Raw genomic sequence first — 72,089 nt, 5'->3', positions numbered from 1 at the left:
GAGAAAACCACACCAAAGAAACCTCAACTCAAACCAATGAAAACCCAGGTTTAATAAAATTTTATTCATTCGAAAAAATATCAACATTTTGCAATAACAAAAGTCAAAACATCAAGATGCTGGTGAATAATGCTTCAGCTAATAAAGAATGTTATAATTACAACAATAGATTCATTTATGTTGCAGCACTATTAGGGTGAGGGGGGCACTCCCCTAAGAGGGAAGTCCCCTCTCTTACGCACACCCAATCAGGTTATGCCACGTCAACTTCCCTCTTAAACTCCTCTCATACCCCAATTTGATGGCGGCACTCCCCTCTTAGGTGACTTGTTTTTTTATTAAAAAAAAATTTCATTGGTTGATTGAATGGGGGGCCCACCTTCTCTCTCCTCCCCTCTTCGGTGCCCCCTCCCCGATTCTTCACCCCGATTTGGCCTCCCGCCTTGATGGCGGCACCGCCCCGATCGGCAAAAATGGTCCCCGCACGGGGTCACCGAGGGTGCCCCCCTCACCCTTATGTTTTGCATGCACGTTTTACATGCTCGGGCACGTTTTCCTTTCATGTATTCATTTTATAGAACAATTTGGATTATTCGAATTTAAATATTGTAAAACCAAATGCAAATGCAAATTCAAACTGAATTCGAATTTCAATTAAAAAAAACGATTTGAATGTGCAGTTCGAATTCGGGTAGGTCCCACAAACCAAATTATACGAGTACACACAAACATACACACCGGCAGAACCACGTGAGGGTCCGAGTGATCTGGTAACTTTATGCCCGGCCAACGTTTCTCTATGTTCTTCTTAATAGGGATACTTTACTGGGTCTTGTTTAGCGGAAGACTCTACGAATTACATAATGTAGAAAAGTTAATGTGAAGGAGAGACCATTGAAATTACCTAAGATGACCGAGATCTTGTAACGCCCCAAAATCTGAATGTTAATATTTGTCGGATGTTCCTTTATGACACGTCATGAAATAAATAATTAGGCTATTTAACATAGTTAAGGGTATGGTCAAAAGTATTAAGTAATGAAAGGTAGTGTCATTTATGTTTTAAAGGAAAACCCGAGGGGCTAAAGTGGAAACAAATGAAAGTTGTTTACTAATTAAAAGATCAACACACACACAAACACACATACGTGTGTGTTCGTGAAGCTTCAGGAGCTCTCAAGAACTCCAAACCCTAAGCATGAAAGATCATCCAAATTGAAAGGCTAAATGATGCTTAAATCTATAACCGAGCATGGATTAATGATCACCAACATGAGGAGATCATAAGGTATGTTTTAAATTTAAGATTGGTGATCATGGGTGAAGTGGGTTATGCTCTAATCCGTGAGATAATATGAAATTGATTATGTATAAGGGTTAGAAACATCATATAGAACATGGGTTATGTAAGATTTGTGTTAATTTGAAGTTTAGATGCGAAACCCGTTTGTTATGGTGAGGATGATGACTTGAATCACCATTTATGTTTAATTCTTGTTGAAAGAATGATGTATTATGTGGGTATGATGAATTATTGTTAGATAATGGCATAAAAGTTATATGATTCTAGTTGAAATTGATGATCTATGTTATGAACTAGGAAGAGTATGCATAAAATACTTGTACTATAGGCTTAAGTGATGGCATGCACACCAAGTGTTTGATGAAATGCCCAAGTGATATTAGGATATGAGAATTTTATCAAAGGGCTTGACATTTATGAATGAATTGGGGAATGACGAGGTTGGTAGTAAACTAACTTGAATAATGTGCCTTAGAGGAAATTCATAAAGAGAATTCGGGTTGAATGTATGTGATGATCAAGATTATGCATTAGAATGTGACAACCCGAAATCTAGAACCTTTCGTTGTGTCGTGAGGTAACTTGTTTGTACATTATGTGACTAGTGACTGACTAAACTTAATGATAACGTGAATCTTTATGTGATATGTGCTTTGTTATGTGTGCATGATATGTGTTGTGTATGTGTCTTATATATAAATATATAAGAGCCGAGACTACGACCCGAGACCACGACTCGCAACCACCGGGTTGCGAGTGGGCCACTCGGTTTCGAGTGGGCCTGGTGAGCCGAAACCGGTTGGGCCGAGACCCCCCCTTAGCCTACTTGATGCTTGGTGTATAAATTCCAACCTTTTCCACACTTGTTTCATTTGGTTGCACAAACACACCCACACTTCTCCTACTCTCTCTCAACTAGAAAACCCTCAACTACATTCCATTCTCTTACAACTTTCGGTTCAAGCTTGGATCTCGGTCAAGGAATATCGGACAAGAAACTCGGTCAAGACTATCACTCGTACACCCCATCTTTTCGGTTCTCTTCTCTTTGTTTTGGCTCCTTCTTTCATAACCGGTTAGTATTATCTTTTTGTGTATAAGATTTATGAATGTTTATAAACTAGAAAATGGTTAGTTAAAATTGTTATGCATAACTTTTAGTATGATTTGTGAAGATTGACTATATGTGAAAACCCTTGTGAACAAAGCTTGATAACATGTTTAAATGACTAACAAATGGTAGTTCAAGAATGATTATGACTAACCATACTATGCTTCTTTATTCCTTGCAAATAATGATGTTAAACTTAAGATTCGGATATATAATGTATGTTTTGCATATTGATCTTGCTAAAACATGTGATTTTGGTTCATAAATATATGATTATGTTGATATGAAAACCCTAGAAAATGATGAATATAGGATAAACTTGTTGAATATGGTTTAAAGATTTCAAAAATGGCAAAGTTTGATCTATTTTCATTTCTGGTCAGTTTAGGAAAAATGTTAGTGGAACCTTATTGGCTGTTTCCTAATCTGGGTCTGATTGCATAGTACATATTGGACTGCCAGACCTGCATCATCACGTGTTCATGAAAAAGACAGCATTCCGACTCGCAACCGCACCGTTGCGACTCGCAACCAAGGCAAGACAACTCGAGACCACGTAGTTGCGACTCGCAACCATAGCATGACAACTCGAAACCTCATGATTGCGACTCGAGACTACGACGGTTGCGACTCGCAACCACAGCATGATGACTCGAGACCACACGGTTGCGACTCGCAACCATAGCATGACAAGCCGAGACCTCCTGGTTGCGACTCGAGACCATCCGGTTGCGAGTGGGCTGTCCATTTTGGTTATTGGGCCATTCTGTGTTTAACTTGGGCTATTGTTGACTGGATTATGTGTTGCTGTTGACTGTTTAATTATTTAGGCCGGCCCAATAACCCACTGTTTACTTATATGCTTGATACGTGCTAGTTATGTGTAAGTTTTTACATGAATGCTTGTACACCAAACCTGACCTATACCGGTAACCATGTTAGGACGTGGTGACCAACGTGATTGACAAGTAACCTAAACCTACCGAGCAACCCAAGGTGAGTTCACAACTTAAAAGCATGCGTCCCGGTGGTTTGGGACACGAGACTAACAACCCTATCCCCTGGTAAAAGGGGATACCATTTACATACTTTCCCTGGTTATTGGGAACAAAACTTACTTTTCCTTCCCTGGTATTGGGAAACCTTTTGGACAATCCTATCCCCTGGTAAAAGGGGATACCATTTACATACCTTCCCTAGTTATTGGGAACAAAACTTACTTTTCCTTCCCGGGTATTGGGAAACCTTTTGGTTAATTACTGTTTATACGGATTGCAACTAACGGCACTAAACGAAACTCTATCACTCAAGTCCCTACTACAAATACCGATTAGTCGCCGGGTTAGGCGAGCGGGTTATTAGTTGATAGCGCTATTTAGGTGTTTACCAGCCTCACACCGTGCCCTGGTTTGGGACGGTCGTGAACTAATGTACTCAGAAATCCGTCAATGATGATAGAACATTGACATCGGGGCATCCTGCGGATACGCAACGGTTACCTAGTGTTCGGTATTGGAAAAACAGTTTAGTCGCTAACATTTGGGGTAGCTCCCCAGGGCATGTATAAACGGATAAATTAACCGGTGAAACAAAGTTTTTGGTAATTAAAACTGGACAACTAGTGAACTCACTCAGCATTATTGTTGACTCCTTACTGCATGCTTTGCAGGTAACCAATGATTCAGGAGCTGCTACTTGGGGAAGTGTAGTGTTCGTCAAACCCGTGTGTTGGGATAACTGTTTTGATCAATGAACTGTCTTTAAAACTATTTTGGTTTATGCTTCCGCTGTTTTGTTAAACTAATTACCGAATCTAAACTCTAATGTTGTTAATTACTTCGGATTTTAAATCTTTCTACTATTAATTAAATGCTCAGTATAATTGGTGGCTGGATCCTGGTCAGTCACGCCCTCGAAGCGGGTGTTATCCGCAGGTGGATTTTGGGGGTGTGACAGATTGGTATCAGAGCCATTGGTTATAGTGAACTTGGTTTTAAAAAGGGGTAAATCTTTTTGGAGAAAACCAGACTATAACCCGTGACTCGTGACGACACTACACTCCAAGTGCAAGGCTCAACACTTTTGACCTCATAGCTCGGACCAGTGTTTACTTGTTTGCTTACTTTATGTTTCCTGTTTCGCTATACGTACTAGTATGCCTAACTAGTGAAAGCCCACATACGATATTGCATGTGATTGCACGTTAGCACACCAACATGAATTTATGTACACTTTCTCGTATCATGTGATTGATAGGGTGGTAATTCCCTAAACCTCCATGACTTACACCACTTGATACTCTTTGAAATCTACTCGAGTGTGGGGAACCATTTGACATGAGTTAAGGGGAGCTGAGATGAACATGCAAATCACAATATTATTGTGGGTGCACACATAATAATATAGTGGGGTGGATGTGAGTCCCAGTGAGGCTTAACAAGTGAAAAAGGGGTTCCATTTCGTTATTTGTATGATGAGAAACACAACAGTCCATAGGAGCCGTAGCAGTGATTGTCTCCTACTCGAACACGATCTTTTCACTTCTCACTGCACCCCTTTCGAACCTCGATGCTATCGAGTATTACCTGAACACCCATATGAACGCCTAGCGAACTGTGTAGAACATTAGGTGCTTGTACGAGCATCCCCGGGATGGGTGTTGAAACGACAATGATTGGTCTATATCCTTCTCACCTTTCTTCGCTTACTGGAACTTAACGTGTTGACATCTTAAATCCCGAAGTGCGATCACTTCTGCAACACTATCTCAACATACCGTGTCAAGAGGGTAGACGTAGTACCTTACTGGCTTCAGCATTTGAACGACCCTAGTCACCAACAACGAGCATCAGCGAATTGACTCCAATCGAACCCTTAACCCTAGTCAGCGGCTCATAGGAGCCAGCTCTCACGAATCAGTCGGGCCATAAGCGATGACAATTGACAATGGTGCGGAAATGCGTAACGGCCAGCTCAATAAGTACACCTTGGGACGCGGCACGGAAACGTGACAAGATGGACTAGTCAGTGAAGGATCGTAGCGCACCATTTCAAGCAACATTAGAAACAACAGTCGCGACAACATCAAGGTCAACAACATTGGAAATGATGCTCATGGAAGGGCATTTAGGGTTGACGCAGGCGACGCCAGACATAGTAGCAACATGGTAGCTTGTATGGGTAGTTGTTTGCTTCATCTCTATTCTGCTTGACCCTGATACTTCTTAAAACCGAACCAGATGCGGAATCGACTGATGGCAAGTCAAGTAGAATCTCAAAAGTTCGTTAGGATGTAAACACGACCTTGTGGGACGAGTGTCCAATGTCGACCTTCCTTCTACCACACTCGGTGGTTACAACGCAGTAGTTAGTGTGAATTGGTTACCCAGGAATCACGCGAATATACCCAGTGAGGAGAAAACTTTGTGTGGAGGATCGGCATTTATTCTAAAGCATCAGAGTAGTTCAATAGTTAGCGCCATTCCAGCTGTGAAGGCCAGAAGTGTCTACAGAGGGATTACTCCGCTGTGTTAGCAACCGCTACGGATGTTAAGGCTAAGGAAAAGTGGATCGAGGATCCACCAGTTGTTCGTTGTTTCTCTCGGCGTGCTATTCGAGGAACATTCAGTTTTTCTTCCGAAAATTTGTTAGGCGGAATCTCAGTTTGATCTCACGTCTGAGGCAGCCCTGATTACTTGTACTTTTTACCATTTTGCGCCAGGAAGGTCGCAAGGCCTATCAAAGCAACTACAGGAACCGTTGGACAGGAGTTTTGTAGGGTCTAGTTCTTCGCTTTGGGGGAGCCCCACTTATCCTAGGGAAGATGGGCCTTTTCTTGTGTATACTGACTATTAAGAACTCATCAAGGTGACAGCCCATAACCGTTTGTCTCGATCCTGTATTGACAACCTGTTGGCCAGTTACATGGGTCATGCTCCTATGTGAAGAATGAGTAGCGAACGAACTAACATCAGATGGAAGTCCAAAGGGAGGATGTTCCTAAAACGGCATAGTGAACGCAATAAGGCCATTTCCAGGAGACACCGGATGAATTATTCCATGACCTTTTGGGGTGAACAACCCACCGGCTGCTTATGGATCACACTGCAACTGTGTTTATCTAGTACGTTTTGAATCACTTCTAGGAGAAAGGGGCACCTTGAGCAACCCTTGTATTCCATTGTAGAGCTTCTAGGGGAGGAGCGTCTACGTGCGAAGTCTACCTAAGTATGACTTCGGGATTCGGGAAGTACACATTTTCTTTTTATCAAACAACGAAGTGGGAATACACATGGATCTCGCTAAGATCCATTTGGTTAGGAACTGATCAACATCAAAGATCCCTTCGAGGATACAGGAGTTTCTTGGTCCCACTAGATACTATCGCAGCTTAATCACAAGATTTTCGAAGGTCGCACAACTTAAGTCTCGTTGGCACATCAGGGTGTTGTGTTCGTGAAAGACCAAAACAGGAGGACGTCTTTTCAGCTTTCGAATCCCAACTTTGTAATGCACTGAGCATCATCTTCACCCTAGGGTACGGGTGATCTAGCGGTATACCATGATGCTTCGAATCAGGGTCCCAGTACACACGGATGCAACACGAGAAGGTTATTGCTTACGCCTCTCGACAACTTAGGACGCACGAAAGGAACTACACAACGCTTGATTTGGAACGGGGAGCAGTGATCTTCGCACTTAAGTTATGACGGCATTACCTATACGGAACCAAGTGCGCCATCTACACCGACCACAGAAGTTTAGAACACATATTCAAGCAGAAGGAACCGAATATGCGACAGCGACGATGGGTCGGACTGCTGAATGATTACGAGTGCTCTATCAGGTATCACCCGGGCAAGGCCAATGTAGTGGCAGACGTCCTCAGTCGGAAGGACACTACGCCTAAGCGCGTAAGAGCTTTACAACTCACGATCCATTCTAGTCTACCTTCGCAAATACGAGCTGCTCAGATAGAAGCACTGAAACCAGAGAACGTTAGAGCTGAAGCCCTACGTGGGTCAAGGCAACGCTTAGAACAGAAGGAAGACGGTGCTTATTATGTAACAGGACGCATTTAGGTCCCACTCTATGGCGACTTACGAGAACTTGCGATGGATGACGCGCACAAATCTCGCTACTCAGTACACCCTGGTTCGGAAAAGATGTACCACGATATTAAGACTACGTATTGGTGGCCTAGCATGAAGGCCCACATAGCAACTTACGTCAGCAAGTGTTTGACTTGTACGCGAGTCAAGACGGAATATCAGAAACCCTCAGGCCTACTCCAACAACCAGAGATATCACAATGGAAATGGGAGCAAATTTCCATGGATTTCGTTACTGGCCTACTTAGATCACAGCGCGGAAACGATACTATCTGGGTGATCGTGGAGCGACTCACGAAATCCGCACACTTCTTGGCAATCAAAGACAACAGATAAAATTCTCCACTCTGGCGAAGATACACCTCAAGGAAGTTGTTTTGAGGCACGGGGTGCCCGCCTCTATCATCTCTGATCGAGATGCACGTTTTACTTCGGAACTGTGGCAACAATGCACAAGTCTTTTGGCTCACGTTTAGATATGAGCACAGCGTATCACCCACAGACGGACGGGCAGTCCGAACGCACTATTCAAACATTAGAAGACATGCTTCACGCCTGTGTAAACGACTTGGCAACAGCTGGGAAAGGCATCTGCCACTCGTGGAATTCTCGTATAATAACAGCTACCACACCAGCATTAAAGCTGCTCCGTTTGAGGCATTGTACGGACGTAAATACCGGTCACCTCTTTGTTGGGCAGAGGTGGGGGATAGTCAAATCACTGGTCCAGAACATGTGGTAGACACTACTGAGCGGATTGCTCAAATACGACAACGCATGGCGGCCGCTCGTGACCGTCAGAAGGCCTACGCCGATAAGGGTAGGAAACCACTTGAGCTCCAGGTTGGGGAGCGGGTATCACTCAAAGTTTCACCCTGGAAGGGTGTGGTTCGTTTTGATAAACGAGGCAAACTCAACCCACGGAACGTTGGACCTTTCGAAATCCTTGAGAAAATAGGCAAGGTGGCCTACAGACTGAACTTGCCAGCAGAACTCGGTGCAGTTCACAACGTTTTCCATGTGTCGAATCTGAAGAAGTGTCTGTCAGATGAGACGCACGTAGTTCCTCTGAAGGAACTCACGATCGACGAACAGTTGAAATTCGTCGAAGAACCTGTCGAAATCACGGACCGGGATGTTAAGGTCCTCAAAAGCACTAGAATACCTCTTGTTCGAGTTCGTTAGAACTCACGTCGCGGCCCAGAATTCACCTGGGAGCGTGAAGATCGGATGAAACAAAAATATCCCCAACTGTTTGAGAACAGTACAAACGCTACTGAGGCTGAAGCTACGGAATTTCGGGACGAAATTCCAGATCAACGGGGGGTGGATGTGACACCCCAGGATAACCGGGAAAACCTTACAACTTGACTAGCTTCCTCAGTGAGCGCCATCAAATTTCGGGACGAAATTTCTTTCAACTTGGGGATGATGTGACAACCCGAAATCTAGAACCTTTCGTTGTGTCGTGAGGTAACTTGTTTGTACATTATGTGACTAGTGACTGACTAAACTTAATGATAACGTGAATCTTTATGTGATATGTGCTTTGTTATGTGTGCATGATATGTGTTGTGTATGTGTCTTATATATAAATATATAAGAGCCGAGACTACGACCCGAGACCACGACTCGCAACCACCGGGTTGCGAGTGGGCCACTCGGTTTCGAGTGGGCCTGGTGAGCCGAAACCGGTTGGGCCGAGACCCCCCCTTAGCCTACTTGATGCTTGGTGTATAAATTCCAACCTTTTCCACACTTGTTTCATTTGGTTGCACAAACACACCCACACTTCTCCTACTCTCTCTCAACTAGAAAACCCTCAACTACATTCCATTCTCTTACAACTTTCGGTTCAAGCTTGGATCTCGGTCAAGGAATATCGGACAAGAAACTCGGTCAAGACTATCACTCGTACACCCCATCTTTTCGGTTCTCTTCTCTTTGTTTTGGCTCCTTCTTTCATAACCGGTTAGTATTATCTTTTTGTGTATAAGATTTATGAATGTTTATAAACTAGAAAATGGTTAGTTAAAATTGTTATGCATAACTTTTAGTATGATTTGTGAAGATTGACTATATGTGAAAACCCTTGTGAACAAAGCTTGATAACATGTTTAAATGACTAACAAATGGTAGTTCAAGAATGATTATGACTAACCATACTATGCTTCTTTATTCCTTGCAAATAATGATGTTAAACTTAAGATTCGGATATATAATGTATGTTTTGCATATTGATCTTGCTAAAACATGTGATTTTGGTTCATAAATATATGATTATGTTGATATGAAAACCCTAGAAAATGATGAATATAGGATAAACTTGTTGAATATGGTTTAAAGATTTCAAAAATGGCAAAGTTTGATCTATTTTCATTTCTGGTCAGTTTAGGAAAAATGTTAGTGGAACCTTATTGGCTGTTTCCTAATCTGGGTCTGATTGCATAGTACATATTGGACTGCCAGACCTGCATCATCACGTGTTCATGAAAAAGACAGCATTCCGACTCGCAACCGCACCGTTGCGACTCGCAACCAAGGCAAGACAACTCGAGACCACGTAGTTGCGACTCGCAACCATAGCATGACAACTCGAAACCTCATGATTGCGACTCGAGACTACGACGGTTGCGACTCGCAACCACAGCATGATGACTCGAGACCACACGGTTGCGACTCGCAACCATAGCATGACAAGCCGAGACCTCCTGGTTGCGACTCGAGACCATCCGGTTGCGAGTGGGCTGTCCATTTTGGTTATTGGGCCATTCTGTGTTTAACTTGGGCTATTGTTGACTGGATTATGTGTTGCTGTTGACTGTTTAATTATTTAGGCCGGCCCAATAACCCACTGTTTACTTATATGCTTGATACGTGCTAGTTATGTGTAAGTTTTTACATGAATGCTTGTACACCAAACCTGACCTATACCGGTAACCATGTTAGGACGTGGTGACCAACGTGATTGACAAGTAACCTAAACCTACCGAGCAACCCAAGGTGAGTTCACAACTTAAAAGCATGCGTCCCGGTGGTTTGGGACACGAGACTAACAACCCTATCCCCTGGTAAAAGGGGATACCATTTACATACTTTCCCTGGTTATTGGGAACAAAACTTACTTTTCCTTCCCTGGTATTGGGAAACCTTTTGGACAATCCTATCCCCTGGTAAAAGGGGATACCATTTACATACCTTCCCTAGTTATTGGGAACAAAACTTACTTTTCCTTCCCGGGTATTGGGAAACCTTTTGGTTAATTACTGTTTATACGGATTGCAACTAACGGCACTAAACGAAACTCTATCACTCAAGTCCCTACTACAAATACCGATTAGTCGCCGGGTTAGGCGAGCGGGTTATTAGTTGATAGCGCTATTTAGGTGTTTACCAGCCTCACACCGTGCCCTGGTTTGGGACGGTCGTGAACTAATGTACTCAGAAATCCGTCAATGATGATAGAACATTGACATCGGGGCATCCTGCGGATACGCAACGGTTACCTAGTGTTCGGTATTGGAAAAACAGTTTAGTCGCTAACATTTGGGGTAGCTCCCCAGGGCATGTATAAACGGATAAATTAACCGGTGAAACAAAGTTTTTGGTAATTAAAACTGGACAACTAGTGAACTCACTCAGCATTATTGTTGACTCCTTACTGCATGCTTTGCAGGTAACCAATGATTCAGGAGCTGCTACTTGGGGAAGTGTAGTGTTCGTCAAACCCGTGTGTTGGGATAACTGTTTTGATCAATGAACTGTCTTTAAAACTATTTTGGTTTATGCTTCCGCTGTTTTGTTAAACTAATTACCGAATCTAAACTCTAATGTTGTTAATTACTTCGGATTTTAAATCTTTCTACTATTAATTAAATGCTCAGTATAATTGGTGGCTGGATCCTGGTCAGTCACGCCCTCGAAGCGGGTGTTATCCGCAGGTGGATTTTGGGGGTGTGACATAGAAGCTTGTACGTTGTGCTTGAACGGGCGATGCTCCCCATGTGTTTTTATTAATCACTTAACTTCAATCAAGAAGTGAATGTGTACTAAATATATAATATATGACCATGCTAGTAAAGGATGATGTTATGAATTACGTTAGGTTGTCTAACTGAACAATGTGGTTGACAATTTATGTCGTATGCGTGTTAGTGAAAGTCAATGTAGATAAGAGCTGGAAAATGTGTATTAATATGAATAAGCATGAGTACTAACATTATTATGGCATGACGACATGAAAGGATAGGAACCACACTAGCATGGACCAAGCATGAAAGGCTAACGGGTCGAAATGAGGCAAGGAAGCGGTTACGAACATGGATGCACGAGGTAAGTGATTTCCGTAATCACTTCTTATTTTGTTTAAGTAATGTAGTGTTAGTTAATTGAGCATGATGATGAATGAAATTTGATATGGTTTTGGTTGTATGAAATCGGTGAAGACATTACCATTTGGCAATATTGACTAATGAATTGTTTGTCAAGTATTATGCATTCACAGGATGATTAGCGAAAGGGATTATGTTGCTATTACTTAGTCAATTAGTGCACGAAGTATTAAAACGGGTCATAGCTTTGATCCGAGCCAGGTATGTGCGATTAGAGTTGTAGTTAAGTCATGGGAGTAGTCAAATGTTTAAGGAAGCCCTTTATAGTAAAGGATGGAACAAAGTTGACAAAAACGCCCTTGAAGGGTAAATTGGGCTAACGATATTAAAAGTAGTTTAGAAACAAGCTAATCGATTGGTGTAATGTTTTGGTCAAGTATGAAAGTGAGAAGTATAGGGTTTTGTATGTCGTAGACCTTTTTATGCACGAATACCCATGACGTGTAACACCCCAAAGATAAAAGACACAATAAGTAATAATATGGTACCTAAATGTGGGATCCTAAAGAATATGTAGCAATAAGGTACCTAAAAGTGGGATTCTAAAGGATACATAGTAATATGGTACCTAAATGTGGGATCCTAAGGAATATGTAGCAATAAGGTACCTAAAAGTGGGATTCTAAAGGATACATAGTAATATGGTACCTAAATGTGGGATCCTAAAGAATATGTAGCAATAAGGTACCTAAAAGTGGGATTCTAAAGGATACATAGTAATATGGTACCTAAATGTGGGATCCTAAAGAATATGTAGCAATAAGGTACCTAAAAGTGGGATTCTAAAGAATATGTAGTAATATGGTACCTAAATGTGGGATCCTAAAGAATATGTAGCAATAAGGTACCTAAAAGTGGGATTCTAAAGGATACATAGTAATATGGTACCTAAATGTGGGATAAAGAATATGTAGCAATAAGGTACCTAAATGTGGGATCCTAAGGAATATATAGTAATATGGTACCTAAATGTGGGATCCTAAAGAATATGTAGTAATATGGTACCTAAACGTGGGATTCTAAGTTAAGAATTTCCTTAAGTAGATACGTATGAAGGTATGTATGTATGTATGTGTGAATATAAGTGGTATGTATGAATGAAGGTATGTATGTATGTATGTGTGAATATAAGTGGTATGTATGAATGAATGTATGTATGTATGTATGTAGGTGTGTATGTAGGTAGTATGTGTATGTGTATATATATATCCAAGTGAGTACGTACGAATGTGTGCACGTATGTAGGGTTGTGAGAAGGCATGTAATAGGTATGTATGTAGACATGTATGCATGTATGTATGTAGGTATGCACGTATGTAGGAACGTACGTAAGAATGTAGGTACGTAGGTTTGTAAGTAGTTATGTGTGAACGGATGCATGTATGTAAGTACGTATGAAAGTATATACGCATGTATTCAATGAAATTGAGTATTGACGATAATAATAGTGTGCCTTGTGAACGGAGTGTAACGCAGGTACTATGAGAAAGTCTCACCACGGATTGTACGATCAGATGGGAAGCTGGGATGTAAAGAGTTAACGGAACAGAAAGTAAACGTGAATAAATCTTGTATGTTTATAATGCGTACTAATGTTATGAATTTTATGTGGTGAGCGCAGGTAGTACGAGTCATGAGGATCATCAAGGAATAGAGATCGAGGATCGAGTCACTAGTGAGATTGTACGGGAACGTTGATGTATATAATGTAGTAAACATAAGCTATGTTTTTACTTAGTAAATAAGTCGATTGATGGATTTATGTGAAAGAGTTATGTTAAAGTTAATTTTTAAATAAGTTAAGGTGTTTATAATGAAAGAAAGTTTATGGCTTGAACTTCCGCTGCGACTTTTAGTCAAATACGTATTAGGGTCTTACAGATCTAAATAAGGGTGGACGGGGTGTTCGCGGGCACCCTTGTCCGGGTACCACTACCCGAACGGGTACACCACCACGGGTAGCGGAATTGGGTATGAATTGTGGGGACTTGTAACTAAATAATGGTGTTAATGAGGTGTCAATGTATGATTTGTGTAATCCAACTTTATATAGAAATAACTTATTTGAGTTTTTCTAATGATTAACCTACTATATTATATACTATGTTAGAAAACTGATGTATTACACGAATTTTGTTTAATGAAATATTAAATAATTATTACTTAGTGACAAAAAATAACAAAAATACTCAGGAAAGTAAAGATAAAAAAAGAAATATTCATAAAGTAAATATTAATCAGTTAAATATAATAATTAATTGAGAAAAAATAAGCGAAAATAAATCAACCAGTTACTTATTTATTAGGTATAATTTGGGGCTCATGTAAAGAAAAGTTGAAAAATTTTCAAATGATGACAAGAATTTTAGACTCACAAACGCATAATGCAACCAATTATTATTTAATAGGTATTATTTAATAGGTATAGTTTATTGTCAAATATGAAAAAAATTTATATTACTTTTATTTTTAATATTACAATCTAATAGACTTATTGATTATATATATTAATTCATATTCATAACATCTCAATGAATACTGTCTATTTTGTCTTTTATTACTTTTTTTTCTTTTTTTTGTATTTTTTTGTTTGTTTACTTTTTTTGGGTTTTGTTATTTTTACCTTAACTTTTAACATGGACACTTTTAGCCCCTTAAGATTTCAAAAACTTTATAAAATGTCATTTTTAGTGCCTGGAGTTTTACATGCTTTCTTTTATGTACGTGTCGGTATCACAAATTGGTTTACGTTTTGATGTAGATTTTTTCAAGAGTTTTGTCGGGTCAAATATAATATGTTTTTGTTCTTAGTTTTATGTATGTTTTCAGTTGATCACTTGGTGTCATAAATTCATGTACTGCGTTGTTGCAATTAGTTAGATGGACCTTAATATACATATGCATAAAACTAATTACTGCTCTGGGTTTTTCGTTTGGGTACATTTGTTGGACTATGGGTTTTTCTATTTGCATAGCTTATTATACATTTAGCCTATTACAAAATTGATGAACCTTAAGGACCTAAAATGCAAACCGATTAACACCGAACCGAACTAAAATTTGGTTTATGGTTCGACTTTGTCAGCTTTGAATTCAGTTTGGTTTTCATGTTCGACAAAAAAAATTCAACATGAGAAAACCACACCAAAGAAACCTCAACTCAAACCAATGAAAACCTAGGTTTAATAAAATTTTATTCATTCGAAAAAATATCAACATTTTGCAACAACAAAAGTCAAAACATCAAGATGCTAGTGAATAATGCTTCAGCTAATAAAGAATGTTATAATTACAACAATAGATTCATTTATGTTGCAGCATTATTAGGGTGAGGGGGGCACTCCCCTAAGAGGGGAGTCCCCTCTCTTACGCACACCCAATCAGGTTACGCCACGTCAACTTCCCTCTTAAACTCATCTCATACCCCAATTTGATGGCGGCACTCCCCTCTTAGGTGACTTGTTTTTTTATTTAAAAAAAAATTCATTGGTTGATTGAATGGGGGCCCACCTTCTCTCTCCTCCCCTCTTCGGTGCCCCCTCCCTGATTCTTCACCCCGATTTGGCCTCCCGCCTTGATGGTGGCACCGCCCCGATCGGCAAAAATGGTCCCCGCACGGGGTCATCGAGGGTGCCCCCCTCACCCTTATGTTTTGCAGGCACGTTTTCTTTTCATGTATTCATTTTATAGTACAATTTGGATTATTCGAATTTAAATATTGTAAAACCAAATGCAAATGCAAATTCAAACTGAATTCGAATTTCAATTAAAAAAAACGATTTGAATGTGCAGTTCGAATTCGGGTTGGTCCCACAAACCAAATTATACGAGTACACACAAACATACACACCGGCAGAACCACGTGAGGGTCCGAGTGATCTGGTAACTTTATGCCCGGCCAACGTTTCTCTATGTTCTTCTTAATAGGGATACTTTACTGGGTCTTGTTTAGCAGAAGACTCTACGAATTACATAATGTAGAAAAGTTAATGTGAAGGAGAGCCATTGAAATTACCTAAGATGACCGAGATCTAAATAAGGGTGGACGGGGTGTTCGCGGGCACCCTTGTCCGGGTACCACTACCCGAACGGGTACACCACCACGGGTAGCGGAATTGGGTATGAATTGTGGGGACTTGTTACTAAATAATGGTGTTAATGAGGTGACAATGTATGATTTGTGTAATCCAACTTTATATAGAAATAACTTATTTGAGTTTTTCTAATGATTAACCTACTATATTATATACTATGTTAGAAAACTGGTGTATTACACGAACTTTGTTTAATGAAATATTAAATAATTATTACTTAGTGACAAAAAATAACAAAAATACTCAGGAAAGGAAAGATAAAAAAAGAAATATTCATAAAGTAAATATTAATCAGTTAAATATAATAATTAATTGAGAAACAATAAGTGAAAATAAATCAACGAGTTACTTATTTATTAGGTATAATTTGGGGCTCATGTAAAGAAAAGTTGAAAAATTTTCAAATGATAACAAGAATTTTAGACTCACAAACGCGTAATGCAAACAATTACTTATTTAATAGGTATTATTTAATAGGTATAGTTTATTGTCAAATATGAAAAATATTTATATTACTTTTATTTTTAATATTACAGTCTAATAGACTTATTGATTATATATATTAATTCATAACATCTCATTGAATAGTGTCTATTTTGTCTTTTATTACTTTTTTTTCTTTTTTTTTTTGTATTTTTTTGTTTGTTTACTTTTTTTTGGTTTTGTTATTTTTACCTTAACTTTTAACATGGACACTTTTAGCCCCTTAAGATTTCAAAAACTTTATAAAACGTCATTTTTACTGACTGGAGTTTTACATGCTTTCTTTTATGTACGTGTCGGTATCACAAATTGGTTTACGTTTCGATGTAGATTTTTTCAAGAGTTTTGTTGGGTCAAATATAATATGTTTTTGTTCTTAGTTTTATGTATGTTTTCAGTTGATCACTTGGTGTCATAAATTCATGTATTGCGTTGTTGCAATTAGTTAGATGGACCTTAATATACATATGCATAAAACTAATTACTGCTCTGGGTTTTTCGTTTGGGTACATTTGTTGGACTATGGGTTTTTCTATTTGCATAGCTTATTAAACATTTAGCCTATTACAAAATCGATGAACCTTAAGGACCTAAAATGCAAACCGATTAACACCGAACCGAACTAAAATTTGGTTTACGGTTCGACTTTGTCAGCTTTGAATTCAGTTTGGTTTTCATGTTCGACAAAAAAAATTCAACATGAGAAAACCACACCAAAGAAACCTCAACTCAAACCAATGAAAACCTAGGTTTAATAAAATTTTATTCATTCGAAAAAATATCAACATTTTGCAATAACAAAAGTCAAAACATCAAGATGCTGGTGAATAATGCTTCAGCTAATAAAGAATGTTATAATTACAACAATAGATTCATTTATGTTGCAGCATTATTAGGGTGAAGGGGGCACTCCCCTAAGAGGTGAGTCCTCTCTCTTACGCACACCCAATCAGGTTATGCCACGTCAACTTCCCTCTTAAACTCATCTAATACCCCAATTTGATGGCAGCACTCCCCTCTTAGGTGACTTGTTTTTTTATTTAAAAAAAAAAATTCATTGGTTGATTGAATGGGGGCCCACCTTCTCTCTCCTCCCCTCTTCGGTGCCCCCTCCCCGATTTGGTCTCCCGCCTTGATGGCGGCACCGCCCTGATCGGCAAAAATGGTCCCCGCATGGGGTCACCGAGGGTGCCCCCCTCACCCTTATGTTTTGCAGGCACGTTTTACATGCTCAGGCACGTTTTCTTTTCATGTATTCATTTTATAGTACAATTTGGATTATTCGAATTTAAATATTGTAAAACCAAATGCAAATTCAAACTGAATTCGAATTTCAATTAAAAAAAATGATTTGAATGTGCAGTTCGAATTCGGGTTGGTCCCACAAACCTAATTATACGAGTACACACAAACATACACACCGGCAGAACCACGTGAGGGTCCGAGTGATCTGGTAACTTTATGCCCGGCCAACGTTTCTCTATGTTCTTCTTAATAGGGATACTTTACTGGGTCTTGTTTAGAGGAAGACTCTACGAATTACATAATGTAGAAAAGTTAATGTGAAGGAGAGACCATTGAAATTACCTAAGATGACCGAGATCTAAATAAGGGTGGACGGGGTGTTCGCGGGCACCCTTGTCCGGGTACCACTACCCGAACGGGTACACCACCACGGGTAGCGGAATTGGGTATGAATTGTGGGGACTTGTTACTAAATAATAGTGTTAATGAGGTGACAATGTATGATTTGTGTAATCCAACTTTATATAGAAATAACTTATTTGAGTTTTTCTAATGATTAACCTACTATATTATATACTATGTTAGAAAACTGGTGTATTACACGAACTTTGTTTAATGAAATATTAAATAATTATTACTTAGTGACAAAAAATAACAAAAATACTCAGGAAAGGAAAGATAAAAAAAGAAATATTCATAAAGTAAATATTAATCAGTTAAATATAATAATTAATTGAGAAACAATAAGCGAAAATAAATCAACCAGTTACTTATTTATTAGGTATAATTTGGGGCTCATGTAAAGAAAAGTTGAAAAATTTTCAAATGATGACAAGAATTTTAGACTCACAAACGCGTAATGCAACCAATTACTTATTTAATAGGTATAGTTTATTGTCAAATATGAAAAAAATTTATATTACTTTTATTTTTAATATTACAATCTAATAGACTTATTGATTATATATATTAATTCATATTCATAACATCTCAATGAATAGTGTCTATTTTGTCTTTTATTACTTTTTTTTCTTTTTTTTTTTGTATTTTTTTGTTTGTTTACTTTTTTTGGGTTTTATTATTTTTACCTTAACTTTTAACATGGACACTTTTAGCCCCTTAAGATTTCAAAAACTTTATAAAATGTCATTTTTACTGCCTGGAGTTTTACATGCTTTCTTTTGTGTACGTGTCGGTATCACAAATTGGTTTACGTTTCGATGTAGATTTTTTCAAGAGTTTTGTCGGGTCAAATATAATATGTTTTTGTTCTTAGTTTTATGTATGTTTTCAGTTGATCACTTGGTGTCATAAATTCATGTATTTGTTTTATGTTTTTTCCCGATTTTAGTTGTTGTTCGGTTAGCACGGTTTTACGCCCCACCCGCAACGCGAGAGCTTAAGACTAGTTTCCATTAAATTTAAACTTATGGCGACTTCCTATTTGCCTTCTCATTTTATACTATTATTTAAAAAAAATTAAGTTTGATCCATTTGAGATAAAACATAACTCAAATCGATCTGTTTATAAGAAATTATGTTGAACTTGCCAAATCTACAAAACATATATAAACATATGCAATGAGCTAAGAAAAAAGCTATGGTATAAATCGAAACGGGCATAAAAGAAAACAATTACTTTAATATCTTTGGCTATAATGATATGATAAAAAATACCACTGGATTCAACAAATCATAACAAATATTAGAATGCTATTTTTTTCAATTAGATCATAAATAACTATAAATTCGTCTTTGGTTTATAGAATTCATAAAAATGTGATTCCTGCCCTCCCCAATATTTTATGTGTTGATGATGAGAAACTAGGCGAATAGGTGGAGATCACTAGTTCGATTCTTGAACTGAGTGGGTTTTACTTCACCGCACTTTCGTGCTTTTGGGGCGAGTGTTCATGGGCTTCGGCCTTAGGTGAGGGTTTTCCCTGGTTCGAAGGCGAGCGTATCCCGATGTAGTGAATTTCGCCAGTAGCCCATTTGAAGGATTCGTTAGCCGTTCAAAAAAAAAAAAAAGATAAATAAAACCAGACTGTGAACACACCTAGAAAACGCCCATAGATGTGACTAGGGGTGTAAACGAGCCGAGCGGCTCGCGAGCTACTCGAGATCGGCTCGAGAAAAAGCTCGAAACGAGTCGAGCCTTATCGATCCCGAGCCGAGATTGAGCCTAAAATAAAGCTCGTTTGTTTATCGAGCCCGAGCTCGAGCCTCGCATGTGAAGCTCGTTAGGCTCGTCGAGCCTTATCGAGCCTTAGTGTAAACGAGCTGAGTCGAGCCGAGCTTATTAAACTTGTTTACAAGCCGACCTCGAACCTAAAAATAAGCTTATTTAGTAAACAGGCCCGAACTTCACTTATCGAGCTCACGAGCCTAAAAAGTCTATTATTTATATTAGTTTTATTTAATATATTAATTAATAGATAATAAACGAGTCGAACCTGAGCCGAGCTCAAGCCTAAGAAAATACAAACGAGCTGAGCTCGAGCTTTGAAAACAAAGCTAAAATCGAGCCGAGCTCGAGCCCAAACTCTGATAATTTAATCGAGCTCAAGCCTGGTCGAGCTCGGGCTCGACTCGGCTCGTTTGCACCCTTAGATGTGACGACACTCTATAAGAGGACCCGGGGTGGTCCGTGTTCGACCCCCCATCACTCGTTATCAAAAACCAAACACCGCCGCCGCATGGGAGTTTCACGCGTTAATTGGAACACGCGTTGAAGAAATGAAATTGTTGCTGTTTGAGTGTTTTTTTTTTTTTTTAAATTAGTGAGTGATGGAAATTTGTACAAGTGATGACCATTTCCAGCAAAAAAGGATGTGAGTGATGGAAATAATGGTTGATGACATGGCAGAACCTGATTGGATGTTGTGAATGATGGAATGATTAGTGAGTTATTCCACCCCGGGTCCTCTAAATACTTTGTTTGGCAACAACCGGAAATATACACTTATATGTGAGGGGGCTCCTACTGTTGACGTAGAACATGATTTTCGATCATGTCAAAGTACTTTTGACGTCTGTCATCATATAACAATCTGCGTGCAGTGCAGTGAATCACCTTCCATTCTCTCCTCCCCACCGTTTCCTTAAACTAAACTATGTTCACCATTCCGGTTTCTTTCTCACCACCTACGGCTATGCTAAACACCCCAAATTGGCGGGCGCCGCCGTCATTCCGAGTGTTTGCAATGTCGGCGGAGGCTTTCCCGCCGTTTCTGCCTAAAGAAGTGCAGAAGATTAGAGACCCGTTTGCCCGAAAACTAGCTTCCAGGATTCAGAGGCTGCCCGTTGAGGTAAATGTAGAACCCCCTTTCTTATTTTCATCGAATGTTCCCATTAATGTTGTCAACCTAACTTACTTGATACGTGTGCTTTGGTTTTTGACTTTTTGGGAAAATGGTCAAATGCACTTTTGATTTCATGGACTAAATTAGTAATGTGCCTTTTGGAATTTGGATATGAACTTTTGTTGCTTGATGGGGCTTTTTTTTTTTTTTTGAATTCTTCGGTTTATGATGTTTTGTTATAAAAATATATATGGTTTGTAATTTTGATTTATGTATGTCTGGAAAATTGTTTTCCCTATGTTATAGATGGCACCAAGTCTTTTGGGCGTATTGGTTGTGGATGAGAGGAGAACTCTACGGTCTTTGGTTTTAAAATGCGTAGGGTGCACCGAGGCGATAGGGTCTATTGGTCTAAAACCGATGCACATAGCACAAAAGCGCACGACCTTTCGTACACGAGACCGCACCTCATGCCAATTTTCTTTTTCTGTACACCCCTCACTTTTTGGAGTTTGAAGCGCAAGCCTATGCGCCTTGGGTCACCTTGCGCCTAGGCGTGCCTCAAGACTGTCTACGGTTAAGCGAGCTTCTGTGGTAATAGTTCTGGATGGGTGACCTATTTGGGCAACTAAAACCACAATTAGTTGCCGGGACAATATTGGTTGGTATCATTGCCGGATGTTACAGCTGCAATAGCTTTGATCATTTGTTGTGCTATTTTGTATTTTGTTTTTGTCTATACCATAGTCACAGGAAACGCTAAAAGACCCGCGAACCGCGTACCAAATCGTGCGTACCGAATCGCGGTACAGAAACGTCCCAATCGCCTTTGGTACGCGTACCGGATCGCTAAATTTAACCGTTCCCGATTGTGTTCTACAATAGTGCTCCAATTGCTAAATTCACGTTTTTAATCAATTCGAAACGCGTTTCCGATTGTAGTGGCCGGCGTTCCGGTACGGCCAGATTCATATACCGGAATTAGCGTTCCCAAATGAATCTAACCCCCAACGTACCGATTTTTAGAAAGGCACGAACTGCGTACCGGTTTTCGTACCGCGTACCGGAGCATACCGCATTCCATGTGACTATGGTCTATACCACTCTTGACCCATACCGAAGTTTCAGTCTCCTATTTGGGGGTCTTTAGATTACGCTTAACATTCATGAGCATATTTTTTTACGACGAATGTTATTATTTTCCTACTCCTAAATTACACAAAATTAATCTTAATACACCCCATGCTAGGAGTTTAACCATGGTCTTCTTCCGAAGAGGCAAAAGCCTCTACCACCCAACTAAAGCTGGAATGACATTTGTGAACGTACTAATTGGCGTTATCAATCACTTTGGGATATGCCCTCTTCCACACTCTTCTTCACAAGCCCCTATTTCGAAGTGATCGTATACTTCTTTTTTACTTCTCACCCCTAAAGTTAAAAAAAAAGATTCTTGTTTCCTGAACACGCCACAAATAATTGCAGGTTGATACGAACACAAACCGTTTTAACTTTTAACCATATTTTTTTTATTATTTTTCTGGTATATTCTGTCAAAAGTACTGTCATCTGGTAGGGAGACTGTCTGTGACTCTGTGAAGTTGCTCATTTTTTTTGAATAAAACGTGGTTATTTTTGTCCCAAACTTTGGTAGGGATCAAAACTGCCAAACTGGGTGGGTCAGAGGGGGTTCACTCACTATATTTGTTTTTATGACGACGACAAAAAGGGTGGTGAGATAGGTAGACAGTGGCGGTGGATGGTGCTGGCCCATTCGACCCGTTCTGACTCAACAAGTTTCATAAGAATGACTCATTTTGACCCATCATATAATTTGGGTACATCTAAACGAACCCATCAAGCAAACAAATAAAGTACCCTAATCAACCTAATTCTAGAAGAACGGGTCATGATCCCACGTGTAATGATGATTAAGCGTCATAATCATCGGCAAAACTGGGAGAAACCGTTGGGATCGAAAGAAGAAGGTGGTGTTGGATGGAGGCTTTTAACACGGTTCTTCTCGCCAGGTGCATTTTGGGGTGTAGTTATCAAAGGGATTTACTTCTTGAGATTTAACTTCATGGAATAATTGAAGAAAAAACCGTTTAATTTGAAGACATAGTAAAAAGTAATTGTATGGTTGATTCATGTGTTCTACACTTTTATGTGTATATAGTGTTTCGTCCAATTCGATTTACTAAAGTGAGAAAATGCACATCGTCTCTTGTTCACAGCTTACCGTCTCAAACAATTGTATTATGAGTAGCTGCGTGAAGCCAACGATACAAAAAACCGCCAATCCACTTGTTCTACTACATGGGTTTGACAGGTACACACACATTGACCCTAAATATGTTCATTTTGACTTGTCAACAATGTAACAGTCTTACTAAAAGCATGCTGTCCAGCTGTCCAACTGTCCCATTAAATTTGCAACAAATCCCATTTCGAAATCTGATAACGATAGTAAAAAACCGTCCCTTTTTTAAACCAATATCGTTTGTCATTTTAAGCACTTTATTTAAACTGTTGTTGATTAACGCTTATTCTTCAGCTCTTGTCTAGAATGGAGATACACACTTCCGCTTCTTGAGCAGGCTGGCTTTGAGACGTGGGCGATTGATATTCTAGGATGGGGTTTCTCTAATTTGGGTTGTTTTTCGAATCTTTTTCCATCTTCGTACACTGGATATTCGGATTATAATATCAATTGTTGCTTAATCTTTTTTTTTCTTTTTTGTTTATTTCATCAGAAAAGCTTCCGCTATGTAACGTAGAATCTAAGCGCGATCACCTTTATCAGGTAAAATCGTGTAGTAACTATCAGCCGTTGTTTACTACTCATGATTCTTCCCCAATATTAATGTGTTTTTTTCGGTTGAGAAAATAATCATCGTTTTCATGTTGTGGGGTCCCATTTACATGGTATGCAAAGCAATAAGAACTGGATTATTGTCGAATGCCGAAATGAATGGAGATTAGGGTCTCTAACCGATGGTTCCATTCGAGTAAAAGGTTTTATTTTATATTAATTTTTTTGTTATTTAGTTCTGGAAGTCCTACATTGGGAGGCCTATGGTGCTAGTTGGGCCAAGTCTTGGAGCAGCAGTTGCAATTGACTTTGCTATCAACTATCCAGAAGCAGTAAGTACCGACTAATTCTTATGGTAACGGATAACGCATAAATTCTTGTTACTGCTCAAAATGGGTTGCGTTGACCCGAAACACTTTTTGTCCATTTTCCTTTATTTCGTTTATAAATAATTGATGTGTCAAGTACCGTTATAATGTTATAATTATATAAAGAGTAAATTACGTTTTTGGCCCCTGTGGTTATATCACTTTTACTATATTAGACCAAAATAAGAATTTTTAACATATCTGCCCCCCCCCCCTGGTCTCTATAACTAACCATTTTAGCTCCCATGGTCTCTATAACAAACCATTTTGGCCCCCATGATCTCTAGACTTAGGGGCCAAAATGGTTAGTTATAGAGACCATGGGGGCAGATATGTTAAAAATTCTTATTTTGGGCTAATATAGTAAAAGTGATATAAACACAGGGGCCAAAAACGTAATTTACTCTTATATAAATCTTATCATTTCAACAATAGTCTAATTTGTTAAATAAAAATATTTATGAGTTTTGCATTACAAATACACTTTGGAGTTTGGACGACATTCAGCCCGTTGGACCCTGTTAGAGATAGACCATGCGAATCAACCCATTCCTAAATCAACGGGCCCGAAATTGGTCTCTATAGAGTGACACTGTTCTTGACTCCATTTTTCATTGTCGGAGCTGTTGTGTTCAAGGTCTTATTTCGTTTTGTTTTGTTGTTTTTCCAGGTTGATAAGCTGATACTGATTGATGCAAGTGTTTATGCAGAAGGCACCGGAACCCTCTCTCGGTTACCAAAATTTGTAGCTTATGCTAGTGTGAGTATATATAATCGACCCTTTTGTTTCTCTTGATCGTCAAAATATTTCGGTACGATTTAGGGTCGAATTCTTATTAGTAATCCGAACTTCTCGTTACAAATATAAATGTGGGGGTGACAATTTTTGACACGCCAGGAAAATTATCGGGTTTTGGTTGTCATGTTTAACCCGTTTAACTAAAACCTTGTGTTAATGTTGATCTGTTTAACCAGTTCAAGTTCAAGTAAACAAGTTGAAAGTCAAATCATTCAAAAGTGACTTTTATAAGGTCAACCCGTCAACCCGTTTAAAACTTGATCGCAAGTTTACAACCTGCTTACAAGTTTTCATGCTTTATGTGATCACCTTATGATATTCACATTTTTTGTTTTACAACTTTTTTTTTATCAGGTATCTGTGTTAAAGAGCTTCCCGTTGCGCCTTTTTGCTACTTCTCTGCAATATAATTCCCTATCATTCAATACGTGCTTAGATTGGACACGTGTAAGTTCCTTATGTTCCTTTTGCATCTGAACATTGTCGATGTTTAGTACCTCAATCTCACGTGACAGACATGTTTTTTTATCCTGTTTGTAACTATTCTAGATAGGACGCTTACATTGTATATTAGATTGGTGGGAGGAAGCAACGGTTGACTTTATGAACAGCGGGGGATACAATGTCACTGCCCAGATACATCAGGTTCGTTTTATTGGTTCTACAGATGTTAGTTCCAAAAGAACCCAAATCAACCCGTTAACATAAACAGTGATACTAAGGAGCTGTTTGTTTAGTTCTTAATAGGGCTCTTAATGGTTTAGACCTCTTACTGGTTCAACACTTAATAGTTCAGACTGTTTGTTTCGCGAGTAGATGTCTGAATGGTTCAGACATTTGTCTCTGAATGGTTAAGCATTATACTGAGTCTGAATTGGTCAGACATTTGCCTCTGAATTGTTAAGCATTATACTGGCTCTAAATGATTCAGACCTCTTACTGGTTTAACACTTAACCATTTAGAAGTTGCCAAACAGCCCCTAACCCGTTTTATTATGATGGCGAACTAGATTCTGAAGAAAACACTCATAATATGGGGTGAAGACGATCAAATAATTGACAGCAAGCTAGGAGTGGTTAGTACCTTTATATCATACTAACTGTTAAAGATTGGCTAACATCTAAAATTAATCACGTGTAATATTATGATGCAGCGATTACATTGTGAACTTCCGAATGCTATAATTCGACAAATACCAGAATGTGGTCATTACCCGCACATTGAAAAACCAGATACTGTCACGAAATTGATCAAGGATTTCATCGAGACCAACGACACTCCCCTTCCGTTGTTTTCAAAGCCGGAAGAGAAGGTATCAACTTGAATAGGTAAAGCGTGCGTGAGCATCATCACGTGTAAGTTGAACCTTTAAATGAGTGTGTGTTAAAATGTCTTGTAGAGATCTTGGATTATGTAAATAATTAATGTATGGTCTAATTAGTCTTCCAATCTTATAAGTTGTAGCACCAAGGTTTATGTTATTCAGTAATGGATTCCATAGATTCATTTAAACACTTGAACTGTTGACCTGGTTGTCCGGACCGATGATCCAAGAAACTGTAATGGCCTATGGGTAGAGTTTGATTTGTTAGGGGTGCTAAACGGGTTGTGTTCATGGGTTGGCAGGCAACAACTCCAACCCGGTGCAAACACCAAATAGTTACTCGTTCATGAACACAACATAAGCCTGAAAATTGTGCACATGAACCCGAAAGTGAGACACGTATTCGCGGTTTGACACTAACCTGATCTATTTCACAGAAAAAAATTTCTACTGTTGGAGTACAAGTACCCCAAATTACGATAAAAAAAGTATAAATGTGCATAAAATTAAAAAGTTGTGTTTAAATCGCAAAACTTGTTGCTCATTTCTCTTTTTCATTTTTAAATTTTGGTAAGAAGTAAGTTTTAGTTCTGACATAACACGCTGCAAAAAGACAACGATTACAAAGTAGCATTCTGAAAAAGACAATGGCAAGTTAAAGAAACAAAGTTCACAAAACCCGTGCGATGTAAAAATTGGGGAACATAATAAAAGAAATCAAAGTGTTTTGGTTTATAAGATAAGAAAACAAAATTTTGTCTACGAAAAAAGAGGAGTTAAATGTCATTTTAGTTCCTGTAGTTTGGGCTATTTTTTCAGTTTAGTCCAAAGGTTTGAAACGGTGCCATTATAGTCCAAATAGTTTGAAACGTTGGCATTTTAGCCTACTGGGTTAACTTCATCCCATTTTTCTATTAACGAGAAGGGCAATTTGGTCATTTTGTATGGTCAAATTGCCCTTCTAGTTAGCAGAATTACATAAAAATGACTGAATTGCCATTCTAATTAACCTAGTGGACTAAAATGACAACGTTTAAAACTATTTGGACTAAAATGGTAACGTTTTACACCTTTGGAACAAACTGACAAAATGACCGAAAGTGCAAAGACTAAAATGACATTTAACTCAAAAAAAAGAGAGACAAGTGTATAATCAAATGTCAATTTTTATTGGTTAAATGAAATTCCTAAAAGTGAAAATGATATTGGGCCAGAAAGCAATATAATAAATGATCCAACACATTATAAGCCCAATATCCTCACAACAACAAACCCACTTGGTAAATCCGGATCCAAAGCCGAATCCCTAGCTACCCGATCATTTTGAATTTGATTCATCTTTCAATCGTTAAATTGGTCTTGAATCCTTGTGGTTGGTAATAATTTGAAGATGAATAACGGTATCAATAAGAAAAGCGGAGGTAAAGAAGAAGAACAAGATGGATTATCGGTTCATTCTCCTTGCAAAGCTCCCAATTCGTCTGCTTCTTCTCTTCGAAAGGTTATTTCTCTCTGTTCTACGTCTCATTTCGATGATCTTATGATTGTTCATCTTAAAATTCATTTTTCCTTCAGCTACTTACTTACTGATAGGGTTATTTTGTTATATGATTATTTTGTTATATGGTTATTTTATCATTTTAAAAATTATAATGCAAATGAGTGGCTTGGAAATAATATTAAAAAAATTGGTTTAAACTGCAACCTTGGTTTTACAAAGTGAGAACTCCATCACTTTATTTATATATATTAATTTAATAGGTTTTTAGCATCTCGACCTAAAATTTAGTTATAAAAAATTTAGGGGGGGGGGGGGGGGGATGGATTTTAGGGGTAGTTTGTATATCGTTATGTAATAATTTTTGGTCGGGGTCGGGTCGGATCATATAAAGAAAGATATAATCGAACCATATTTTAAATAATCAACAAAAGTATGTCAAACATGATTACAAATGCATAAGTGCCATAGTTGTTAATAGCGGACGAGCTACCTATACGCTATGTAGCGATAGCGATGAAATAGTGGGGGCTATTTCATGTTTAGCGATACACTAGACGAAAATTTTAGAACTATTTTATATGGATATTTCACCAAAAAAAATATAAAAAAAACTAAAAAAATTACAAAAATCTCGCTAGTTACCGCTATTTGTCGCTACAAGCTATATAGCGACACATGAGCACTACGCTACGCCATAGTTGTCAATAGCGGCTATAGCGACCGCTATAGCGCGCTATGTAGCGAGGCGACCAAGTGTCGCTATTTGGGTCATAGCGACCAATAGCGTGAATAGCGACAATTAGGTTTTTTTTATGTAAATAGCAATTAGATATAGCTATAAAATAGCTGGATTTATAGGTTGTTGTTAAATATACATGTAAAATAGCATATATACCAAGGTATTTTGATATAATATACATATAAAAATTTTCAAAATTCTTTTTCTAGTGTATTACAAATTCGCTATGTAGCATATAGGTCCCTTGTCGCTATTCGCTATTAACAACTATGCGGTACGCTATTCGCTATAGCGGGCACTATGCTCGCTATTAACAACTATGATAAGTGCATAACGAAAATTTAAAATCTAATATATGTAAACTCGTCTACTCATACAAACAATGTTTTAAATATACAGTTCATAACTTGTATAGATTTTTCAAACCCTAGTCTCTGTTCACTAACCAAATAAATTTTAACACTAAAACTAACCATCAATTGAGTGATTCACTTAATCACTTAACTAACGTCAGAATTCTGACTGGAAATTCAGTCCGGAAATGATCTGGCGGCGACGAAGGATGATCGACAGTGGGTCTTGGCTCTGTCTGTCGCTACTCGCTGTTCTTTTTCTATATTTTAATAAGGTTTAAACCTTATAAATCATGGGCTAAGACCCGAGGCTATAGGGCCTAAGCTTATGGTCATTGGATTAATAAAGGTTTAAACCAATTTGGGCTTAATAAGGTATTGTGATAATTAGTGTTTATATTAAAATTATGTTTGAAAAATTTAAAAATTTCTAATTTGAATTTTCTTAGGGGTAGGTTTCTAAATTTCATGAGGGTCAGTTTCTAAAATTAAAGGGGTGAGGTTGCAAAATATTATGGGGGGCGCTCGGGACTTTCGCACTCGTTTTGGAATATACATATATGTGTATGAGTTTTTGTTATGTTTAAGTTTTTAATGCAAACTAACCGTTTGGGAAAAAATATTAATTAAAAAACTGGTTCAGACTGCAAACCCAACCGGTTTGGATTGTAGTTTCTCGGAACTGTGGTTAGCCGGCCGGTTTTGGTTCAGAATTTTTGTCTAAACCGGCCGAAACAAATCGTGAACACCCCTACTTACAATGTTTTAGCTTTTCTTTATGTTTGGTGTTTTAGGAGCAATCCCAAGTTGATTTGGAGCTTAAACTATTAGAAGCTCTTGAAATCTATCCCCCTGTAAAATTACAAGGTAAATTTATCAGTTTGGCTACTCCCTTTGACCAAAGTCAATAGTCAACTTTCAGTATCTATTGCTATGAGATAGTCTGTTTTATACAAACTTAAAGTGAAGCTCTAAGAATAGTCATTTTGTTTATGTAATTAACGAAAAATGTTCAATGTTCGGAGACCCGTTGTTTGCTTTTTAAATAAATGGTAACACTGGCTCAATTTTTTATTACATTTTAAAGTACCATTGTTTACTGCATATAATGTCGGCTCGGTTTCTTGTTAAGCTTGTGGCCTTTATACTGTATTATTTATTTATTTTTTTTGCTTCAGGAATACACCGCCACTTTGTTCTTTACGGTCTAACAGAATACATGCGGAGAAGGTTCACCTCTCCCCCTCTATTTAACATATATGACAGTTGGCACTTTTGTCGAATTTACATATGAGTGGGTCTTTAGTTATGTTTTATTTCTAATGGGTTAAGCGAGTCGGAAGTCTATCAAAGTCTATTGTTCGTGCATACAACTTACTATATCTAAAAAATAGATCTTATAGTAGCCATAAATTGTTTATCATCTATGTACATGTTTCGAGTCAACCCAGTTTGACTCCGACCTGCACATTTTGCCACCTCTAATATTAGTTGTATATTATATGGAACTATTAGTAACATCTAGATGAGAACAAACTAGTTTATTTACGTATTGCCACCTCAGCTTCAATAGGCAGTTCTCTGCTTCGGATGTCCTGCAGATGTTGGATCGGTTCTACAACTTGGAAATGCTGGTATTTATTTCACATGAAAAACATCGAGTTTGCATCGACTCTTAAAGTCAAAGCGTATCTTTAATGCATGTTTCTTTCCTGAATACAGAAACCGGATGATGAGGAATCCAGAATCCTGAATCAAGTGGAGGAATTTAGCTTGCCACCAAGTTATTTTACAAAGGAAGAATCTTGAACACATCATAGCTTATGTAAATAGACATTTTGTCTTCTTGGCCCAAGGTGAAGATCAAAACTTTGGTGGAGTGGTGCTTTATATCTCGAATTTTAGAAATATAATATCTTTATTTTAAAAAGACGACGACATCAAGTAGCCTTTTAAGACAAATTGTGTAACAAAACCATATATTGTTTTTTCATATGAAAGCTAGGGCTCTATGTTTTGTAGGTTGCCAACAAATGTGGATTAGCATCTGGCACGACCTATACTTTTATTCATGTCAAATTCATCAACTCTAACTCGCACTTAAAATCGTGTTCCCGAACATCAAATGTTTAACATGTTTATTTAAACGTGTCAAAAGAGTTGGATACGACAGTTGGCAACCCAAAGCCTCATTACTTTCATGTTGTGATAGAAATTACTACCCCTGTGTTAAGTAGTTATTCAATATTCGATGGCACTTTAGTTTTACACCAATTTTATGCACTATATGATTGTAAGTAACTACATTTTAAAGTAGTTTTGGCTCAATAATTTCTTGCACATTGTGCTTACATTCATATTGTTTTTGTGGAATGTATTGGCTGCAATTTTTCTACTAATTTAGTTGGATGTTACTCTCATCTAACATCCATTTGAAAACCAACAATATATTGAGAGCTGTGAGAACCACATAATGCGCTTGTATAAAAGATAACTAAAGTAGTGGGAGAGAGAAATTGAGACTATTACGTAAGCGTCTCATATTCAAATTATCACATACTAGTGCATTATGCGGTTCTTGAAGTTATGTAACATATTTTTTGTTCTAAAATGAATATTGTTCTTCAATATCTTGTTTGGTTTGAAATATAGAAACTAGTAGTTAAATATTTTTCAACACAAGTCCAAGTTTTGTACGCATGCTTACATCGTTTAAAAATTTCAGGGTAAAGATCTGGTACAAAATGTCCTTAACCTAGAACACTGGGTTAATCTGGTACATATGTAACTATTGAATCTATACCTATGTAATATCAGGCTACACATACATCGAGTTTCAACCTACACATGAAAACGTAAAAAGAACCCGAACAAACACATGTTCGCGTGATCATATTCGACTCCTACTCGATCCTTAAACACGCCTTCGGTCATCTTCACACCGAGGGTCGGATCCATCATCCACGGGGCGGTTCAATACATGCTCACAGATCCAAATCTTAGAATTTTTTTTCACATTTTTTTTTTATTTAAGAAAAAATAAAAAAAATATGTTAATTTGTAACGTTTAACACCTCCATATTATCCACACCTCTACGTGCATTTGTCATCATCACATGATGGAGCAATGCCGTCTTTACTTGTGGTAGTTTCGGTTGTCTTGTGGCCTGATGTATCCGTTTTCGTGGTGGTGGTTTCGGTGGTCTGGTTGCCAGACGTGTCGGTGTCGGTTTTCGTGGTGGTGGTGGTGTGGGTGGTTTCATATTTATGAAGATAATCAGCCGTTTGGTCCATATACATCCCCAACCCTTGCTTATCATCTAGCTTTCCATAATTAGCCGCGGCGTCAAGAATGTCGGCCGCAGCACCCGCTATCTTACCCGGGTCGGTCTCCTTGCCGGCGACCGCGTCCGACATCACCTTGGCGCTTGCCATAAGCTCGGAATTGGATGGTACTGGCTGGTCATTGCTTGAGTCCATGGTTTGTTTTAAGGTTGTGGGTTGTGAAAGTTTTTGATACAAATAAGAGGATGAATAATATAAATAGGTTGTGTGTTTCCAAATTTGCCTTGGTGTTGGGTGCGTAAGTTGAGCTTTTATGGAAACGTGTTGATGGATGGATGGTGTGAGGGTATAATGGGTATTTACTTTTAGTAAAAAAAATGGATGGTGAAAATCCGTGATCTTGTTATAGTACCAAAAATAGAGTATACATAGTAGGAACACATGGAATAAAAGAAATTTACCGTTAAAAAAAATCTCAAAGACAATTCTACATAAGGGCACCCTCGGGGACTCCCTTCGGGGACCATGTTCACCGTGCGGGTATTGTGCCACCATCCAAGAGGGGAGGGAAATCGGAGAGGGGGTTGGGGGAGAAGTCACCGCATAAGAAGAGAGGAGATGGTGGGCCCATAGCTTGTAACAACCCAATTATTTTTTTTTTTGAATAAAAAAACAATTCCCCTAAGAGGGGTGTACCCCGTTTTTGGACAAGAGGGAAGTTATAGAGGGGAAATAACATGACAACATATGATTGGGTTAAAAAAAGTTTCCCCTCACCTCATTAGAGGGGTGCCCCCTTCACCCTAACTTAAATAAAAAGAAAAAAAAAATACTTAGTAGGTCTCGTCGCTTATTTGCAGTTAATTGCCAACGGATTGATAAAATTTGATTTCAGTCTCTTCAATACATTCATTTGATGAACTGTCATAAAATTTGAAGATAAGATTTCCTTCAAGACTTCACTATTTTTTCGGGTAATATCTAAGTTAGAGCTTGGGTGGGTGCACCTCTTAAAATATAAATTTTAATGTATTTTATAGACTAAAATACGGATTGCATCCCTTGAAATTTTTATTAAACCCCTTCACCCTCCAGAAAATAATTTCTGAATCCGTAGACCCTGTCAAAAATGATTATATATAGATTTTTTTAATAACTTTATAATTCACATATTAGTGTATGCATTTTAATTGTGCATATTATTAAAACACTATAAATTTGCAACCTTTTTGTGCATACATGACTTGTAACCAATGCTTTGTGAGTTTTTCAAAAAAAAATTGATTTTTATACTTTTCACCCAAAGGTATTTACTAATTTACTTTTAACCCAAAATTATTTGTTTTTTTACTTTTAACCCAAAACTTTTTATCTTTTACTATCTATCCTCACAACTTTTTTTACTTTCAACTTTAGTCCTTTATAGTTTTCATTTTTCGCAAATTTTTCGCAAATTTTTCGCTTTATACTTCGTTCTAAATTTTGTGGGTTAACACATCGCAACGTGCGTGCGTGCGTGGTGTAACGTTTTTACGTTTCATTCTAAACTTTGCGAGTTAACACGACGCAACGTGCGTGTGTGTTTCAACGTTTTTACATCGTCTATTATACATAACGTGCGGGTCCTAGATTGGCTTAGTTATTAATTTCCATGTTTAGCGTTTCGGTCTAATTTCTTCACATAAACACGCCGCAACTTCAGTGTTGGTGGTCGCTCCGGTAATGTGACATTGATGCTATTTGGCACAGTTTTACATCCCTGGAAGTTTTTCAAAGAAAAAATGGTTATGCATATGGTTGTTGTAACCTTGGCTTTGGGGGGTTTTAAAAAAAAATTGATTCTTTTACTTTTCACCCAAAAGTATTTTATAAATTACTTTTAACCCAAAACTATTTGTTTTTTTTACTTTTAACCTAAAACTTTTTATCTTTTGCAATCTATCCTCACAATTTTTTTTATTTTCAACTTTCGTCCTTTATAGTTTTCATTTTCCACAAATTTTTCGCTTTATGCTTCCTTCTAAATTTTGTGACTTAACACATCGCAACGTGCATCTTTGGTTTAATGCTTTTACGTTTCGTTCTAAATTTTGCGAGTTAACACGACGCAACGTGCGTGTGTAGGTGAACGTTTTTACATCGTCTATTTTTTTTCCCGTTTGACAGGTTTAACATAACGTGCGGGTCCTAAATCAACTTAGTTATAACTAAAGAATCCCGGCATTGCGGCGGGTCGTAATTCTAGTTTCAACTTATAAAGGAATCCCCACAAAAAGATAAGGTTCTTGTTTTTTATAGAATTATATCTTGTTTTTTTTCATAAGGAGATGGTTTTTGTATGGGTTGGTTTTGATTAAAAACCATAACCATAACTGATCGGTTATGGTGGTTATGGTTATTCGGGTTTGATGGTTATAGCGGATCGGTTATGGGTGGTTAACCGTGTATTTAGCTTAGTTAAAAATAGCTTAATTTTTTTTAACATAGAATAAATTGTTATTGCATATTTGTATATATTAGCATATTACATAGTATTAAAAAAAGGGACAGATATCATAGAATAGTAACCAAGTTTTAAAAATGTTCTAATTAGGTCACTAGTATCGTTTTTGTCCCAATTAGATAACTTAGCATTCAAATCGAGCCATGTCCCTTTTTTCCGTATGTCAAGAAAAAAATGGAGCATAAGATGCAAGGGTCGAATTGTTTTAATATATGAAATTATATTTATTAAAAATAAAAACACTTTAATTACATTAAAATTTTAAAAATTAAGTTAAAATCCACGTCATCACTCGACGTTAGCATCAAATAAAAGAGAAAAAAGAAACAAAAATCCACATTACCATGGTTACCTATGAAATGGATGAAAAAAAACCCTTAATTTTAATGAAAAATGAATGTTGAGTGACCTGATTAGAACACTTTTAAAACTTGAGTGACCTAATTGGAACACTTTTAAAACTTGGTTACTATTCTACAAAAAATACATATAATCTATAATATTAATACCAATTATTATCGAATATTCAAATAAAGTGATATGATACATTCCATAAATTCAAATAAACATTCAACCAAACCCACAAAATGATATGAAAAACCAATAAGTACTAAAAATCTTCAGCAAAAACATCAAATATTAAAAATATGGTGAAAAATCCTAAATACTATAAAGATCTATTACATGTCGGTTCGGTTCGGTTATGGTGGGTATAGAAAAAATGATAACCACAACCGACCCGCTACTTTCGGTTTTCAAAAAAACCATTAACCGACCCATCGGTTTTTTATTTGGTTCGGTTTTTCGGTTCGATTTTATCGGTTATGATTCAGTTAATTCAGTTTTTTGCACATCGATAGTTTTGTTATATATTAAATAAATGAATATATCTTTATGCACGTTTAAATTTTTTAAATATTTTGAAAGAGACGTTTTCTGTAAGCTTATAAGTTACACGATTATTTAAAGTATATATTGAATAAAGTGCATAGAATTACGTTCGAATCCACCAAAACCAAGTTCATAGAAATTATATATTCTAGTGTTTGCTCTTTAATATTTAAAAAAGGAGATTTGTATGTATAATTACTCAATATTTAAATGTTAAAGAATTGCTTTTGAATAACTTATGTATTAACTTTTTTATGTGTAAGATTGATAGGTATAATGATTTGAGTATATGATAAACTCGCACTTAAAAGTTAGAGAGTCATATACGACAATTATATGTATAAGTTGATCATTGCTTGATCAACTTAGACTATTTCACTTAGTCGGCATAAGACCATCCGTTGTGGACCACGCCCAAGGTGTGGCCACCCCCACGTCACCAACATTCCGCCCCTGCATGCGTGGTTGGAACCACGCCTTCCCCCCACGCACCACTGGCGTGGTGTTCACGCCCCATCCATGCCCTGCACCTGCAAAAGTGATCCCTCGTCTAAGCCGGCTCGGAAACCCCCCCTCCCCCCCCCCCCCCCCCAAACCCCATTTTACTTATGGTCTAAGAGTTGTCCAATTTAAAGACTTAGTATAATTATCATTCTCTAAACAATGATCACAAGTTCGCCAGCATACGCAAAAGTTGCCTCGACTAGTCTAAATGTTTTAACTACACCAACTTATAGGTTCTTCACCCGACGTCTTGCCACAACTAACACTCCAACCCTCGTTCGATATGAAGATACGAAACTGTCAAAACATTTCAATAAAGTTGAAGAGGAGCTTGAAGAACATGCCTGACCATTAATGTGGATACAAACTCAAAATCCCAACACATAAACTTGATTTCTTTAACTCAAAATCCCAACACATAAATTTGATTTCTTTTTCTTGGAGGCCTTCGATCAAACACCCGAAGGACACTTTATATGGTACATGAACACATTCCAAAACAACTTCACTTGATTAGCAACTTCACCATCACCAATGCCTAAAATTCCAATTTTTCACATGAACCCTATAAACCACAAGGTTCCCAACAAGCTTGCACAACACGTCTCGTCCAAAAGCTGTCAACTTGATCATCAATTTGCGTGAAGTTCACGCTGATTGGACCGCAACAGAACTACCAGGAGCGCATCTTTGCCTTCGAGGTCGTCTCGTTGTCTTACCCCACCCTGTCAAGCTTCTTTCATCCAATCCCACCACGTCAACGTTGTTAACCTGCTTTGATGACAGTGGCGCTGGCAACGTTGGTGGTAGTGAGGTGGCGGCCGGAGTTGTCTCCACCGCCTTCACCTTCCGCTTACTCCACGCTCCTAATCGTTTCCCGTTCCTCCTTGTTGATCCTAAATTCCAAGAATGACCCGTAGCTTTCATCAACCCGCCAAATATTTGAAGATCTTCGGTTATCTCATGCCTTGATAAAGAAGTCATACCCGGAAGGATATCCCTTTGGAAATCCCTGCGGGGCCTACCTCTCCTTGCTTGTCCTCTTCGGGGTCTACTACTCGTTAAAGCGGGCCCCACTTCATCAGGTTCCTGAAAATCAGGAACCAATGGCGTAGGCATGTAATCTTCTTCTTTAGTCTCCTCTAATTGTAAAGTCAACATCTCATACTCATCCGTTTCACGGGCTGCGGAATCAATCACCTTGACGAACCATAAAAGTGGATCGTTGTCATTGTCGGTGTTGTTGTCGTTGTCTGGTTTTGACATGGGCCCTACATGATTTTGCTGACTAGATATTGCAGCGATTACTTCAGCTGCAATCTTTTCAAGCTCCATGCTTTCGAAACGATCGGTTTCTTTGCGTTCATCGTCTTCCGCAATCTCTGAAACAGCGGGTGCTTCTAAATCTATCTCCATTGTTCTCTTCTTCGAGCTTTTAACAGACTCCGTTACTAACAAATCATCATCCTCCGTCACACAAGAATTCAAGTCGAAATGATTTTTGAAACTCTTGATTTCCGCTTCATCTGTTTTAGCGTCAATCTGCTTTTCCGTATCACCATCCCACGTCACGTTAATGTCAATTCCTCTGTGTTCGATTGATGGAGAGGTCGAAACAGCAGACGTATCGTCGGTTTTCACAACACAAAAGTTCCCGAAAATCGGAAATCCTAATAACTTTTTATTAGTACCCGAAGAATCATCGTTTTTCTTTTCCAAATCACCCGAACGATCACCATTTGTACAAATACCCGGTTTAGCTCTAAGCCATGGCAATGCTGTTTGGTCACGTTTTATTGAATTATCGTCTTCGTTAGACAAATTTTGAACGGTATTCAAGTCCATATCTTTGGTAGTACCTGTTAAATCAACAAAGTTTGACCCGTTAAAGATCTTTTGAGACCCATCGTCAAGGTTATTGCAGTTTCGATAACCAAAACCGACCGAATGCGATCGTGCATGAAGTTCTTTCGACCCAGACGATGACCCATTGTAAAACCCATTGCCATTTCTATGCCACGTGTCTTTAAATACCTCGTGGCTCTTAGGAGATGACAAAAACGATGCGTGTTTTTGAAATGAGGTTAACTTGTGAGTCAAGTTATTGGCTGACTTTATCCAAGATGAAGACAATGAATTCCCCTTATTTGGGGTGCTAGCAAACGGGTATGCGCTAGAAGCGTTAAATAGCAAAGGGGTTTGATTAAAATGAGACCAATCTTGAACTTTTGAAGAAAATTCCGGATAAACTCCTTGATGTCGAAACTCTTTATTGTGCATTGTGTCGGAAGGTGTAACCATCTTACTGGTTTCGAAATATCGGGATGTGTAGTTCGTATTGCCTCCACTGTTCCCTGTTCAAAATGAAGGTATGCTGTTTAGTTCAACACGAGCGTATACGAATGTGAACATTAGAGGTGCCAAATGGGTGGTCGGATAACAGGTCAAAGACGTAATTTTAATTTTTAAAAGTGGTTGAAAATTAAAACAGGTTAAATAATAATTTTCTAAAATGTTATTACAAAAATAATCTAACCTTTATAAATAAAGAGATTTGGAGGGCTTTTATGCATATTAATACTCTTCGTATGACTTTCAACCCGTTGACCCATTTGACTTGTTAGAGAAAAAACATAAACCAAATCGACCCATTTGACTTGTTAGAGATAAAACATAAACCAAATCGACCCATTTTTTTTGAACGGGTGAAAATTGTTACCTCTATCGAATATTATACTTTGATTTACGTTAAGTTTAAACATCAAGATTTTTAAGTTCAAAATTAAGTTTTTGGCATCCGGTAGTTCGACTTCTAAATTTTTAGCAATACTTATACTTATTTTATTTTTGTATCTTAAAATTTCGCGATTATTTAGTGTTTATAACAAAGTACCTAAAAATAAATACTATAAGAGACGTAAATCTAGAATCACCTGGTTCGCGCAGACAAGAAAACGTGTGCCGTCCATTGCTATTACCCTCAAATGGTAAATTACCGTATCCATCTGTTTTAGCATGCGGGCCAAGAAAGTCAACATCTTGACCATGAACGGGTTCATTAAGATCTGCCAACCCATTAGACCGCATAACGTGTTGACCAGATCCAGTATTCGCATTCCCGTCTTTCTTCCCGCCATCATCAAGAAACGATTTTACTCCATTTTTAGTTACAAATCCATTTCCTTTAGCAGGGTAGCTTGAGATTTCTGATGTCTGGTTATCTACAATATGTTCACCGTCTTCCGGGTCAACGTACTCATGACCCGGAAGTTGAAGATCAAATAACTTTTTCCTAACTTTCGAAGGTCTACATTCCACTATCTCACAATCCTTTGAACCGTTTCCTTTTGAACTTAACGGAGAATTAGTTATCTCTGCTCCAAAAATGAACGCTCGAGATGTAGTGTTATTGTTACCCAACGGGAAGCTAGGACTCTGCCACCTGTTAGCGTCTTCATAAGGTTTTTGAACCGGCATGTGGCTCGAGGACGATGATGTGTCGATAGAGATCGGATATTTATTGAACTCTCTCCGTTTAACTTCTTCCATTATGTCTCGTTGTCTTCTATAAAGACGGTGGAGTTCATGAACCTGGTATGGCAAACACAAAATCAAATAAGAGTGTGTTTGGGCCGGGTTTTATGCAAATTGTATAGGGCCCAAACTAGATCATATTGGGCCGGGCCGTATAGCCCAATTGTTAGGCCCAGTGGGTCGATCTTCTTTCGGGATCTAGTCTAGTCTCAGGGGCATGTCCTGGGAAGAGCTAGTATCCTAAAGTTTTGTATTGCGTCATTCTTTTTAGAGTAAAATGCCATTTTCGTCCCTGATGTTTGGCTAGTTTTGCAACTTTCGTCCAAAGGTTTATTTTTCCGCATCTAGATCCAAAAGGTTTAAAATCTTGCCATTTTCATCCATCCATTTTTCTCCGTTAAGTCAGGGGTATCTCCGTTTTTTTTTTTTTTTGCTAACTCAAAGGGCAATTTGGTCTTTTTCACTTTATGTAAAAAGACCGAATACCACTGGAAAAGACCGAATTGCCCTTTAAGTTAGCAAAAAAGACGGAGATACCCTTGACTTAACGGAGAAAAATGGATGGAGTTAACGAACCAGATGAAAATGGCAAAGATTTCAAACCTTTTGGATCCGGATGCGAAAAACAAACCTTTGGACGAAAGTCGCAAAACTGGCCAAACCTCAAGGACGAAAATGGCATTTTACTCTTATTTTTATTAATGAAGTTTGTCAGGGTACCATCCCCTTTACCCAAAAAAAATCAAACAAGGGGCGTTTGGCATTGTCTTTTCGAAGTGACAATGGAATAATCAGAATCGGTTTTACTATACCCAAACACTATCAACCAACATATGAACATTCAACCGAGTAAAAAGGTAAGAAGAAAGTGTAAAAAGTACCTGGTCCTTAAAGACGGCTTCGTGTTGAAGCATTTTGTGTTTCAACTCATCTTTATCGTGACCGGAATAAGCATCGGTGACCGTTCTTGGAGTAAAACCATCGTAATAATGCCCGTTTGTCAAGGTGTTAAAAAGATGCCAGCTGCTACTATTGGAATCTTCATTAACATTCCTCATGGTGTGATACCCTGGGAACAAGTTCTTAGAGTGCACTTCTGTTCCCATTCCTGTTAATCCGTAAATAAATCATTCGAAAACAAAATGCTAAGAAGCTTAATTAACGACATCCGATCATGTTCTGTAATTAAAGCATCCTCAAGATATGAAAATGCACACGATATGAAACGTATTAGAATCGAATACGCTATGCACTCAGCAATTTTCAACAGTCCACATTAAAAGTCAAGACAGATAATAATCCCTTGTCAAAAATAGCAAAAACGAGTTAATTACTGTTTTCGTCCCTGTGGTTTGTCAAAAATTACTATTTCAGTCCATTAGTTTAAAAATTACGATTTCAGTCCCTGTGTTTTCACTTTCGTAACCATTTTAGTCCATCTCGTAACCATTTCAGTCCCTGTACTTAATAGAATAATGGATAAAAATGGTTACGTAAGTGAAACCACAGGGACTGAAATGGTTACGAAAGTGAAACCACATGGACTGAAATCGCAATTTTTAAACTAATGGACTGAAATAGTGATTTTTGACAAACCACAGGGACAAAAACAGTAATTAACTCTAGCAAAAACTATGTGTTAGGTACCGATTGATCGTGTTATAAATCATAAATGTGATATGAAGCTTCATGTCAGATATTACTATCCGATAAATCCAAAAATTACGCAACACCATGGTCGCGTATCCACTTTTAACTCGCGTATCCCACTTTATTACATCAAAAGCTCACAAAAATCATGGTGTACTCCATAAAAAATGTATTTTTTGCTAATGAAATCATTGCATCACAAGTTTGATTCAAGTATCTTCTCTCTTCACATTATCTATAGCTGAGTTCAAACAATCAATAACTAGACAACACATGTTTTAGCATACTAATAAATCACCATAACCATATAATTAAATAAAGTTCTAAAATTATCCCCCTTTGGCAGTAATTAATTAAAAATCTAAAATCTAAACTAGATTAATAAACAAATTAACAAAGAGAGAGCAGATCCCACAAAGAAATAAAAATCCCAAATCAAGAAACTTATCAGAAATCAAGAACCCTAAAAAATAAAATATTACTTCCCAATATATAATTAAAGTCAATAAATATTTTGTAAATAATTAAATAATAAAATTTATAAATTAAGTAACTTTTCTAAATTACCAACAATCTTTCCATACCCAAATCAATTATTCTCCAATTCTGAATATTAAAAAAATATAAAAAAAGAACAAATTTACAAACATAATAAATGAAAGAAATTGAAAGTAAATTATACCTTAGAACCACATCCTTCTGAGCTCTGTTCTTGATGAAATTGAAACTGATTGAATCATTGAACTACTTTTCTGCACTACCCATGAACTCAAGAAATCTTGAAATTTCAGCAAATTTATTAAAAAAATATATATATTATTTTTTTTAATAATAATAATAAGAAGAAGAAATAAATAATAGAGTGGTGGTGATGAAGTGATTGTTAATTGATAGTAACAATGGTGGGAAGATAAAGCAGCAGCAGCAATGAAGGATGTTGGATCATCAGTTAATGGTTATGAGAGAAAAACAATGAAGATTTTTGATCTGCTGGGCCAGTCTCTCTCTCTCTCTTGTGAAAAGGAAGGAAGATGGGTTTCTTTAGAGAGAGAAGAATGTGTGTGTTTTAGAGAGAGAAAGTTGAGTTTTGTTTATGAAAGAGAGAGAGAGAGATCCCAGGTAAAGAAATTTTCATACAATTATACTTTATAATCTTTCATATGACTTTAATATCATGTCAGGACCAATGTTGAATGATTTATGTGTATTTATTCATATTTTTTTTATTTTTAAAATTGATAGTTTTTAATTCATTCATATGTTTTGTTGAAAAAATATCTTTTTATTAAATATACATATTAAAAGATTTTAGAGTTAAATGCCATGTCTTTCTCGTTATCAAAAAAAAGGATAAAATTAACTCAGTTGACTAAAATGGCAACGGTGACACATTTTTGGACCCACAGACGAAAAATTAAACCTTTATACTAAACTGATAAAATGGCTCAAACCACAAGGACTAAAATCGCATTTAACTCTTAAGAGATTTTATATATGTTATGTGTGAGGTGACAGCCTCTGGGCGTGAAAGATCTCACTGTGGGAGGAGTTTTTTTTTTTTGAAGGGTGACTTTCTATGTACCCTATTGGTCACCGGGTTCTTGTCAAATACAATTCTCCGTCAGTCCCGTGTTACGGACGCGATGTTCTATCGGGCCCCGGCCGCGTACGGAAACTGACATTCGCCCGGAAACCATACTGCCCCCACACGGGTAAAACCGCTGAGGTAACAGCTGGGTGAAAACCGGGTTGCCCTCCGGATCGAACCATGCCTCGGTAGGAACGATCCATCATAGGGACGTCCCCCAATATGCCGCAGCCGAGAGTCGAACCGGCGACCTCTCAAGGAGGAAGCCGGCCCAACCACCACATGGAAACCAACTGGGCTGGGCTGGAAGGGGGATTACCGTGGGAGGAGTTACAAGCGTGAGAGGTGAAGTCTTTGTTAACCTATACAAGAGCCAATCAACAATTTCCATGTGGGAGGGAGCGTGAAAACTCATCAAATCATAACAAATAACCTAAATGTAATTAAGACTTTGCTATATAACTGTGACTAATCTTATAGAGATTAATATATCTGACTAGATGTTATTTATTTACTTATAAATAAAAGTTATAAAATGAACAGTATAAAATTAAAATGGGTTTTCCCTTTCTCTTTGTATATGATTTCTTTTTGGTGAATAAATATTAATATGGGAAATTGAGTGAACTAAAAGAAATGGCTTTGTTTGTAGATGCTCTATCATGCTTGTTTTTGGTGCTTTATTTATTTTTTATAGAATATTGTGAATATACATTAATCTATTTTTTACACTTATTATTATAACATGTTTATATATACTAGAAGGGTGTTTACGTAATGCGGTAGGTGAATACTGACACCGATAATTAGATAACATATTATTATTATTTTTTTTAAAGAAAGAAATATTTATGGTTTTTATTTCATTCCAATCATCATGGCAAATTACATAAGGATAGCAGGTAGACGAGCAACAAACTATGCCGCCATCCCTTTCTGAATAGAAAACCCTAATCTACTAAAAACAAAGCCCCGCCTCTGAGGGGTCGAAAAGTTGCTATGGACCACACGCTGCACTCTAGACAAGAACCGAACTGCCTCCGGCGCCAAGGAGCCGAACGTGTCAAACGCCAGGGGGACAAAGGCATGTTGATTGTCCTCACAAGCTGTCGCGTGCTTTTCCACCTTCTTTGACTCTGCTTTCAGTACCGCTTGCCCCGCCACAAACCCATTTTCCCGAAACCCGGCTAGTGGGGATACACCTGTGAGATCGACACAAGCATGTTTCCCGCCCTCCCAACCAAAAACTAGCACGTCAGCTGGGCGTAGGGTGGATCTCCCCTCCGACGGGTCTGTAAGAAAATTAACCGGTGCCTCTTTCTTCGCTGAGATCCCTGCTCGTCTGAGAATATCCATTAACGCGTCTCGCACAAAGTCATGGCGATACTTAAACCCCGACAACTCTCTACAGTGTAACGCATGCTCCCCGTATTTATCCAGGCATGCTTTACGGCAGACTGGGCAAGTTTCATCATTCGGAAACATGGGGATCATCAAACGGTACTTAAGGATTGATCGGTACTCCACCGCTGACATACGTTGACCCAAACCTTCAATAGGAATAACAGTTAAGAAATCCTGAGCGTGAGGCCTCTGTAGGCATTCAATGACGGCTTTCTGGCGGGGTGACAAATGAAAATCTTCTCCCAATCTTTGTGCAATTCGACAACAAAGGGCATTCGCCAAAGTTTTCTGTGGCTTTTTGGGGGCGGTGTCCTTGTTAGAGAAACCGCCGAGATCAAAGTCAGGTAGAGATTCATGCAAGCGTTCCAAGGCGCTGGCATAATCCGGATCAGTGCTAGCAACCCCACTGTTACGTAAGATGTGGTCCTGCAACTCCCAAGATTGAGACCTGGAAGCCACAAAGGCATAGGCAGCCACATCCCAGGCCGAAAGAAGGCCCAACCCACCAAGCCTCATTGGCAAGGTCACGATTCGCCACTGTAGATCACCAAAAAAAGGACCCCCACATACGACAATGTCTTCTATTGCCTCCCGAAGACCTTTATCAAAACATGAAACAGCATCATCCACAAAGGGGGGCTGGCAAGTTCGCAAACCAAATAGCAACTTTGCAACCCCCATACAAGATCTAAGCAAGAGGAGTTCGCTTTGAGGATCCCGCAACAAGGGAAGGTGTCCCATAATGTCAACAGCACGCGTTGCCCTCTTAGCTGCTAGACCACTAATAAAACTGGCATCACGGCTGACTGCCCCTCCTAGCAGTTTGACACCTTTCTCCGGCCTCCCAATCTCACTGGGGAAAAGCCCTGGCCGGACCTTCACCCCGTTGCATGTCGGCCAAAATATTTCCGTTTTTCTAATATTAAGCCGTAGCCCCAAGGCTGGACCTTCCGAACCGATGATGTCGAGAGCTTTAGCAACCTGAACAGCGTCCCCGATAATTGTCCCGTCATCCAAGTACCAAGCATGGAAGGGGAGTTTACAGTTTTCCTGCACCTGAAGCACTAAGGGGTGTAAGGCTAGGGCAAAAAGCAAAGGTCCCAAGGGATCCCCTTGCTGCACCCCCGTGAATGCCCCGATGCGGTCATTCCCCACGTATAGCCTAGCAGGCTGAGCATACAGAAATTGAACCCATGGGAATATGGAGGGGCAATGGCGATGGACCTCGCGAAGCAAAACTGAACGGTTAACTAAGTTGAAAGCATTGGAAAAATCAACCGTAAGCATGGCCAGCGAACCATCTGAATGAAAAGAATTAAGAAACCTGTTAGCGCTGTGCAGCACCGCCTCCGGCCCATTGGGGACCCCCACCCCAAATTGATAGTCCCCCAAGTACTTAACAGCTTCTTTCCCAACTTTCTTCATGGCTACTTTGGAGACTAATCTTCTCCAAATTGCCCCCACGGCAATGGGGCGAATCCCATTATCAGGCTTCAACAAAGGGGTTAGGGGCGCCGAAGCAACAAAATCCGCGAGCACCTTAGGACATAACCCCCCTAGCCAAAGGTTTACCACTTCAGTGATAGCAGTAAGCAGTCCCGAGGCAGTCGCCGACCCCTCGCCGCTAAGAGCGTCCAACAGGTGTTGGGCCGCAGGCCATCTCGCCCACAAGATGTCCCTTTCGGGAAAGATTTCACACACCTGTGGACGCAGTCTTCATCCACGGATAACGCAGGTTGTGAAAGAGGAGTTGAAGGGAGGTTCGAGGGCGGTGCGAAGGGATGTTTGTCGATAAGGGCTTGCATGGTAGATTCCCCCCGAGGGGCAACCCCACTGGAACACAACACCCTAACTGCAGCAGTGAAGTGACCATCACTCACTTTCTTGAGACATTGCTTGATGTTGGGGCTAACCTCCTCAGCCATCTCCCGTTGTGCTTCCCCCCCCCCCCCACGCACGACTCCTTCTCCAGTATCGGCAAGGAGGGAATTGACCAAAACCTCAAAACCAGAGCCTTCCTTCCACATAGCTAAGGCCCGCAAAATACTATCACATTGCAAGGATTTTCGATTACCCGACCTTCGCTCTTGCCTGGAAGACGGCTTAACCACCTTAAGGGTACAACGGGGTAAGAGCAAGAGTTTGACCCAACTTTCGACAGTCCCAGGGGAAGCTACTACTTTATGGATGGCACCTGTCAAAGCTTGTGCAAATGCCAAACGACAGCTTGGGGGGATGCTCTTAACAGTTCGAACCGGAAGGGAGAAAACACGTTCAAGGAGATCGACATCTCCCATCACTCCCTGCGGGGTCCTAAGCTCAACAACCATCACAGGATCTTGGGGCCTTGGGATCCCCACGACAAAATCCTCATCAGACCCGGATTTTCTAGAGAACGTGAAAACACCATCAGGATGATGCACCCCCTACTAAGTGCGTGTGTCTTCATGTACCTTCCACACAACCAATATCCCAAAACTCGCAGGGTTTCCACAACATTCGAAAACAATTCTAAATTCTTAGAAAGCGCACCTTGAAGGGATTCTTTACGATCATCTTTAAAATGGAATTGCTTAAAATGCGCGATCAATCTGTTATACCCAGAAGACCCAGGCTTGCCGTCTTTACACTCGTATAAAAAAAAACTATAGAAGTATCATATATTATATATATATTATATATATTGTTTATGAGTGATCATGAATAGTGAATTAAAATTTAAAATAAGTATCATATTATATATATATATATATATATTATATATATTGTTTATGAGTGATCATGAATAGTGAATTAAAATTTAAAATAGAGTTAATTACATGGTTAGTCCCTGTGGTTTGCATAAAATAACATACTTAGGTACTAATAGTTTAAAATCATCTTCTAGAGTATTAACTTTTCATTTTGTAACGTTTGAAGGTATTAACTTCTAGGATATTAACATAGTTAGTCCCTGTGATTTGCACAAAATAACGTACTTAGGTACTAATAGAATGTGATTTTAAATCTACAAATAACGTTAATACCTCCAAACGTTACAAAATGAAAAGTTAATACCCTAGAGTGTGATTTTAAACTATTAGTACCTAAATATGTTACTTTGTGCAAACCACAAGGACTAACTATGTAATTAACTCTTTAAAATAATATATACCTTCTTAATATTTTAGTATTTTTATATTATAATAATTGTAATTATATATTATATTATATATATTATTATTATATTTATTGTTGACGAGTGAACATGAATAGTAACTTTATTTTTATAATAATATATAGTTTTTTATATTTTATTATTGAATATTTTTATATTTTTTATTATTTTATTTTATTGTTTTTAAAATTTCTCATTTATTTTTTACTTTTATTAGTTCTTTTTTTCTATCATATTTCTTTTATAAGTTATTTTGATATTTATTTAATAAAGTACGTTCGTTAATTTATTTCCAAAAACTTAGGTACGTAGTTGTGTTAAATTTTATTTCCTCGACATTCTGGTATAAATTTTGTTTAAATGAAGTTATGTTAAAAATAGAGTATTTATTTATTTAATATATATTGTTGACGAGTGAACATGAATAGTAACTTTATTTTTATAATAATATATAGCTTTTTTAAATTTTATTATTTAATATTTTATATTTTTAATTATTATTTTTATTGTTTTTAAAATTCCTCATTTATTTTTTAGTTTTATTTGTTCTTTTTTTTTCTATCATATTTCTTTTGTCAGTTATTTTGATATTTCTTTTATAAATTACGTTCGTTAATTTATTTCCAAAAACTTAAGTACTTAGTTGTGTTTAATTTTATTTCCTCGACATTCCAGTATAAATTTTGTTAAAATGAAGTTATGTTAAAAATAGAGTATTTATTTGTATATATAAATTTAGACTGAAAATAAATAACAACTAAATATTTATTTATTATTATAACTTTTTTCTTTTAAGTTTTATTCTATGATACAGTTTTTTATAATTTTTTTCTACTATAACTTTTATTTTATTGTATTAGTAAATTTTAAACATATATTAATTTAAACATGTGTATTTTTATCCACATAGACACAAAAAATGTTCAAAATGAGTTGTGAATGTTAACGTACAAGTAATCCAAGTACAAATGTAAGTGTTATCAAAATCACCTTACTTTTAGTTTCCCTTTTTTTTGTAAATCAACGTCATTTTTCCTTTTCGTTATTCTAATAACATAGTGTTATGTTTTCTAAATTACGAACATGCCATTACGACGTGTTTACTTTTAACTATGCTTCAATAAAAGTTTTGTTCAAATCAGATATGTCCAATATAATTGATTTTTTTGGTTATTTGTTGTGATGAACCAAACCAATATCTATGAACAACTTTGATAATAGTATAGAGAAAATTTTATATATGTAGAGAGTGCTGGTATGTGACAAACCAAACTGATATCATCTAGCAACATTGATGGCATGTCAGTTCGTAACAACATCCGTACCGATACTATCAGAACTGTTATTGATATTCGTTTTTATGGTTTTTTCAATCGATGTAAACACACGTGTCGATATCATTTTGGTCATAGCATAACTTTATTTTTTGGGTTTTATATTTTGATGATACATCGAATGCCAATACCGTACTATGAATCAAACCGACACCAACCTAATACCCGCCGCAACGCGCGGAAGAATATTACTAGTATATATTGTTTATGAGTAATCATGAATAGTGATTTAAAAGTTTAAATAATATATACATTTTTACTATTTTAATATTTTATATTATAATAGTTGTAATTACTATTACTAGTATATATTGTTTATGAGTAATCATGAATAGTGATTTAAAAGTTTAAATAATATATACATTTTTACTATTTTAATATTTTATATTATAATAGTTGTAATTATATTTTATGTTTACGAGTGATCATGAATAGTGATTTAAAATTTAAAATAATATATAACTTTTTAATATTTTAATATTATAATAGTTGTAATTATATTTTCTTTTAGCTTTAACGTTATTTTCCTTTTTTTTTCTTTTCTAAATCCATATTTATTTTTTAATGTCTTTTTAATTTTTTTTTTCAAAACAAATTTTCTTTATCAATTAATTTGATATTTCTTTAATAACATATGTTGGTTATTTTTTTCTAAAAATATAAGTAAGTAACTAAATCGATTCTGACGGTTTGGCTTTCTAAACAAAAATGCTACATTTTCAAATAACGTCTGTTTTACAGTATCATTTGCTCTATTCCGCCGCAAAGCGCAACGTGAACAAAACTAGTTCAAATTAAAGGGAAAAGAATATTATTTTTTATGGTGTAACTTGTTTAGACATATAATAATAATGAATTAAATTCAGCTTTTATATATATGTGAGCCAAAACGTGTTACAACATCAAACAAAACTTGTGAAGTTGGATACACTTTTGTGATGGGTTAGACAAACTGTTATACATATGCACGTCAAAACTAATTACAACTTGTAAGTTATCATAAGAAGTCACATGCAATAGTAGAATGAGTTAGACACACATTGTAATGGGTTAAACACATTATATAGGTGCAACTTTGTATCTAACATAAGAGGTTATATGCGTTGTTGCAATTAGTTAGATGGGCATAAAACTAATTACTGCTCTAAACCAAATGTAAGAAGTTAAACACACAATTGTACTTGGTTAGACACGTTGTTATATACATTTGCATCAGTATTTACAATAGTATTTACAATGACGTAGACCTCATAAGTCGGGAGCACTATTATAGACACATGTGCGTCAAAACCCATAACAATAGTGAACAAAACCTACATATATGTGTATTGCAAATTGTATTTGGTTTTGGAGCGCAACCCTATTAATACTTGCTTTTTAATGCGCCTTTATAAGTTGTAAATGGTTAGGCCTCTCGGTATACTATCACATATGGGTCGTTAAAGATGATGTGGGGGTTTAACAAGAGTTAAAAACCATTCCTTTCCGAGCGTTAAAGGCATTAATAGCCCCTTGCGTTAACATGTTAGCATGATTGAAAGGAGATTAAGTTCCAATGACTCTTTTAGTTTATTTTTTTCCTTTCTTAAACCAAAAACCACTACTATATATAACACTACTAAAAAATTGTCTCGTTTCCGACTAAGGTTTTTGTCGGAAAACGGCGTTTCCGACAGAAATACGTTTGTAGGAAAAAGCCTTGTAGGAAAAGATTTCCGACAAGTATCCGACTAAATTGGCGACAAATTTCCGACAAAAAAAGAGGTTACTATTTCCGACAAAGTACCGACCAAAATTTTCCTACAGCTTTCCGACCACCGTTTCCTACTATTTTCCGACCACAGTGTACCTACTGTTTTCCGACAACCATATTCCTAGGTTTTCCGACAACCATATTCCTACGGTTTTCCGATCACCGTTTCCTACTGTTTTCTGACAACCATATTCCTACGGTTTTCCGACAACCATATTCCTACGGTTTTCCGACAACCATGTTCCTACGGTTTTCTGACAACCATGTTCCTACGGTTTTCCGACAAAGTCCCAAATGTCATGTTTGGTCGGTAAGTGGTCGGAAATTTCCGATCATTTTCTGACACCCACATCCGTTTTTTCGGTTTTTAATCTTCTAACATGGTTTTTTCATTACGTATTTTGTACACCTTATTTGTACATGAAAAGTTCTTACTTTACCAACTTATACGTATAATTATAACCAGTCATACATGCGTGTACACTATCGGGACCCATTACTTAAACTAGGCTTTACTATTGTATAAGTGTGTGTATATATGTATATGTATGTGTATGCACCGATACAACTACATACTTATACACACATACACATACACATACATATAGACACAAGAAATACGTTTATATATACGGATAAACACCTACGCATAATTAAATATGAAAAGAATAAATGTTTTAGTCGGAATCTGGTCGGAAATTTCCGACAACTTTCCGACCAAATGTCATGTTTCGTCGGTAAGTGGTCGGAAATTTCCGACCATTTTCCGACACCCACATCCGTTTTTTCGGTTTTTCAACCTTCAAAATGGTTTTTCTCATTACGTATTTTGTACACCTTATTTATACATGAAAAGTTCTTACTTTACCAAATTATACGTATAATTATAACAAGACATACATGCGTGTACGCTATCGGGACCCATTACTTAAACTAGGCTTTACATAGGTGTGTGTATATATGTATATGTATGTGTATGCATCGATACAACTACATACTTATACACACATACACATACATATAGACACAAGAAATACGTTTATATACACGGATAAACACCTACGCATAATTAAATATGAAAAGAATAAATGTTTTAGTCGGAAACTGGTCAGAAATTTCCGACAACTTTCCGACCAAATGTCATGTTTCGTCGGTAAGTGGTCGGAAATTTCCGACCATTTTCCGACAACCGTATCCGTTTTTTCGGGGTTTCAACCTTCTAACATGGTTTTTTCATTACGTATTTTGTACACCTTAGTTATGTGTGTGTGTGTATATGTGTATACTCCGTGTCATATACATACACATACATATATATAGACACAAACAAATACATTCACATGTATACATATAGCTCAATATAATTGAATAAAAAAACAAAAGTTTTTGTCAGAAAATTATCGGAAATTTCCGACAACTTTCCAACCAATTTTTTTCTTTTTTTATAGTTTTTTTTGTCGGAATTTAGTCGGAACTTTCCTTCAAATTTCCGACGACTTTTTTCTTTGTCGGTAAGCGGGCGGAAATTGGTTGCTAATATTTGACTTTTATTCTAGTCGGAAGTTTGTCGGTAAATGGTCGAAATTTTCGACTGAATTTCTTTTGGTCGGTAATTTTGGTAGGAAATCATCAATTTTCTAGTAGTGATACATCATCTTAGTATTTTTCAAACCAAAACAATTTCCTCTATATTTTTAAACAATGCCTTCTTCATCATCAACATTCGGGTTCTACGTTGTGGAGGAGGTTTTTTTTTCCAAAGTGTTGTAGCCTCGGCACAAGCATTATTACAACAACCACAGGCACCGCCATGAATTCGAAAACTTGCATTCAACTGCAACCGACTACGCACTCATACACCAACCAAGACTCAAGTTTCAAAAAACGACTTTAATCACAAACACCCTAGGAATCGACACCAACCGGGACTAACAAAAAAACATAAAAGAATGCAATGGTGGAAGTTCTTCTGCTATTAGTATTATATATATTGTTAATAAAGGACGATGAATAGTAACTTAATTTTTATTATAATATATAGTTTTTTATTATTCTTTTATTTAATATATTATAATAGTTTATTATTATATTATATTTAATTTTAATGACATGTTTTTTATTTTTTTCCTTTTTTAAAATCATATATTTCCTTTACCATTTTTTAATAATTCTTTTTTACTTTCTTTTAGAACATATATTAATTTATAGATTAATTTGACACTTCTTTAATAATTTACGTTTATAACTTAAAAAAAAACTTAAGTACGTAGTTGTGCTTGATTTTTTCCACGACATTCCATTATAAGTTTTGTTAAAATCGAATTTGTACTCAAAATAAAGTATTTATTTGGTATCATAAATCGGTACGATGATAAACTAAACCATTCTAAGACGTCTCATTTTCTACATCGCTCTAAGCTCATTATAGCTCAAAGGTTCTACTCTTCGCATCCCTAGTTCTTATATAGCTCATGGTGTGTTGATGCATAAGATTCCACCTAACTAGAACCAAATGTTTAACCTAACCTGGCCCTTATACATGGACCAACTTATTCTCTACTGTGTGTTACTAGATTTATTCTTGGCGAGCTATAAGGCACCATTTTGAGGACTCGAGTATCAAGTTAGTTATAAAACCATACTATAAAGTATATTTAACTAATATTTTTATACAACGTTACCAAACCGATATACTAATAGAACTTATAGTGAACACGTCTAACTGCATCAACCAATTGCATTAATTGTTTATATTTGTACATTTATTACCTGAAGCATCCAATTTGGTGGCACCACTATCCTAAAGCATAGACCACTACTCTCTTTATCTCTCTCCTACCCTCACAAGTCACACACACTCTCTCGGTAAACACCACCCGCAACCCATACCCGCCTAGCCCTACCCGTGTGACCGGCAACGGTTGCCCGAGTCCCCTAATAGAGCGCTTCTTAATTTTGGTTAGACGCTCGAGAATTTACATGCATAAAAAACATAAATTTAGTAATAACTACATTATAACTTAACTAAATAAATACATTGCATATTCAGTGTAAAGTAGTCAAGTCGTTCACTACTAACTAAGAGGAGGAAAGGCAGGCCAGGTCGGACTTGGAAATCTTGGAAGAAGCTTTGGAAGTTAGGGAGTTATCGGAAGAAGAAGAATGGGTGTTATCGGAAAGTAAAAAGCTGATTGAGGATATTGGTGATAGAAAAAATCTTGATCTTAAACAGCGCTCGAGAGTTAGGTGGGCCATCGACGGAGATGAAAACTCTAAATTTTTCCACGCCCTGATTAACAATCGGAAAGCCTCGAACTTTATCCCGGGTTTGATGATCAATGGGGAACGGTGCTCGAAGCTGACTAGTATTAAAAAAGAAATTTTCTTGTTCTTTTGCAATAGATTTGTGGAGGATGTTGAGGTTCGGCCTAGCCTTTGTTGTGAGAATTTACACTTGTTGTCACATTCTAAAAGGGATAGTCTGGTGGTTACGTTTTCCAAGGATGAGATTAAGTGTGCGGTTTTCAGGTGTGGGGATGATCGTGCGCCCGGGCCCGACGGGATTAATTTCAAATTCCTTAAGAAATTTTGGCACCTTTTTGAAGATGATTTTTTCAATATCTTCAGCAGTTTCTATGAGGATGGAAAGATCAATTGTGGGAGCAGTTCTTCTTTTATCAGTTTAGTCCCCAAAATAAAAGAACCCGTCTCCTTGGGAAATTTTAGACCGATTAATCTTGTCAGGGTCATTAGCAAGGTCATCTCGAAGGTGTTGGCTAATAGGATGAGAGTTGTTCTGGAGGATGTTATCTCGGATTCTCAATCGGCGTTCTTAGAAGGTAAATTCATCTTAGATGGGCCGCTTATTGTTAACGAAGTGCTTTCTTGGCTAAAGAAGAAGAAGTCCAAAGCGTTTATCTTGAAGATCGATTTCGAAAAAGCTTACGACAATGTCAACTGGAATTTTGTGATCTCCATCTTAAACCAAATGGGTTTTCCCCCTCGTTGGTGCTGTTGGGTTCTCGGTATTCTCAAGTCAGCTAGGTCCTCTGTTTTTGGTGAATGGATCACCGACTTTTTGTGATCTCCATCTTAAACCACTACTATATATAACACTACTAAAAAATTTTCTCATTTCCGACCAAGGTTTTTGTCGGAAAACGGCGTTTCCGACAGAAATACGTTTGTAGGAAAAAGCCTTGTAGGAAAAGATTTCCGACAAGTATCCGACTAAATTGGCGACAAATTTCCGACAAAAAAAGAGGTTACTATTTTCGACAAAGTACCGACCAAAATTTTCCTACAGCTTTCCGACCACCGTTTCCTACTATTTTCCGACCACAGTGTACCTACTGTTTTCCCACAACCATATTCCTAGGTTTTCCGACAACCATATTCCTACGGTTTTCCGATCACCGTTTCCTACTGTTTTCTGACAACCATATTCCTACGGTTTTCCGACAACCATGTTCCTACGGTTTTCTGACAACCATGTTCCTACGGTTTTCCGACAAAGTCCCAAATGTCATGTTTGGTCGGTAAGTGGTCAGAAATTTCCGACCATTTTCTGACACCCACATCCGTTTTTTCGGTTTTTAATCTTCTAACATGGTTTTTTCATTACGTATTTTGTACACCTTATTTGTACATGAAAAGTTCTTACTTTACCAACTTATACGTATAATTATAACCAGTCATACATGCGTGTACACTATCGGGACCCATTACTTAAACTAGGCTTTACTATTGTATAAGTGTGTGTATATATGTATATGTATGTGTATGCACCGATACAACTACATACTTATACACACATACACATACACATACACATACATATAGACACAAGAAATACGTTTATATATACGGATAAACACCTACGCATAATTAAATATGAAAAGAATAAATGTTTTAGTCGGAATCTGGTCGGAAATTTCCGACAACTTTTCGACCAAATGTCATGTTTCGTCGGTAAGTGGTCGGAAATTTCCGACCATTTTCCGACACCCACATCCGTTTTTTCGGTTTTTCAACCTTCAAAATGGTTTTTTTCATTACGTATTTTGTACACCTTATTTATACATGAAAAGTTCTTACTTTACCAAATTATACGTATAATTATAACCAGACATACATGCGTGTACGCTATCGGGACCCATTACTTAAACTAGGCTTTACATAGGTGTGTGTATATATGTATATGTATGTGTATGCATCGATACAACAACATACTTATACACACATACACATACATATAGACACAAGAAATACGTTTATATACACGGATAAATACCTACGCATAATTAAATATGAAAAGAATAAATGTTTTAGTCGGAAACTGGTTAGAAATTTCCGACAACTTTCCGACCAAATGTCATGTTTCGTCGGTAAGTGGTCGGAAATTTCCGACCATTTTCCGACAACCATATCCGTTTTTTCGGTTTTTCGACCTTCTAACATGGTTTTTCATTACGTATTTTGTACACCTTAGTTATGTGTGTGTGTGTGTATGTGTATACTCCGTGTCATATACATACACATACATATATATAGACAGAAACAAATACATTCACATGTATACATATAGCTCAATATAATTGAATAAAAAAACAAAAGTTTTTGTCGGAAAATTATCGGAAATTTCCGACAACTTTCCAACCAATTTTTTTCTTTTTTTTTTTATAGTTTTTTTTTTTGTCGGAATTTAGTCGGAACTTTCCTTCAAATTTCTGACGACTTTTTTCTTTGTCGGTAAGCGGGCGGAAATTGGTTGCTAATATTTGACTTTTATTCTAGTCGGAAGTTTGTCGGTAAATGGTCGAAATTTTCGACTGAATTTCTTTTGGTCGGTAATTTTGGTAGGAAATCATCAATTTTCTAGTAGTGTAATACATCATCTTAGTATTTTTCAAACCAAAACAATTTCCTCTATATTTTTAAACAATGCCTTCTTCATCATCAACATTCGGGTTCTACGTTGTGGAGGAGGTTTTTTTTTTCCAAAGTGTTGTAGCCTCGGCACAAGCATTATTACAACAACCACAGGCACCGCCATGAATTCGAAAACTTGCACTTAACTGCAACCGACTACGCGCTCATACACCAACCAAGACTCAAGTTTCAAAAAACGACTTTAATCACAAACACCCTAGGAATCGACACCAACCGGGACTAACAAAAAAACATAAAAGAATGCAATGGTGGAAGTTCTTCTGCTATTAGTATTATATATATTGTTGATAAAGGACGATGAATAGTAACTTAATTTTTATTATAATATATAGTTTTTTATTATTCTTGTATTTAATATATTATAATAGTTTATTATTATATTATATTTAATTTTAATGACATGTTTTTTATTTTTTTCCTTTTTTAAAATCATATTTTTCCTTTACCATTTTTTAATAATTCTTTTTTACTTTCTTTTAGAACATATATTAATTTATAGATTAATTTGATACTTCTTTAATAATTTACGTTTATAACTTAAAAAAAAACTTAAGTACGTAGTTGTGCTTGATTTTTTCCACGACATTCCATTATAAGTTTTGTTAAAATCGAATTTGTACACAAAATAAAGTATTTATTTGGTATCATAAATCGGTACGATGATAAACTAAACCATTCTAAGACGTCTCATTTTCTACATCGCTCTAAGCTCATTATAGCTCAAAGGTTCTACTCTTCGCATCCCTAGTTCTTATATAGCCCATGGTGTGTTGATGCATAAGATTCCACCTAACTAGAACCAAATGTTTAACCTAACCTGGCCCTTATACATGGACCAACTTATTCTCTACTGTGTGTTACTAGATTTATTCTTGGCGAGCTATAAGGCACCATTTTGAGGACTCGAGTATCAAGTTAGTTATAAAACCATACTATAAAGTATATTTAACTAATATTTTTATACAACGTTACCAAACCGATATACTAATAGAACTTATAGTGAACACGTCTAACTGCATCAACCAATTGCATTAATTGTTTATATTTGTACATTTATTACCTGAAGCATCCAATTTGGTGGCACCACTATCCTAAAGCATAGACCACTACTCTCTTTATCTCTCTCCTACCCTCACAAGTCACACACACTCTCTCGGTAAACACCACCCGCAACCCATACCCGCCTAGCCCTACCCGTGTGACCGGCAACGGTTGCCCGAGTCCCCTAATAGAGCGCTTCTTAATTTTGGTTAGACGCTCGAGAATTTACATGCATAAAAAACATAAATTTAATAATAACTACATTATAACTTAACTAAATAAATACATTGCATATTCAGTGTAAAGTAGTCAAGTCGTTCACTACTAACTAAGAGGAGGAAAGGCAGGCCAGGTCGGACTTGGAAATCTTGGAAGAAGCTTTGGAAGTTAGGGAGTTATCGGAAGAAGAAGAATGGGTGTTATCGGAAAGTAAAAAGCTGATTGAGGATATTGGGGATAAAAAAATCTTGATCTTAAACAGCGCTCGAGAGTTAGGTGGGCCATCGACGGAGATGAAAACTCTAAATTTTTCCACGCCTTGATTAACAATCGGAAAGCCTCGAACTTTATCCCGGGTTTGATGATCAATGGGGAACGGTGCTCGAAGCCGACTAGTATTAAAAAAGAAATTTTCTTGTTCTTTTGCAATAGATTTGTGGAGGATTTTGAGGTTCGGCCTAGCCTTTGTTGTGAGAATTTACACTTGTTGTCACATTCTAAAAGGGATAGTCTGGTGGTTACGTTTTCCAAGGATGAGATTAAGTGTGCAGTTTTCAGGTGTGGGGATGATCGTGCGCCCGGGCCCGACGGGATTAATTTCAAATTCCTTAAAAAATTTTGGCACCTTTTTGAAGATGATTTTTTCAATATCTTCAGCAGTTTCTATGAGGATGGAAAGATCAATTGTGGGAGCAGTTCTTCTTTTATCAGTTTAGTCCCCAAAATAAAAGAACCCGTCTCCTTGGGAAATTTTAGACCGATTAATCTTGTCAGGGTCATTAGCAAGGTCATCTCGAAGGTGTTGGCTAATAGGATGAGAGTGGTTCTGGAGGATGTTATCTCGGATTCTCAATCGGCGTTCTTAGAAGGTAAATTCATCTTAGATGGGCCGCTTATTGTTAACGAAGTGCTTTCTTGGCTAAAGAAGAAGAAGTCCAAAGCGTTTATCTTGAAGATCGATTTCGAAAAAGCTTACGACAATGTCAACTGGAATTTTGTGATCTCCATCTTAAACCAAATGGGTTTTCCCCCTCGTTGGTGTTGTTGGGTTCTCGGTATTCTCAAGTCAGCTAGGTCCTCTGTTTTGGTGAATGGATCACCGACTTTTGAGTTCAGATGTAGTAAAGGTATGAGACAAGGAGATCCTCTTTCCCCTTTTCTCTTTTTGGTTGTTACGGAGGCGCTTTCGTGTATGCTCGTCAAAGCTAGAACAGATGGGGCCATCAACGGTATCCAGTTACCTGGAGATGGGCAGGTGTTGTCTCACCTGTTTTATGCGGATGATGCTATTATTTTCGATGAATGGTCGCAGGAAGAGGTAAAAAAAAGTGGTTAGAATTCTTCGGTGCTTTCACATTTGCTCTGGTTTTAAAATCAACATTGCAAAATCGAATCTTTTTGGTATTGGGGTCTTCACGGAGGAGATAGAGAACATGGCCAGCATCGTGGTTTGTAAACCAGATTCGCCTCCTTTTCTTTATATTAGGTTGACGGTCGGAGCTAATATGAATCGTATAAATAACTGGAAACCGATTTTCGATATTGATGGAGAGTGTGAAACATGAGTGTTTAACTGCGTATCTTACATGTTTTGTTTGGTTTTATATGAGTATATGCTTAGATTTGGTTTATTACGTATGTTTGTGGTTTTACAGGTAAAATGCGTATTACGGCGGAGTTAAAGAGTTTCGTGAGGAAACTGAGCAAGCACAAAAGAAACAGTCAACTTGTACCGTAACTTACGGTTACAAAGTGTGGCTTACGGTTGCATTCACGTGAATAAGGAACAATATTCATTCACAATTTTGATGTGAGACTATTGGAAAATAATAAACAACACATACGAGCTATACGGCATAGAAGTCAACAGGAGCATCATCATAATCCTATCAATTGAGTATAACATCACACGTGGACTTCTTGGGGAGCACATTAAAATTTGGCAGCCATAGAACAAATCTTGGTGTTAAGATCGGAGGCTGTCATGATTGTGTTTGTTTGTAAAAATTGAACTGATCAAAAGATATGAATGAAGATTTAAATGCAGCAGAAATGAAAACAAACTTTGTAAACAAAATCAAAGAGAGAAATAGATTTGAGAAACACATGATTTGCACCAGTCGAAAGATTACAAAGTAAATCAAAAGGTTACAAAGCATGCTTACAAGCTAAACTCCCCCTCAGCCTGATACTCCATGGTTGATTGCACAAGATGAAAGGATTAGACATGAGGAGAAGAACCCACTCAGTTAATCAAATGTAACAGTACAGGGTACTGCTCCATTTATAGGCAAACCAAACCACTGAAGCATCTCAGCTGACGTCACCATGAAAGCGACATCTGACAAACTAACAAACTCTATCCACTGATCTATAGTTACTGATGTCTAACTACTGATTACATGGACACTGCTATAACTAACTACTGACTCACTTTCCACTGTTGTATGCTAAGCACTGATGTTGAGCATCAATGCTTTCTTCAAAGGGTGATCAGACCTTGAATGGGCAGTGCATTAATCTTCAGCAGTACTTAGGAAACAACAGTAGATAGAGCTTCAGACTTTGATCTTTATCAGTACTTTAGTAGCAGTTGTTCTATTGAGCAGTACTTTGAAGTTCATCAGATGCTAGATAACCACTGTCAAGGGGAAAGCTTAATGCAAACAGCTGCTTATGAATAATCCTCTGTTGTGAACCGGTTTTGGCTTTCATTATCTGTTCCTTTGGTAGGGTTCAATCCCAACAATCTCCCCCTGGAACAGATAATGCTAAAACCCTTCATTATTCTGGATTTTTATTTCTCATCAGAAGTTCCTTAATTTGATCTTTAAATTGAAGCTCAAAATCCTGAGAACTTGTATCACCCTCATCCCTACACAGTGTAAGCTCAAGGAGATCTTGTAGATCTTCAACACCCAGGCCTAGTGCTTGATCCCTTGATATGTGCTTCACTTCTCCATTGGATCTGATCAGGGTCAATACATGGGTCTTTTGATCAAACATCCATTTTAGTACTTTTGAACCCAATGGGTTTCTTGAGAGAGGTTTATTCACTGATGAGTCAGGGGATTGTGGCCTTGTGATAGGTTGTTGATCAGTACTCAGTACTTTTGCTGGTTCAGAGTTTTCAACATGATCAGCACTCGGAGCTTTTGATAGTTCAAAGTTTTCAGCATGATCAGTACTCTGACCTTTTTCTACTTCTGAGTTTTCAGCTGACATTTGATTGAAGGCCTTTTTTATGATTTCATTTGCTGCAGCTATGTCTTCTGCAGCTTCTTGTTCAATCAGCTCTTGCCTTTTTCTTTGTTCAAGCTTAATGTCTGTCATATCTGCTGAAGTGTTTGGTGATGTGGGTTTGGTCAATACCTTTTCTTTTTCTTCTTCTTCCTTTTCTATTTTCACTGAGCTATCTTCATTTAGATCCATTTTCTTGATGGTATCTGCTGATGTGAACAGTGGTTTAGGATCAATGATCTGTTTTGGCTCTTTGTGTTCAGGCTTCTTTGGTACATTAGGATATGTTATTTTCCTTCTTTTCAGCCTTTCATAAGCCTCATCTGTATACTGCTTAGTCCATTTTGCTATGGCTTTAGCAGTTCCCATATTTGCATCCACTAACTCCTGTTTCTTTCTCTTGTATTCTGAAGTGAGTTTATCAATGGCCAACTTGTATTTACTCTAGTTTGGAGCTGTCTTTTTCTTGCTTGGATCATTTTGAGTTCTCTTGATTCTGTTCACCTCATGCTTTAGTGCAATGAGTGGCCATTCACTGAATTGTTCTTCTTTGGCTGGATAAAATTTTTCTTTCATGATGAATTCAAGAAACTCCTTTCTCATTACCTTTTGTAAGGCAGCATCAGGTGGCATATTTAACATGTCTTTGCTCAGGTCTTTTGCATAATCTTCCATTTGTTTGACCTTTGTGAGTAAGAACTCCATTCTTTCAGAAATGGCTTTATCACCTTGATCTTTGCATTCAATTCTGGCTCTTATATCTGCTTGCCTGACCTTGAGTTTTAGATACTCACTCATGTTTAATGGATTCCTGAAGCCAATGAGAGAAGGAAATCTTCTTTCCCAAGGATCATCTATTGTATAGAATTGTTTCATTTCATCCTTTACAGCCTCCAATTCCAGTGGATATTTCTCAGCAACATATTCAAGTCTAGTGGATGATATTTGAGTGGGTGGTTGTGGATTGATGACATTGTAAGTTGTAGAGGATAAAGGAATAGGTGCTGGTATATCATCAGCATTCTTCTGAAATTTCCTTTTCCTTGTGTATAGATTTTTGGGTGAAGGGGATTTTGGTTGTGATGTAGAAATATTGAGAGCAGTGGTGGATGGTTGACTAACAGCTGTTGGAACAACTGGTGTTTCAACCTCTGTTGTCATTACAACTACTGATGTGTCAGTAGGTATCTTCTGCTTTTGAGCAGGTGTTGAAATGGTAGTGATTTGGGTGGTGGAAACTGTCTGACTGACAGGTGTTGAAACATCTGATGTTCCAACCACTGTTGTCATTACAATAGATGTTATAACATCTGTTGTCTTCTGCTTTATGGCAGGAGGTAATGGTGATGAGTTTGGTTTTGGTGGTGGTGATGTGATTATAGATGATGATGGTGGTAGGGCAGTGGTTGTGGTGGTGTGTGGTGAAGTGGTGTGTGTTGATATGGCAGCTTTAGTCTGGCTATCTTTTTCTGGTTCAATATAAACACCATCCTCAATTCCCTTCTTCTTCCACTTGATTTTCTCCCCCTTTTTGGCATTATCTGGAAAGGGGTTATTCATAAAGAGGACAGTGGGAGGAACCTTTCCAGTGGTGCTTTGTATGTGAGCCTTGATAGCTTTGATATCTGCTTGAGTATCTTTAAATCTTGACTCCACCATGTTTGTCATCATTTGTATATGTATTGCATGCTGCTGATCAGCCATTTGTTTTTGTTTTTCAAGCAGGGGTTGAAATACATTCCATAGCTCATTTGTAGCAGGTGCAGGTTGTGCAGGTGCTTGAGCTGGAACAACAATGAATTGTGCTTTTTGAGCTTTTAACAGCTGTTGCACCATATCCTTTATTTCAGCAACTGATGTTTCAAGATTTTCAATTCTGCCTGTCAATTCCTGATATTTTAAATCATCACCCAAGTTAATGGGATCATCTGATTCCCCACCAGCAGTGGTTGTACCAATGTGTGATTTAGGAAATGAATCCTAAAAGTCATTCATTGATGCCCCTTGTTCTTGGTACTGGGGTCTTCTTCCTTCAGCACTTGATAGCCTTTTGAAGGTACCAGTGGGCATAACAAACTCACTGGTGGTTCTCAGAGGTGCTATGGAAGGAATTGCCTTCAAGGGAGTCTTATGAATGTAACCACTGTCCAAATGTAAACTAGTGGGTTCAACATTTGTAGTGGCTGCTCCACTTGAACTACTGTCAGGAATTACTTGTGATTCCTGCAATGTAACCTCCTCAGTTGTTGCTGGGATAACAGATGTATAAACATCAGACCCAGTCACTTGTGGGAGTATACTCTCAGTGATAGGTGATTGAGAGGAACTGGTTTGTGTCTGAGCTATATCAACTGCATGCAACAAAGGTATTATGGATTGTGGTAATGTGAGGGGTGAAGATAATGGTGTTGAAAGAGACATGTCCTTGGGATTAGGACTGAGGAAGATGGATCCAATTGAATCCAGAGCTTCATATTATGGGGTCCCTGTGTTTACAACCTGATCCTTTTGTGAGGATGCAGGAGGAGTTTGAGGCAATGGTGGAGATCTTTCTTCCATCTGCTGTGAGGAAGTAGCAGCAGTGGTTACTGGTGACATTTGTGTTGTCACTGGAAGTGGCTCTAGGATCTCATCTTCCAGAGTTGCCTTTGATTTGGGTTTGGAGGGCTTTTTGTAAGATTTCTTTTTGGTCTTTTTGGTAATGGCAGGTGTGGGTTTCAAAGCAGTGGTTGTGTTGCTATGATCACCTGGAGCAGTGGGCTCAACAGCAGATGCCTGAGGAGCAGTGGTAGCTGCTAAATTCTGCTCAGGCACCTCTGTTTTTGTTTTTGTAGGTGCTAACATTCTAGAGAATGTTTCAGGTGTTAAACCATTTATTTGAAAATAGACACCTTGTTTGAGCAAATTTTCACTTTCCTTTCCAAATTTTTGTTTGAAATAGTAGCTTAGAAACCTTGGAAAGAGCAAAAATGATTTGCTGTCAACATTTTTTACCAAATCATCAAAGATCTCCTGGGAATAGTTAAAATTTTCATTGTTTAAAATAGCATAACCCAGGCATTGAATCTTTAATGGTATTTCGTTAAAAGCAGTTGTTTTATTTGAAACACACATCAAAAGAGTGTGAAATAAAAACCTAGGTGCAGAAGGAAAGAAACCTTTTTGTAAGGTATCTCTTTTTGGTTGTTCTGCATACCCTCTTTTCAAGAAATCAGTTTTCAACTCGGTTTTAGAAAAAGAAGTTTTACCTTTTTGATCATCGAGTTTAAAGACTTCTAAGATTGATTGTGGAGTAATTTGAATCGCTTTACCCTGTATAGAGGAGTTGATGGCTATGACGATGTCTCCTTGTTTTTCAAGGGTAGCATTTTTCCAGAACTCTCTCTGGGTTTGTTGGTAAATAGGGGCATCTGCTGTTAGCAAAGTTTTGTACTTTGATGCAGATATGGAGTCAATGATGGAATCAAAGATGTTAGTGGTAGTGGGTTTTGTGAGTAGACCCAAGTAATTGTGAGGGGATTTATATGGGATTTCAATGGGTTCATCGGCCATTTGAGTAGCCTCTTTAGAAGATGAGGATGATTTTGATTTTGATTTTGACTTTGATTTCGTCATTTTGATGAAGAAGAATCGAAGAGTGATTTGAGAAGAAAAGTTGAAAACTGCTTTGAGAAGAGAATTTTGGAATTCAATTCGACAGTGTGTGACCCTGTTTGGGGTTTTGATCACGGTTTTATTCAAGGAAAAAGTGAATACTGACGTAGCAGCGGTTACAAAAGATCTGATGGCTAAAAACTGACCACGTGCCAACCCCTGATGAAAGGATGAATAATGAGAACAGTTGTTTTGAGAGCCACTGATGAAGCAACCATCAGTAGTTACAACGGTAACAAATGAAACAGTGGGTGATTTTTACTATCAGTGGATAGTACATCAGTGGATACAACACTGATTTTAAACAACAGTGCTTATCAGGAAAATGATAGAGCAGGGGCTGACTTTCAGCAGTGGACAGTATTTAGGGAACAGATGTTTGAGCACAACAGTGGTAGGGAAATGGTGAGGTTTTGAAAGACTATTACATCAGCAACTGTTAGTGCAACATTGATTGAACTTTTTGAGAAAAGTTTTGAGCATCTGCTTGTTCAGATGAGGGGATTGATTTTGTCTTGTGTAAACACAATATCATGTCCAACATCTGTTGATGGAGATTTATGAAACATCTGCAGGAATGCTATACTTAACAAAATACATTTTAGATGCAAATTATCAAGTTTAATTTGTCAGCAGTTTTTCCAGAAATTTATGTTCGAGGTTTTGCCACATGTTTATTACAAGTTTTGAAGCTTTTATAAATTCCTGACAGTGGTTTAGTATCCCAGATGATGAAAACCTTTTTACTAAGGCTACTCATTTTGTGTCTAATTATTTGAATTAGAACATGAGTATCTCAGTAGTTTAAAATCTGTTAGCAATCAATTTTTGATCTGTGAATAAACAAACTTGAGGTTGACATGACCTTGGCACTAGTACCTTTTCCTTTTGATCTGTTTTTAAAGATAATATCACCAACAAAATAGAGGTTCTATATCCTGACAGGAGATTGATACTTTTACTATAAAAAACAAGTAAAAGTACAAAATATATTATTCTAAAAAAAACGAAGAATAATATATCCTGTTTTATTGAGAAAAACCTTTTCAAAAAAATAATTAAAGGTTATTCTGAAAACAGCATCAAAAAGGATTCTGGTATATTTTCCAATTAAAACTCATAGTCATAACATTGTCAAGTTTTAGGAAATGGTCAATGATTTGAAATGACTATTTTGTGTGACTATTTCCTTGTTAATTGATTGCAAAAAGAGGCGACATGTGAGGATTCTGAAATATTTGTCTAGTCCTCTTATCAGTTTCATCATTGGTGATACTATTGTTCCCTGAACTTCCCTGAATCAATGAATGCACATAATTGCTTGATGACCATTGTTTACCCAACTTTGGACTCTTAAGTGTTTTATATTTATACTCCTTTCTTTTGACTTCAAAAGTTTTGAGATAAATACACCTTTGAGTTTTGTTATTTTTCTTCTTCCCTTTTTACCCTTCCCATTCATAAGTACTAAAATACTTACTGGGAGGATTTTATTGAAGAAATACTTAGACTAGACTCATCTTTCAGCAATGTTTGGAGAGACTTGGACATTTTTGCACATGCTTATGTCAAATCTCACATTACATATGATTTAGTCTGTCTTAACACCTGATTTTCTTAATGTGTTCTTAACAAAGTTGATTTGATCATTTTAATCAGGATTCTCAACCTGTTTTTTCATCACATAAGATTCGATAACTAAAGTTATAATTTCCCTCCTTTCATGTTAACAAAAACACTAGTGTTTTTACGAAACCAGGTTTTTGTTTACCAGAGGTTCACACTTTAGTATCAAACATGATGGAAACAACGCAAACTTCATATCAACACTTGAAATCAATTTTGTAAAGAGAATGATTATACCATAGTTATCAGTCATATTTTCAGATCTGAATACTATAGGTGTTTTACGTATGATATCACTTGTTTGTGTGAAGTTTGTGTGTCTTATGACATCTTGGTTGTTTTACAGAGCTTTTGAATAATCATTTTGAACATGATTTCTCGTTACTCTGTTTTTCAACTAAATACAATCAATCCTTAGTATCAATGAATTTTTGAGCTGAACTGTTATGTCAAATTGACTGTTAGATCGAATTTGACTGTCCAAGCTCTGATACCAATTGTTAAGATCGGAGGCTGTCATGATTGTGTTTGTTTGTAAAAATTGAACTGACCAAAAGATATGGATGAAGATTTAAATGCAGCGGAAATGAAAACAAACTTTGTAAACACAATCAAAGAGAGAAATAGATTTGAGAAACACATGATTTGCATCAGTCGAAAGATTACAAAGTAAATCAAAAGATTACAAAGCATGCTTACAAGCTAAACTCCCCTTCAACCTGATACTCCATGGTTGATTGCACAAGATGAAAGGATTAGACATGAGGAGAAGAACCCACCCAGTTAATCAAATGTAACAGTACAGGGTACTGCTCCATTTATAGGCAAACCAAACCACTGAAGCATCTCAGTTGACGTCACCATGAAAGCGACATCTGACAAACTAACAAACTCTATCCACTGATCTATAGCTACTGATGTCTAACTACTAATTACATGGACACTGCTATAACTAACTACTGACTCACTTTCCACTGTTGTATGCTAAGCACTGATGTTGAGCATCAGTGCTTTCTTCAAAGGGTGATCAGACCTTGAATGGGCAGTGCATTAATCTTCAGCAGTACTTAGGAAACAACAGTAGATAGAGCTTCAGACTTTGATCTTTATCAGTACTTTAGTAGCAGTTGTTCTATTGAGCAGTGCTTTGAAGTTCATCAGATGCTAGATAACCACTGTCAAGGGGAAAGCTTAATGCAAACAGCTGCTTATGAATAATCCTCTGTTGTGAACCGGTTTTGGCTTTCATTATCTGTTCCTTTGGTAGGGTTCAATCCCAACACTTGGGACTCTCAATTCATCCCACAAACATCATCAATCATCATGGCAAAAGAGGGAGTTGGGTAGCACGTGAGTTTTATCAAACAACACACACAACATATACATCCACGCAGACAAGAAACACAAGTGGGCCGATTTTTGTGATGGGCCAACACCTTTGACTTACGGAGACATTGGGCCGCCAATTTTGAGAGATCATCTCAAATTATTGACGGCAACAGGGGGGATCGAACAACTTAACATCATCATACATCTCCCTCAAACGACGGAACGAATTATGTCTTCATTACTATCTCAAGCTTGTGATCGCACCTCTTCAACAATGAGCGGATATTCTCGTCGGTTTCACCCCGGTGTAGATGTTGTAAGATTTCTAGGGTTTATACATTTGTATTTTAATTTGGTTTTGTGACAAATTGTTTAGTATTTGAAACTTATGATAATTGTCGTGCATTTGAATTGAATTTGTGAATTGTCGAACGATGATAAGGTTATGACTTTGCGAAATGAATTTGTGCACTTATGTCTTATCGTAGGTTAGGATTTACATGTCCGAGGCAACGAAGTGCATTACGGTCCGTTGTCTATGATGTTGATAGCAATTGGCACCTAAGCTTCGTGATAGTAATCCGTTAATCACTATATGCAATTGAATCAAGTTAAAACATGTAGGAACCCTAGGTTTTGCAATTATCGAACCGGGTGTGATCCGTATTCTCATTTCTTGTTTTAACTTTCTAGTTAGTATTTTAGTTGCAATTTTAGATAATCACAAGGGTTTTAGATAATACCCATTGTCGGTTCACTCCGATTTATTTTCAAACTAATTAAACAAATAAAATTAGCAAACTTCATAATCACCTTGTACATTATTTGTAAATAATCTAATTAATCAAACGGGTCGTGCAATACTGACCACCTGCTCTTCGTGGATTCGATACCCGACTTACCCTAGCTACCTAGGTTTAATTGGGTTTTTGACTGATCGGGACGACACGGTCACGTCAGATATCTTTGAAAGGCGTCTTGCGGCTTAGAAATCTAATCTCCTTTCTATTGGAGGTAGAGTTACTATTATTAAATCTGTTTTAGAAAGTCTGCCTAGCTATTATTTTTCCATCTATAAGGCTCCCAAAACGGTTGTTCATGATTTGGAAGCTATCACTAAAAGATTCATGTGGGGTGGTTCGAGCATTGGTAAGAAAATGCATTGGATTGGTTGGGATCGGACGGCTTCTCCCATGAATTGTGGTGGCCTGGGCCTTAGTAAACTTGGGAATGTTAATGTTGCTTTACTATCCAAGTGGGGGTCGAGGTTTAAGTCCGAGCCTTTGAATCTTTGTAGGAAAGTGATCGATTCGCTCCACTCTAATAGGAAGTCATGGGAGTGCATTCCGTATAGGGCGTCTCTTGGGGGTGTGTGGTGCAACATTGCGAAACTTTTCACTAAAACTAGGATAAACAGATCCCCGATGCGGAACTGTTTAAAAGGTATTGTTGGAGATGGTGCTTCGATCTCGTTTTGGTTAAACCCGTGGCTTATTGATGAGCCGTTAAGATTGGTTTTTCCTGCTCTTTTTTCTGTTGGAGTCGGCCAAAAAGTGCAAGGTTACAGATCATGTGGAGGATCCAAGTTCGGGTCGGCAGTTCCGATGGCAATGGAAGCGGGACCCCTCTTCTTCCTCGGAAATCCCTGAGTTTCAGGAGCTGGATCTCTTGGTCAAGGGGGTAGTTTTTATGGGTGGGATGGATAAATGGCGCTGGAACGCAAATTCGAAAGGTGTCTTCTCGGTTTCGAATGTTAGGAAGCTTCTGAATTTCGGGTTGGATGTCAGTAGTAGGTTCGTCATGCAGTGGTGTAAGTGGGTTCCCTTGAAATGTAATATTTTCGTCTGGCATGCGGAGATGGGTAAGATTCCAACATGTATGGCCCTCAGAAATAGGAATATCCAGATTGAAGATGTTTCGTGTAGCCTTTGAAACGGTGGTGACGAAACGGTCGAGCACATGTGGCAGTCAGAATATGGAGCTTCATTACATCTTGGTGTAAGGTTCCCATTTTTTTGGTTTTTTCCTTCAGAGATCTGCTTGAGTGGCATAATTATTCGGGGCTTTCGGGTCGTGCCAAAGAGGCGCTTAAAGGTATCATTATCATTGCTTGCTGGTGCATCTGGAAAACTAGGAATGAAGCTAGGTTCTCGAACATTTCGGTTAAAGTCGACAATATTATCAGCCAGATTAAAGCGGTGGGTTTTATGTGGTTCCATAATAGATCGAGATATAAGGATGTTACTTGGGAGGATTGGTGTAAATTTGTTAATACGTAGTTTTGTTTTGTTTCGTTTGTTTCGGTCTACCCGGTTTGTGGGTAGGCGTTGTTGGTTTGTTCTAATGAAAGTTACTGTTCAAATAAAAAAAACTAAAAGATTATTTGAGTCGAGCTTAAACCTATACAATGAGTGAGAGTTGAGTTGAATTCACAAAGCCATTAGAATTAAGATGTTGCTCTCCTTAAAGTCAAAGATTCAAACCAGAACAAAGACGAATTTAATGATATTTAAGTCGTTCAACCCTTTATAAAATGCTTGGCAGACTCACAAGTTTCCTTAGTTGCTTTTTCTCTTGATCTAATAAAATGCTTTGTTTTTTAGGTTAGTAAAAAAAATATAATAATAAGGCCATGCGGTATAGGGGTCGGCTCCCCCGTCCCGGCTCGTCACAAGCGTCCCACACCGCCCCCCTCCTTGGCGTCGCGTCCTTGGCGTCTTTTTTTTGAACGGCAACTCACTTTATATATAAATATAAAGAGCCAGCAAGAAACTGGGAACAAAACAACGGAACAAAACAGAAAACAAAACAAAGAACAATTACATCAAATCAGCAATATCGAACACAATCCATTTTTCCCAGCCAAGTCTCGTTAACTTAGATCGGTTCTTGATCCACGTGAACGAGTCTTCTTTAATTTGCTCCATTGTCTTCGAGATCGGAAGGAATTTGTCTTCGAACACCTTCTGGTTACGGGCGAACCAGAGCCGCCAAACTGTTGCCGCAACGATTGTGTTAACAAATCGTTTCCAATTCTTGCTACCAGGGCACTCAGCTAAAAAACGCATCAGATCTTCGATGGAGTTACACTCTGCAGGAAAAGGGATTCGCAGCTGTCACACCCCGAATTTCCACGTGTCACCGGTGGGCCCGGTGTGGGGTACAGTGACGTAGTTGGCATCGTCATAGACAATCAACACAATATAATAATGCACAGCGGAAGCAGAATAGAAACATTTCAACTTTAATTAAAATGCAATAATAAATATCACAGTCGTTGAAATGGATCCACAGGCGGATCAATAAAAAAAATAGAAATAAATAGTTCAACAGATAAATGTCGTCCGAGTTTGCGAGACTATTGTGGACGCTCTCTAGGAAACAGCCAGCCTATTTCCGTATAGTACCTGCACTTAATCTTTTGGGAAAAATACGTCAGTTTACACTGGTAAATACAAATCGACTGACTCATTTTGAAAATGATTGAAAATTGATTTAAATGCACAAGGCATAAATATTTTTATTAACTTGGGATATTTATAAAATATAAACTTGTGAACGAATTACATGCACTTTTATCTCTGGTGGCCCGGGATCTACTGTCCGGGCTAGAGATTTAATTGACACACCACATCGAAGAGTTATACACGACGGGTGTACGCCTACACCCCGTGCTCTGGTCGTGGCCATCTCGTAAGATAATGCCAAGGATATCCGGGACACGGTCAACAACCCCCCAAAGCCTTTTAAGTAAGACAAAACTGTTTAAACGAAGTCACACAAGCTATTCAAGACTGAACACCTATAAGGAGCAGGACTTGTGCGCCCGATCAAGCGGTATTTTAAATACCGTACCCCAAGCCCGTATAGGGAAAATAAGTCAAAATGTATTTACCTGAGCAAGTATAAGTCACAAACGATAAGTGGTGGTAGCTTTTACCGGGCTTCCTAATCTGGAACAAAGGTTTATAATTAACCTATTAGATTCCTAACGGCCTTTTATTTAAGCTTAAGCTTTGACCGGTTAGTTTTAGGAATGATACGGTTTACGCACGATTAAGCGAAAGACCGGATAGAATGTGATTTAGACCCGACAAGTTTGAATACTTGTATAATATGGGTATACTAAATACATTCTGGGTTTTGAAGTAAAAACGATATCGTTTGACCCGTTTTGGTCAATTTACGCAAACTAGTTACGTAAACCGAACCGAACGCGAAAACGGCGTTACGGGTAGACCAAAGATTCAAATGCAAGTTTCCTGAAGTAATATGCTTAGAATATGATATTATATCAGTAAGTTATGTCCTATATTGCCCGGGATAATTTTAAACTCAACTTATGCCTTAGAAGGGCATTTTGGTCATTTAAAAGATAATAAAAGGGTGAAATTAGAAATCTGAGTTTCGGGTCTGGTTCATACAGTAAATATACTTAATATAACATATTATATCAGTAGGGTATGACCCATATGTCAAATA

General features: G+C 37.5%; 5 protein-coding genes across 6 annotated transcripts; 2 read left to right on the top strand and 3 right to left on the bottom strand.

The window, feature by feature from the left end:
* Positions 1-20,704: 20,704 nt before the first annotated feature.
* On the top strand, positions 20,705-26,538 carry LOC110911434 (uncharacterized hydrolase YugF). The gene is made up of 10 exons (XM_022156053.2): positions 20,705-21,049; positions 23,281-23,375; positions 23,601-23,698; positions 23,800-23,849; positions 24,095-24,190; positions 24,897-24,986; positions 25,380-25,472; positions 25,575-25,670; positions 26,036-26,101; positions 26,180-26,538. Exons 1-10 carry the CDS (start codon positions 20,855-20,857, stop codon positions 26,348-26,350), a joined length of 1,050 nt encoding a protein of 349 aa, XP_022011745.1. The 5' UTR covers positions 20,705-20,854; the 3' UTR covers positions 26,351-26,538.
* A 1,080-nt stretch (positions 26,539-27,618) lies between these two features.
* LOC110911433 lies at positions 27,619-31,030 on the top strand. The gene is made up of 5 exons (XM_022156052.2): positions 27,619-27,851; positions 29,738-29,810; positions 30,122-30,173; positions 30,508-30,577; positions 30,666-31,030. Exons 1-5 carry the CDS (start codon positions 27,741-27,743, stop codon positions 30,750-30,752), a joined length of 393 nt encoding a protein of 130 aa, XP_022011744.1. The 5' UTR covers positions 27,619-27,740; the 3' UTR covers positions 30,753-31,030.
* A 1,006-nt stretch (positions 31,031-32,036) lies between these two features.
* On the bottom strand, positions 32,037-32,423 carry LOC110913613 (nodulin-related protein 1). Its single transcript, XM_022158436.1, has one exon. The coding sequence runs from the start codon at positions 32,421-32,423 to the stop codon at positions 32,037-32,039; it is 387 nt and encodes a 128-aa protein (XP_022014128.1).
* Positions 32,424-36,242: 3,819 nt separating this feature from the next.
* Positions 36,243-42,427, bottom strand: LOC110911432. Of its 2 annotated transcripts, none has more exons than XM_022156050.2 (4): positions 41,993-42,427; positions 40,542-40,768; positions 39,060-39,717; positions 36,243-38,480 (listed from the first exon to the last, which is right to left on the bottom strand). In XM_022156050.2, the coding sequence occupies exons 2-4, from the start codon at positions 40,764-40,766 to the stop codon at positions 36,775-36,777; spliced, it is 2,589 nt and encodes an 862-aa protein (XP_022011742.1). In that variant the 5' UTR covers positions 40,767-40,768; positions 41,993-42,427; the 3' UTR covers positions 36,243-36,774. The 2 variants fall into 2 exon arrangements, with proteins under 2 accessions (XP_022011742.1, XP_022011743.1); XM_022156051.2 differs by having other exon boundaries at positions 40,542-40,756.
* Positions 42,428-59,605: 17,178 nt separating this feature from the next.
* LOC110913612 lies at positions 59,606-61,367 on the bottom strand. Its single transcript, XM_035984299.1, has 2 exons — positions 60,777-61,367; positions 59,606-59,644 (listed from the first exon to the last, which is right to left on the bottom strand). The coding sequence occupies exons 1-2, from the start codon at positions 61,365-61,367 to the stop codon at positions 59,606-59,608; spliced, it is 630 nt and encodes a 209-aa protein (XP_035840192.1).
* Positions 61,368-72,089: the final 10,722 nt, after the last annotated feature.

Source organism: Helianthus annuus, chromosome 15 (assembly GCF_002127325.2).
Source record: "Helianthus annuus cultivar XRQ/B chromosome 15, HanXRQr2.0-SUNRISE, whole genome shotgun sequence".
Taxonomy (NCBI): Eukaryota; Viridiplantae; Streptophyta; class Magnoliopsida; order Asterales; family Asteraceae; genus Helianthus; species Helianthus annuus.
This window is presented reverse-complemented; position numbering and strand designations above follow the sequence as displayed.

Coding starts and splice junctions, on each gene's coding strand:
- LOC110911432 (XM_022156050.2), bottom strand. CDS start 40,766: ATGGGAACAGAAGTGCACTCTAAGAACTTGTTCCCAGGGTATCACACC. Junction 39,718..40,541: donor AAGCCGTCTTTAAGGACCAG/GTACTTTTTACA, acceptor TTGCCATACCAG/GTTCATGAACTCCACCGTCT. Junction 38,481..39,059: donor TTCTTGTCTGCGCGAACCAG/GTGATTCTAGAT, acceptor CATTTTGAACAG/GGAACAGTGGAGGCAATACG.
- LOC110913612 (XM_035984299.1), bottom strand. CDS start 61,367: ATGGGAACTGCTAAAGCCATAGCAAAATGGACTAAGCAGTATACAGAT. Junction 59,645..60,776: donor GAAACCCATTGGGTTCAAAA/GTACTAAAATGG, acceptor CTCAATTGATAG/GATTATGATGATGCTCCTGT.
- LOC110911433 (XM_022156052.2), top strand. CDS start 27,741: ATGAATAACGGTATCAATAAGAAAAGCGGAGGTAAAGAAGAAGAACAA. Junction 30,174..30,507: donor ACAGAATACATGCGGAGAAG/GTTCACCTCTCC, acceptor TTGCCACCTCAG/CTTCAATAGGCAGTTCTCTG. Junction 30,578..30,665: donor TCTACAACTTGGAAATGCTG/GTATTTATTTCA, acceptor TCCTGAATACAG/AAACCGGATGATGAGGAATC.
- LOC110913613 (XM_022158436.1), bottom strand. CDS start 32,423: ATGGACTCAAGCAATGACCAGCCAGTACCATCCAATTCCGAGCTTATG.
- LOC110911434 (XM_022156053.2), top strand. CDS start 20,855: ATGTTCACCATTCCGGTTTCTTTCTCACCACCTACGGCTATGCTAAAC. Junction 24,987..25,379: donor AATTTGTAGCTTATGCTAGT/GTGAGTATATAT, acceptor TTTTTTTATCAG/GTATCTGTGTTAAAGAGCTT. Junction 26,102..26,179: donor TTGACAGCAAGCTAGGAGTG/GTTAGTACCTTT, acceptor ATTATGATGCAG/CGATTACATTGTGAACTTCC.